The sequence below is a fragment of the Rousettus aegyptiacus genome, unplaced genomic scaffold (assembly GCF_014176215.1).
Source record: "Rousettus aegyptiacus isolate mRouAeg1 unplaced genomic scaffold, mRouAeg1.p scaffold_m13_p_7, whole genome shotgun sequence".
Classification (NCBI taxonomy): domain Eukaryota; kingdom Metazoa; phylum Chordata; class Mammalia; order Chiroptera; family Pteropodidae; genus Rousettus; species Rousettus aegyptiacus.
In genome coordinates, this window is record NW_023416310.1 from 14706909 (window position 1) to 14767751 (window position 60843).

General features: G+C 50.6%; 4 protein-coding genes across 16 annotated transcripts; 2 read left to right on the forward strand and 2 right to left on the reverse strand.

Moving 5' to 3' along the window:
* Nucleotides 1-5784: 5784 nt before the first annotated feature.
* SLC5A6 (solute carrier family 5 member 6) lies at nt 5785-16517 on the reverse strand. Of its 9 annotated transcripts, none has more exons than XM_016129044.2 (18): nt 16494-16517; nt 15791-15857; nt 13742-13832; nt 12397-12937; nt 12019-12084; nt 11621-11672; nt 11181-11248; nt 10683-10837; nt 10120-10260; nt 9814-9943; nt 9202-9290; nt 8733-8845; nt 8347-8414; nt 7866-7952; nt 7541-7722; nt 7222-7325; nt 6875-6990; nt 5785-6501 (listed from the first exon to the last, which is right to left on the reverse strand). In XM_016129044.2, the coding sequence occupies exons 4-18, from the start codon at nt 12787-12789 to the stop codon at nt 6349-6351; spliced, it is 1917 nt and encodes a 638-aa protein (XP_015984530.2). In that variant the 5' UTR covers nt 12790-12937; nt 13742-13832; nt 15791-15857; nt 16494-16517; the 3' UTR covers nt 5785-6348. The 9 variants fall into 9 exon arrangements, with proteins under 9 accessions (XP_015984530.2, XP_015984531.2, XP_015984526.2 ...); XM_016129045.2 differs by having other exon boundaries at nt 13742-13822; nt 16246-16502; XM_016129040.2 differs by having other exon boundaries at nt 16246-16502.
* A 79-nt stretch (nt 16518-16596) lies between these two features.
* Nucleotides 16597-20986, forward strand: ATRAID (all-trans retinoic acid induced differentiation factor). 2 transcript variants are annotated; one of them, XM_016129051.2, is made up of 7 exons: nt 16597-16741; nt 17437-17558; nt 19294-19365; nt 19587-19658; nt 19753-19874; nt 20324-20421; nt 20647-20986. In XM_016129051.2, the coding sequence occupies exons 1-7, from the start codon at nt 16643-16645 to the stop codon at nt 20749-20751; spliced, it is 690 nt and encodes a 229-aa protein (XP_015984537.2). In that variant the 5' UTR covers nt 16597-16642; the 3' UTR covers nt 20752-20986. The 2 variants fall into 2 exon arrangements, with proteins under 2 accessions (XP_015984537.2, XP_036080240.1); XM_036224347.1 differs by lacking the exon at nt 16597-16741 and adding an exon at nt 16769-17313.
* Nucleotides 20987-21098: 112 nt separating this feature from the next.
* Nucleotides 21099-43078, forward strand: CAD (carbamoyl-phosphate synthetase 2, aspartate transcarbamylase, and dihydroorotase). 3 transcript variants are annotated; one of them, XM_016129038.2, is made up of 44 exons: nt 21155-21422; nt 21664-21803; nt 23630-23759; nt 24627-24769; nt 24916-25057; nt 25218-25389; nt 25592-25777; nt 25963-26075; nt 26398-26543; nt 26816-26947; nt 27099-27332; nt 27457-27678; nt 27857-28045; nt 28300-28424; nt 28599-28729; nt 31262-31374; nt 31834-32078; nt 32267-32513; nt 32854-32952; nt 33266-33490; nt 33573-33755; nt 33969-34187; nt 34442-34609; nt 35218-35400; nt 35532-35636; nt 36056-36295; nt 36535-36616; nt 36888-37054; nt 37207-37371; nt 37513-37644; nt 37863-38064; nt 38426-38616; nt 38713-38853; nt 39066-39167; nt 39591-39687; nt 40298-40342; nt 40446-40615; nt 40726-40800; nt 41261-41473; nt 41654-41779; nt 41962-42117; nt 42202-42303; nt 42511-42605; nt 42714-43078. In XM_016129038.2, the coding sequence occupies exons 1-44, from the start codon at nt 21341-21343 to the stop codon at nt 42814-42816; spliced, it is 6678 nt and encodes a 2225-aa protein (XP_015984524.2). In that variant the 5' UTR covers nt 21155-21340; the 3' UTR covers nt 42817-43078. The 3 variants fall into 3 exon arrangements, with proteins under 3 accessions (XP_036080239.1, XP_015984524.2, XP_015984523.2); XM_016129037.2 differs by having other exon boundaries at nt 21157-21422; nt 40443-40615; XM_036224346.1 differs by lacking the exons at nt 40298-40342; nt 40446-40615; nt 40726-40800; ... (4 more) ...; nt 42511-42605; nt 42714-43078 and adding an exon at nt 39961-40225 and having other exon boundaries at nt 21099-21422.
* A 5860-nt stretch (nt 43079-48938) lies between these two features.
* SLC30A3 (solute carrier family 30 member 3) lies at nt 48939-59212 on the reverse strand. Of its 2 annotated transcripts, XR_001594932.2 has the most exons (9): nt 58983-59212; nt 55293-55474; nt 54723-54869; nt 54473-54626; nt 53684-53882; nt 53344-53449; nt 52942-53076; nt 51001-51982; nt 48941-50578 (listed from the first exon to the last, which is right to left on the reverse strand). XR_001594932.2 is itself a non-coding variant. In XM_016129080.2 (8 exons), exons 1-8 carry the CDS (start codon nt 59075-59077, stop codon nt 51834-51836), a joined length of 1167 nt encoding a protein of 388 aa, XP_015984566.1. In that variant the 5' UTR covers nt 59078-59212; the 3' UTR covers nt 48939-51833. The 2 variants fall into 2 exon arrangements, 1 of the variants encoding a protein (XP_015984566.1); XM_016129080.2 differs by having other exon boundaries at nt 48939-51982.
* Between the last annotated feature and the right edge of the window lie 1631 nt (nt 59213-60843).

The following is a 60843-nucleotide window of genomic DNA, read 5'->3' on the forward strand; positions in this document are numbered from 1 at the left end:
CTTGTCTAAAGCCACCTTTTTTGCTATGCAATAACACGAGTTGCAATACATTTCTAAATGATACATAATTTCCAGTTTGCTTTATCTTTCCTAAGGTGTTATTCAGAAGCATTTTAACTTCCAGATGTACAGGGCTTTAAAAGATATTTTTGTATTGGTAATACATGAATTGTTCAAAATCAAAGTCTATAAAAACGTGTAGACAGGTGAGAGAGAAGACTCCCATCCCACCTCAGTCTCCTTATCATCCTGTCCCCTCTCACAGGCATTCATCGTTGTTAGTTTCCTTATTCCCTTCTGGAGACAGTCTTTGCATACACAGCTATTAACTTTTTTCCCCTTTTTTACTACAAAAGACATATATTATATATGATTCTGCATCTTAATTTTCTTCTTAATATATTGGAAATGAGAACTATATCAATAGGTATCATGTTAGATTAAAATTTTATTGAAAAATATAGAGCATATGACATATTTGTGATGTTTAAAGTGACCCTTTCTGATAGCCCCACCCAGTGAAGAACTAGTCCCTGCAAAGCCCCTCCCTGATCATATCATACAGCCTCTTCCCTTGGGGTAAACATGCACCTGGCTTTGGGGTTAATCATTCCCTTGCTTTCTTTAGGGCTTTACTACATCTGCATGGTTCCATTAATGATAGAGCTTATTTTTTCTCTTTTGAGCTTTAACAAATGGAATCTGTTTTCTTCTAAGACTTACTTTCTTTTGATCAATATTTCAGCTTATTGATGTGTGTGACTGTAGTTAATTTTCTGTCACTGCTGCATAGCATTCCTGTACAAATGTAATACTAGTTTTTATGAACTTTTGTCTCCAGTTTGGAGTAATTATGTTGCTAGGAAAGTTTTTGTACATCTGGTTCAGGGCAATGATTCTCACAGTGTGGTCAACCTCAAGATCTTGGGATGTTTTCAAGGAACTTATCATTGAAGTTAAAATTATATTCTCCTATGACAATAATGAGATGTAATGCACCCCTTTCACTCTGGACATTTGTACTGATGGTACAAAAACAATGATGGGTAAAACTGTGGCTACTTTAGCATGAATTAAATCAATGGCTTCAAACAGTACATGAAGTCATTTTTTGGCCAATCTGTTAAGTATGTAATTGTCTCGTTTGAGTTTTAATTGGCACATCCCTGATTACTAACAAAAGTGAATTCCTTTTCACCCGTTTATAGGTCATTTGCATGTCCTCTTTTGTAAAATGTCAGTTCAAATCCTTTCCCCATTTTTAATTGGATGATTTGTCTTTTTCATGTCGGTTGTTAGGTGTTCCTTACATCACATGTTCTTTAAGGTAGTTATATGTGACGAAAATAGGTTTTCTCTAATTTTCGTATGTTGTCTTTTTTACTCTCATAATGGTGTCTTTTGTTGAAAAGAAGTTTTCCATTTTAATATGGCCAAATTCATCACTCTTTTTCTTTTCTTTGAGCTTTTGTGTAACTGTGCTGGCTAGAATATCGAGTGTAATGGTGAAATGGAATTGTGCTAGCAACATCCTTACCTTGTTCCTGATCTCAAAAAGAAAGCTTTTCAATCACTTACCATTACATTTTTTCCTATTTCCCTTAAAAAAAAAACACTTTGATTATGGTTAATTATTTTACCTTTAACTTTGATTTCAGTTTTTAAAGTTTTGCTGTAGAATTTTTCCAAGGATACTCTTAATCATAAGGTTAGAGAAGTCCTTCTAGAGCTGGTTTTTCTCATAAACAAATGTTAACCTTTATAAAACAACTTCTCTGCACCTGTTGAGATGATAATGGATTTTTGCTTTAATCTATTAATGTCTCTGAGGACTGTACTATTTTTCTATTTTTAAATGACCTCTCATTTCTGAAATAAACTCAACTGGTGATGATGATATATCATCTTTTTTATATATATTGCTGGATTCAGTTCATTATACTTTTTTGATTTTGCATCTATGTTCACGATTAAGATGGATCTATACTTTTCCCATCTTCCTATGCCATCTCTGGTGTTGGTACTAGATGGGTCCAATTATAAAAGACACACTTAAATTTTTGAACTTTTAAATGGTTGTTGCTGGTCTATGGAAAATGCATTCAGGAGAGTTTCTTCTTCTATAGTCTGGAATCATTTCCAAAAATTTAGTATTATTTATTCCTTGAAAGACTGGAACTTACAGTGAAGTCATGCGGGCCAGTGATTTTCTTCACAATACGATTTTTTTTTCTTACTGCTGTTTCTATTTCTCTGGTAGGACTGTTTAGATATTCTATCATTCCTTAATCTCTTTTTAGTAATTTGTCCATTCTATCTAAAGTTTCAAATTTTTTGGTCTAGAGTTGTTCATAATTTCTATCATCTTAATATCTAGGATATTTGTATTTATGTATTTATTTCTGAAATTACTTGTGCCTTCTCTGTTTTCTTGATCATTTTACCAGAGTTGAATTTTACCGTTATTTTCAAAGTCCCAAATTTTGACTTGTTGGGCAATGTGAAATGGGCCCACAAATCCACATGAGAACTGATTTGTGATTTCCAGAGATATCTTTTCACTGCTCTGCTTGGCTCTAAAGCAATCTCCCTTGCAGTCCCTCTAAAGATCACAGGTCATTTATTTTATAGAATGTCTTTCAATTTTATTTTGTCTGATGTTTATGATTAGATTCAGGTTCTACATGTTTGATGGAGTATCACGGAAGTGCTTATGCTCTTCCCATTGTGTCTTATCAGATGATGCATGACTGAATTGTCCTTCATTTTGATCACTTAATCAAGATGGTATCTACCAGGCTTATTCACTACAAAGTTATTCTTTCTTTTTCCCTTGTAATTAGTATTTTGTGCAGAGGGAAATATCTGAGTCTATGTAAGTATACCATTCCTCATCTAAACTCTGATTACTTACTTTTATCAGTATAAACTCATGATCTTTTATATTCAATGGCTTAAAATTCATTACGATTATTTTAATGTTCAGATCATCCCAGATATGGCCAGTTGGAGTCCCTTCAAACTAGCTTCTGTGTCCTTTTGATATGATGTAATCATTCCTTGAGTAGTTCTTTGCTTTCTGGTACAAGATGTCCCAGTCCTAGGATCAGCTATTTTTCTAAAAAGCCCTATGTTTTTTTAATTTTATTTTGTGGTCTTTAGTGGAGACCGATATTTAGAATTCAAGATCCAGGCACTACGCATTTACTGCTATTGCGCTGCTACTGCACCCAAACCCTCGCTGGACAGAGCTTCTTCTATACAGATCTTTTGAAAACCATAAATGTGCTGGTATCTCCTATTCCTATTAACTACCACAGGTTCATTCTTGGTTTCTTCCTTTCCATTCATGTAACACCCCTCTCCAATAGTGAGAAACATGGCTCACATTACCCTTAATATATTTATTTGACTAATCTCTCTGTGTGTAGTCAAAGCCCCATCTCCATCTCTTGCATATATGCCATGCCCTCCTCATCCTACTCAGGCTCTGAAACTGCCCTGGGCCACAATGGGCTGGCCCCTGCGTGGACATCTTCATCGCCCTGCTTAGGCTGCCTCTACAGCCATGACCTCCTCACCTTACTTGAGCTCCCACCTGACCAGAGGTTTTCCTTCCTGTTATACAGATGCCCTCCTCATTGCATCAAGGTTGGGCTACTTACATGTGTGGATGCCTTCTTCATTCTGTTTGGGGTCTGATTCTCCATGTGGGACACACACACACACACACTGGCTCTGACAACCCATGCCGAGCCACCCGCACCTTGTAAATGCCCTCCTCAGGCTGCTCAGACTGAACCTCCATATCGAACTGCCCCCATACGTGGGCTCTGTCCTCACTCCCCTCTAGCTGACAACCCACATCAAGTCTTTCTTGTGAAGATGCCTTTTTCATGCTCCAACCCCATACCGGGCTACTGGCCCACATGGACACTCTCCTTGTCCAGCTTGGGCTCCAACACCCCACAGTAGATTGTCCCTGTGTTCCTCTCACTGTGCTCAGGCTACATGCAAGCTGGGCTGCTACATCCTAAGCATGGCTTCCCTCATATTACTTGAGCTCTGCTGTCCATACCAGGCAGCCAGAGCATGAATTCCTACCTTGCTCTGCTTCAAATAATGGGTACAGAATTACTCAAAAAAGGAATAGAAGACGAAGAGCTCAGAAAACATTAACTACACCCAAAGGTACGTTTTCACGAAATGTTTCAGTACCATAATGCGGTGTGTGAGTGTATTGGATCATGAAGTGAAATATGTTCTTACCTTGAGCCTAGCCAAGGACGTTGGAAAGCAACTGACCTAGAAAGGTTCTAGAATGATGATATGGTAGCATCTCATTTAGTGCCTCATTGTCCTCTGGACTGCTGTCTCAGAATAGACCTTGTTACCAGTGTGAATGTCCTATCTAAAAGGACATTGCTTCCATGACAACAGAGATACAAGTTTGGTGGGTTACTGGGAGTTACAAAGTTCTAGCTCTACCCCAACTACTCAATAGCCAAGTAACCCAGTTACTTTAAACATTAAAAATATAGATGATATGGGATATATTTCTCTCCCATGGCATAAAATCAGGCAGTACCTGAAAAGTGCTTAAAAACTGCAATAATTTCAAGAATTATTAAAGGAATGCATAAATCCTTTATATAAAATATAATTTTAATTCCTTAAATAATCCTATGAAATCCAATTTAATAGATGAAAAAAACTGAAGCTTAAGGGGGTTAAATAAATGAATTCAGTGTTTGAACTTTCTCATTAGACTCTACCCTCGTAATCATTTAATGGTACTTTTAAAAGGCTGTGTGAAAAAGTTTACTGAGTTAGAAATGAAAGAGCATTTTTGTTCTGCTAGAGTTTAAATTATTTATATGGAAAATTATATCTTTTTAGCATTTCCCTTTAAATATCATAATTCTTTAAAGTGTTGAGTCCTGTAGGTTTTCCCCTTCTATGAAAATATAGCTAAAATGCAAGCCTTTAATACTAAATGGGGGAGACTCTGAAATGCCGATGGCGACAGCTGGTAGAAGGTCCTAGGGGGCAGTTATTTCCTTTTCTGTAAAATGGTGACGAGGTAAAGCCCTTGCATGTAGTAAGTGGATAAATATATTGAATGAACAAATGAGAGCCTTGTTAGGTCTAGAACACTGGCGGCTCGGTGGGGGGGGGGGGGGCAGCTAAAAGCCAGGAAGTGTCCCCTTGGCCCGCAGGTGGAGGGACTGCTGAGAGGAGGGCAAATCTCAGAGCGGAATCAACCTGGCCTTTTCTGGGACTGTCCACAGATCTGCCTGGGACTAAATCTCCGCTGAGGAACCTGGAAAGCTTGTGCAGACTTACTTCTGGGCAGCTGAAAGGGCCAAGCAGGGGCAGAGACCAGGTGTGGGTGGGAATGAGCACAGTGTTCTTCATGAGACCACAAAAGTCTACCATGAATATTCTATTTTTAAAGCCAAATGACAGTATTCTTTCTTTATCCCCAAAAGTGAAAATCTCAGAGCAGCAGTGATTGTTTTGGCCAAGGACAAGGGGAGTGGGACAAGAAGAATGAGCACAGGGAATGAGGAGCAGAAAGGGGAGTGCACATCTTTCACCCTGATGAGAACAATGCTGCCCCCTGCAGACATGCCAGGGGCATGACTTGAAACCTCACTGAGCTAGAGCTAGCTCCCGTTGCTTCTCCTCAGCAGACCAGTGCATGGGAAATTGGGGCTCTTATCCTCTCCAGGGAGGGGGCTGGGTGGACAAGAGCAACTGCAGACAGTACAGGAGCCTAGATTCTAGGTCCGATAGTAGTTTTTATTTCCTAGGAACAAAGATACATAGGGAAGAGACTCCAAAAGGAAACAGGAGCACAGATGACAAAAAGACACGAGGGTGGTATGGCTCAGGAGTCAGATGGATGGCACACTCCACAGTGGACCTGGTCATGCCCTGGTTTCTTGGTTCAATATGTGCTCCATCCCCACGTGCCCATAGAGGCAGGGGTGGGGACAGTGGAGTAGAAAGCTTTCCGTACCCTACACAAAGGATATGAACATACCTGTCCTGAGAGGCCTCCCGGGGACACCAAAACCTCCTCAAGATTGGAGGTAGACAGTTAAGAATGAGAGGGGCCTGGATGTCGCAGACATCCAAAAAGAAGTCACGGGGCCCTCTGTGGCTGACAGAATCTATGCCTTGACCTGACAACTTCTACTGTACCAGGAACCCCTAAGAACAAAGTCCTTTGGTGTGGGCCAGGTCATTAGTCCTCTAGTCCCTGACTGTCCCTGCAGAACACATCAAGTAGCTCATCCCTGTACTGCAGGGTGGCCCTTAGGGCTGGTTCCTGAGTCCGGATCACAGTGAGGTCTCCTGGAGGATGAAGGTGGCGCTGCTCCCCTGGTAGGCTAGGCCCTCCTCGGCCACTGCCATGGCCTCCTTGTCCCTGCTGCCCTTCAGCATCCCGTTACTCATCTTCTCCGGAAACACTGTGGGCTCCATGGACAGGTCCTGGGGACACAGAGCAAAGGGAGAGGTATGGGGTGAATAAGAGACAAAAGGGCAGGGAAGGAACTCAAGCAGAAAAGGTGAAAGACGCTGCTTTGAGCCTGGCTAGAAAGGAGACCAGAGCAAGGGGGACGGGAGGGGCGAGGCCGGCACGCTATGTGCCTCCCTGGGCTAAGAGCCTCTGCCCATGAAGCCAGTGCTCCCTTGTGGGAAGGAGCCTGGGCAGCTCCTGAAGGACAATCCAGGCTTGGGCAAAAAATCAGAGAAAGGGATGCTGGGTGGAGGAAGAAAGAAAAGGGATGAAAGGAAATCTGGAAGGTTCGGCGGTAGTCTGGAGAGGGAAGGAAGGGGTCAATCTGGAAAACATAGGCATTACCTGACTGTAGCTTTTACAGTGAAGTCGCTTCTGACAGGACAGGGGCAGAAGGGCCAGGAGTCTGGGTAAAACCGGGTAAATGGTCCGAGGGTTCAGGGTCCGGCCCCGCATCCTCCCTGAAGGTCAAGGTGCCTTTGGTTACTATGTAACCAGTACATACCTGGCAAGCCCTCTGTTCTCAGGGTTCCAAGCCCCCAACCCTCTCCCACCTCCTGGAGCTCAGCCAAGAAACTGACTGTTACAGACATGGAGGAGTTGAGTGCCGGGCCACTTCTCCCAAAGTCCAGATTCCCTGAGCGCCCTCCCTCAGCCCATCGTTTCTGTGCGCCCATCTCATACTTCCTTACCAGTGAGCAGACTGACAATCAGGCCCACCACAATGACTGTGGTGGAGTTGTGAGCGCTGTACCATAAGTATGACAGGGAATAGAGCCGCTGCAGCCCTGCGGGCCTGGGGAGAGTAGAGGGTGAGGATCATTAGCAATTCACTAATAGGGTATTCCTTGGCCACCTGGCTCTACCCACCTGTATGGTCCTAGGGTGTTGGAATCCAACACCTAACATTTCCCTCAGGCCTCTGGTGCCCATTCCTTAGCAAGGCCCCTGGGAAACCCCTCAAAAATGAGCTACTCTCTCCAAGGAGAAAGGGGATGAGGCCCAACTCACCTGGAGCGGGTGGTTGAGGGCATTAGTGTGTTCATGTAGGTAGTAGTCAGATTGCTGGGCAGGGAAAAGCTGGACCCATTAAAGGGTGAGGGTGCCGTGCCAGAGCCCATGTTAGTCATTATGTTCCCAATGCCAATCCAGAAGGCCATGATGAGTCCAGCCAACAGGCCCACAATGGCACCCTGGCCAAAGACACAACACACACTCCTGTCACAATGCCAGCCCTACCAAATCTTCACACCGGTTCCCAGCACTCATGGTGAGAACCCTGCCAAGCCATGCCCCAAGTTCTGCACATGAGTGTGGAGCCAGACGAGTCACTCACAGGAGGGTTGGCACAAGGAAAAAATATCCCAAGGCAGAAGAGTCCAAGCAGTGGTCCCCCAACCATGCCAAAGATGCTGATCGCTGCCTGCAGAAAACAGGGTTGGAAAAAAAACACACAGGTTCAGAGACCCCTGGCCTCACCCGCATTGCCTCAAAGCCCTCTTGTTAGATCTGTTTGCCTGTCTCTTCTATCTGGAACCATCAGAATGCAAGAATCCAGAGGGCAGGAATGGATAAGAAAACATGTTTTGGGTTCTCTGGGGCTGATCCTTAGATCTCTCTGAGCCAACAATGTTCCAGGAATAACCCTGGGACTTTTGGCTACTTGAGTCTGTTCACAGCTAAAGGTAGTCCATTAAAGAACAATTTCTGACACCTCCTCCTATGTCATTCCCTTCACAGTAGCTGTTTTCTCCAATTTCTGGTTTCAATATCCATTTCTCCCCTAAAAATTGGTTTCTTCCCTCCATGGTCATTACCTGCAGCACAGGTCCCAGCTGGGAGGAAATATAGGCCATTCCCAGACAAAGTAGCCCATAGCCAAAGGCTGGAGGAAAAGAAGAGAGGAAAAAGATGTGAGGTAACACACTAAAAAGGAGCAAAGCTCCTTCTTCAGCCAAACCACTACCTGTGTCCCTAGAAACAGGGCATGTTACTTCATGCCCCAGCTCCAGGTCCCTCCCACTTATTCCTATGTGACTCAAAGACACCCCCCTCCCCAGGAAGTACCCTGAGCTGTAAACAAGGTTGTGTGTTTCATTCAGCAAGTGCTGAACCAAGGCTAAAGCTGGTGCTTTAAAGCAGACTGACAATGCTCAGGGATGTCTTAGAATGTGACTAAAGGGATGAGGTAGCATAATCCTACCAAGGAGTCTAGAAATCATGATGGCCCGGCCTTCAGACAACTGGGGGTACCAAGGTCGAATCAGGTCTTCCATTGTAACAGTTGCCAATGAATTAAAAGCAGAAGATATGGTGCTGAAAGGAGGAAGAGAAAGACACGCTGTCCCAAGAGAAGCCAAACAAGGGACTATTGAGGGAACAGCGCCCTAAGGTAGGTGTCACGTGCAGCCAAGAAAGAAGCCTGGAAGGCAAGGACACTTGTCCTTTCCTGAGTGGGATACAGTTTTGTTCAGTAGACCAACTCCTAGTATTGTAAAAGAATCCTTCATTAAAAAGGGGGGCATCTGTCCCACACGGATAAACTTTCCCTTGTCATCCACAGATGGATAGGCACAATGAGAAACTCAGAGGAATCTGCTCCTCTACCCATCACCCTGTACCAAGTAGGGGTGAGCTACGCCAAGCCTGAGGGAAAGGATTGAAGAGGGTACCTGAGGCAGCCACTGAAGATGCAGGCGACAAAGAGCCCAGGCAGGCCTGGCAGGCCTTTCAGAAGATCCATCACAAAATACAGGACAAACTGCAGGCAGAGCAGAAGTACACAGTTCTCCTGAGAGGGGAGCCCTTCCCCAGAGGAAGTCACACAGGCAGCCCTGCTCTGCGTGCCCCAGCCAGTCTGGTGCATGAGGAAGAGGGGCCAGGCACAGAGGGTGACCCCACAGTAAGTGGAGAGAAAATGGGCTCTGGAAAGAGGATGCAGTCATATCCCAGCTCTGAGCTGAGCATGTTGGCCACCTTGAACCTCTTTTCTCTGTGAAATGAGGCTGTTGGAAGGGTTAAATGAGACCCCAGGTGGTTGACAGCCTTCAGCAGAGTATGTGGAGCATAGCGGTGAGTCGAAGAAGGTAAGTCCCCACCCAGCTGTGATCAGGTGATGCCAGGGGCTAGAATCGTCACATCTAGATCACTAGAATCCCAGAGTGGAAAAGAACTTAAATCCACTTCCTGCCCAGGGTAGGGATCCTTTCTGCAGCCACTCGAACACTCCTTTTGAGGGATGGGCCACTCCTGGGCAAAGGAGAGGGCCAGGGAGGCCTTCTCACCTGGTCAGGGGCTGCCTGACTCTGCTGGATGCTTATGGGATACTCTTTGTAGTAGGCAAACATGACCAAGCCAATGAGGCAGCTTATGCAGAGGACCAGCTGCTGGCAAGGGAAGACCGCATAGCAGGAGCTGCAAAAGAGGCCAGGGTCAAAGGGAGCGGGGGATTAACAGATACCTCCATCATGTTCCTGAGTCCCAGAAGAGAGACTCACGGCCCGCCCCCACCCCACTGCTTCCATGGAACCAGGGTGGCCCACTCTTCCCCCGACCCTTGCCCTACCGGTCTTCCCTGATCCTGTACTCACAGTATAGCAGCCTTCTCCGTGCGGGAGCTAAGGTAGCGCTGCACTTGGGCCTGGTTCACCCCAAACAAAGAGAGCATCATGAAGATGCCCCCGATGGCCAAGGTCCAGAAGGTGTGCCGCACAAAAGGGTCTGGATCTAGCCTACAACAAATAAATACCCCTGGTCACTGCACCATAGCCCCAGAGAGAGACTCAGCCTTCCTTACTCTCCTACAACAGGGGTCTAAGAAGGGCAGAGATGCCACTTTAGGAGCCAAGGAGCTCCTGAAGGCAAGAGCTGGGTGGACTCAAGACACAGCACAGCAAGTTGGAGGGAGGGCGACATTCCTCCAACTCACAGCCTCATCTCAGGTACTAAACACGTCCTGGCCCTCCTTAACTACCAGCTGGACCCCTGTGATCAGCCTCCATCGCTGCAGTGCCAGCTTCCCACCTGTCTCAGTGCTGCACCTAAGGCTTCCATAGCTTGCCCTCTGCTTACTATACAGCCCTGAGCTCAGGCTCTATCATGGACTCAGCTCCCAGGCAATAGAGACCCCAGCCAGGGGAAGGGGTATACTCACTCGATTCCAGAGATGTAGCCATGCTGCGAAGCCACATCCCACACATGCCCAAAGCCGCCCACCTTGGCTGACCCCACAATGATAACTGTCAGCTGCCCTAGAATCATAATCAGTGTCTGGAACACATCTGTCCAGATGACTGCCTTCAGCCCACCCTGTAAGGAAAAAAGCATGACTGATACAGGTGTCTTCAAAATCATCCGCCAAAATCATTCACCGGTGAGGACACCATACTATCGGCAAGGGCACTAAATCGCCGCCTGAGGCATAGAGACCCTGTTGTCATTGCCACCCCGGCCCCTGCCTTCATATGCCATCCCCTCTCCTACATCCCACCCCCCGCTATAATCCCATCCCACTTCCTACATCCCATTTCATTCCACCCTAGAATTTCATCCTACCTTCTCACCCATATCTTATCTCAATCCTTCTTTTCTTTTTCTTCCTATTTCCCCTCCTAAGACTTCTCCTCCCTCCCCTAAGACTTATTGCCCTTACCAGAGCAGTGTAGAGGGTGCAGACAATGCCTAGGGTCAGCACTGACAGCCACGGATCAAAGCCGGTCACTATAAAGAGATAAAAGTCATGTGTCTGTCTCTGGAAAAGGGTTTCTCAGTGGAGAAGCCAGAGAAGCCCTGGTAAGACATAAAGCATTTGATCATTAAGAATGAAATAAATGATTCACAATGGAAAAAAAAAAAATGTTTGCAGAGCTCCACCAAAAGGTGGTGATCAACCAATTCAGATGGGGCACAGCAATGTTTGCTTAGCTTTCAAATGCAATGAAGCAAGCCTGCTTCTGTCTCTGGTGGAGACCAGCCAAGGGTCCATGCAGTAAAATAATTCTCAGGCCAAAGTCAGATTTTCTTCTGCACACTCTCCTCTACCTGACCCTCCCAGCCTACAGGGGTTGGGAGCCCAGGGCTGTGACTCCTCACCTGCATTGAGGGCCAATGATGGTACATAGAGCACAACCCCCATGTAAATCACCTGTTGGGTACGGAAAAGAGAATGTAAGGAAAAGAGATGAGAGTGGGCAGAGAGAGGAGGAAAGATGGACCTCAGCTCCAACATCTCAACGGCCTCCCTTCATTTCACCTAGGGTCGCCTCCCTCTCCCTTCTTCCAAAATTTGGCTTGTTGCACCATAGTGTCTGTGCTGGAACTGGAAGGTATGGGAAGCAGGATGCCTCTGGGGGCTCCAGTGACACCAACTCCTAGCAGGAATTTCAATCCTGCCAATTTGAGAGCAGGGAAGGCTCCAGCTGCCTCAGCACGCCTGAGTTCAAATCCCCCTACCATCCCGCAGGCTCAATATTTAGCCTCACTCCACTTACCATCTGAAAGATGAAGGTCACAGTCCCACAGACTCGCACAATTTTATTGAATCGAAGCTCCAGGTACTAGGAAGGAGTATAAATTTTTTAAAAAGATACTTTTCCCCACTCCATGCCCCACAATTCCACATACAACTTCCTTCTAGAGGTCTAGGATACAGGGGCTATCTTATTCATAACCACTCTGGGCCCAACTCAGCACAGCGCCCTCCGTCTCTCCCCATCTGACCTCACCTAGAAAGAACCTATAAACACACAATGTGGTCCCTGTCACTCTCATTAGGCAGAGGCAACCCAGGGATCCCTCGTATGTGCCGTTTCTCCTCTCCATCCCTGACCCTGGGGGTCCTATGTGCTCCTCTCTTTCTCCCTGCTCACCTCATATGCACTGGTGAGATGCAGGCGGTAGAACACAGGGATGAAGATGTGTGCAGGGATCAGCAGCCCCAGGAAATACGAGCAGCCCAAGAACCAATACTGGGTCCCAAATCGGTAGATCTCAGATGGCACACCCAGGATGGCCACGGCTGACTGGAAAGTGGCCAGCAGGGACAGTGCCACAGGAAAGCAGCCCATTTGGCGGTCTGCCATCAGCAGCCGGCCAACGGTATGCCGGCCCCAGCCACGACAGGCATGGTAGAGCCCAATGGCCAGGGAGAGAACCAGAAGCAGGATGAAGACCACATAGTCCACAAGGGAGAAGGCAGATGTGACCATGCTTGTGTCTGAGGCTGGGGAGAGGGGAGCAGAGGTGGTCGCCCCCACACTCATCTCTTCACTGTCTATGACCTGTAGCTACGTGCTGCTCCTGGGTTCTGGGCTGCCACTTGGATAGGTGGTGACAAACAAGTGGCTACAATCTGGCTTTCAGCCACGGTCTCACAGTCCTCCTTCACCAAGTGACATTGTCCAGGGTGACCTGCAAAGGAAAGAGCTTCTAGTGAGGCCTATTGTGCGTTCATGGCTACTCACCCTTACTTAAGCCCGTGCATCCCACGCCCACCAAACTTGGACCAGCCAGCTCCATGGCAGCCCTCGAAGGTCTGGAGGTCCTAGTACGGATTTGGTAGGAAAAAATAAGGAGGGAGGAAGCAGCTGAGTGAGACAGCCAGGAGACAACTACTTGGCTAAGCTGTGAAATATAAGAGTCTTCTTGGGTCTCCACCCCATAACAGAAGAAAAATCTACTCTATTCCACATTTCTTCTCAGATGATTTCCCTGCCCCCACTTTTAGGCACAGACCCAGTTACTACAATGTACTAAGCCAGCAGAGCCCAACCTGGCGCCACAGCCCAGCAGGGAGGAAGAAATGGAGAATAATGACAGAATGGCTTCCTCTATTCCCCCTGGCCTCAGACCCCACTTCCCATGACCCCCAGTTTCACCCTAATAGCACCCCTTTTCAGCACTGATTCCCAATAAGAACCCCTCCACGGCAGCCCCAAACTCCATTCCAGGTACCTCTAGGCCAACTACTCCATTCTCCCCGATACCACCAGATAAGCCCTGCCACCTACCTCTCAGCTACTCTACCCGTAACACCAGAGTCAATAGCAGATCTGAGAAGAGTGGTGGGAATGCAAAAATGAGGGCAACGTGCTGGAGCCAGGGGTTCATATCATGATTACAGGAGCACTTTGGGGAGAAGCAAAGCAGCCAGGAAGCTGAGGCAAAGGGAATAGGCAGGGATGGTGATCCTATCCTGCTGGGGCAGACACCTACCTAGAAAAGCAGTCCTTATTGAGGCAGAGCTGTCTGGAGAAGCTGCGTGTCTGGAGCTGGGCAGAGACTGAGGGTCTGGTTCTGTAAGTGACTGAGGTGAGATCAGGAATTGGGGATGGAGTGAAAGCAGCTATTTGTTCTGGTCCCTTCGGAAAACCAATAGCTGTGATCCAGATGGCCCTATCACCACATGGCCCCCAAACTCCAGCTCAACCCCAGAGGCTCCAGAATAGGGAGCTGAGAGCTCACATTCAACAACATTCCTAGATGGATTAGGCTTTCACTCTAAGTCACACTTGGCACTGTGTGCTAGAGGGAATTGGAAAGGAGGGGCCAAGAGAAGATAGGAAAGTTGCTTTTCTGACTCCTGCACAAAAATACTAATCCTCAAATATACCATTATCCTTAGAACAAGGATAGGATTACAAAGACACTAAGGCTTAGATGACTCAAGTGATCTTTTCAAAACTACAGAGCTGATTCTTGTCAAAGGCTAGATTAGAACCCAGGTCTATTCATTCCATAACCATACACTTTCCATTTATACCACTGTCTTTAGAGACTATTCTTTGGGGTACTTATTGGTATGGGGAAAAAAAAATACCAGAGGATGCCATGTATTTAAATAGCCTAAGGTGATGACATAACATTTTTTGAACATCTGCTATGTAACCCAACAGGATTCTATGTACTTTATGGACATCAATAATAATTATAATAAATAATGAAAATAATAAAGTAAGCAAAGAAGTAACCATAGTTATTACTCTCAAAATACCGTGTCTCGGGTTATGTACGTTACATGAACACTCTCTAGGAAACTAAGATTTAGAGAAGTTAAATAACTTGCTTAATGTCACAAAGCATGATACAAAACATGAGAGAAAGAAATTATACTATCTGCAGGTATTACAGGTTACTCACCAGGGGCCCCAACCTTGATACTCCCAGAACCAGGAAAGCAGAAGCAGAATGTTAATTGGAACAAGCATTCTTGGAACAAAGTTTAGCTTTCAACTAATCTAGACAAATAGTTAATTATAAGCTACGTCTTCTATATTTGCCCACTAAGAGAAAGATCAGCCTGGCTGTCTTCCACCTTACACTGTGTTTTTGGGCAGATGTTGCCTGGCTAGAATGATAATGGCCTCACACAGATGAAACATGAACACTGAACCTCCTGGGGGCAATGAAGAGAGGAAATCAGAGCTGGCAGCTCTTGGTTCACATGTTCTACAAAGTCACAAATGTGAGTTCCCAGAAAAATGTCGCCAGCAAGGCCTCTGATTTAATCTAAGGATGCCCTGGGCCTTTGTACATTGCAACATCTCAAGTTTTAGCATTTTTACCAGAGGTGATGGAAACTACTGGAATGTAAGAGGAGAGAAGGTGTCTGCCGTGTGCAAATAAGAATGTGTAGTGGTAAAGGATTAGTGATATAGATAAGCAGATACTTAGAGAATGAGAGGTCCCAGTATAGACTGAAACACAGACATAGAGAACTGGCAACTCTCTACTGCTGGGGTAAACTGGCAGGGCTTTCTGATAGAATTCTATCTGTATGAGGTGTGGAGAGCCCTCCTAGATAGCTGAAGAGAGAGCCATCTAAACAAGACAGGAAAAACCTGACCCAGTAACAAAGCTTTCATCAGACATGATTCTCAAACCAGGATGGTGGCTTTCTAGAAACTCTACACTACCCTCATCCCTATAGACTTGTATCACTCTGAAAGACTGGGAGCCAAAAGTAAGAGCCGAGTTGGAACTCCTTTTAAAATGTCTAAAACAAGGAAGAGAATCTTTCTGCACCACCCTACCCCAATCCTCATTTCGGTCACAAACTGCACTGGATTGCTTTAACTCCTACAAATGGCAAAGGGGCCACAGCAGGACCAACCTCTCCAAAAGATTCTGTCCTTGCGCCTAGAATTCTTCAAGGGCTGCAGGGCTTTGGGAGCTCACGCTAAAATGCTCATTTTAATTTTAAACTTAATGCTAATTTTTTATTTTAATGCTGATTTTAATTTCGAAGTCTTGCCTTCCCCTTACCTCCGTGGCTCAGCCAGAGCTAAGAAGATCCCGTCGTTCTTCCCGAGATCAGCGTCGCTCCCTTTTTCTGGGAAGGCAAAAGAAATAAATGAGGTAGGGAAGCATCTACCCCTCGCCTACCTCCTCGCCAGGACTCCGGACGCCGCGTGGTCTCAGGACACAGGTGAAGGTGACAGGGTGCTCGGGGCGTCCCCAGGGTCGTCTCCTCCTACCAGGGTTTGCCCTATGCCCTCCACTCCTCCATCATCCTTACTCTATTTCCTGGCTTCTCACCTTCCCTCCACACGCGAGGAGCACTGCCACCTCGCCAGCCGCAACTAAAATTTTCCCGGGACCCCAAGCTGGCGGCCGGCTCGCACCGCCGCTCTTCTTTTCCCTCCTTCCCGCTCTGACTCGTTCTTGGGATACTCTTTGTACCTGCCCGCACCCTTCGGGCCCGCCCCCGTCCGGCCCACCTGCCGGGTCTCCACGCGTGGGTCTGGCTTCGACCGAAGAACCCGGCCCACAACACGTGGGCCGGGTGACAGCGAGGCCTGTCCCCTGCCCGCCCCGCCATGTTCACTGAGAGCAGATGGAGCGGCACCGAGACGCTGCGGAGACGCGACCTCGGCGTCTGGGCGCGAGGACCGCGGGGGTGAAAGAGCGGCGTCAGGGCGGCCCTCGGTAAAGGGGGGAAAAGTAGAGAGGGTCGAGGAGCGCTGACCTTCGCGAGCTGCCCCAACCTCCAACCCCTAACCCGCCCCAGGCCAACTGGCCCTCAGCACTACTCCACCCCCCACCCTCCCCGAGAGTGGGGCGGAGCCACATGCTCAAGTCTCGCGAGCTGCTGAGAAGGACGAAGGAAGGGGGAAAATGTTCCCTTGCGGGCCTGGCAGTCTTTCTATCCCGGTACCCTGGGCTGCGGCCCTCCTCCTCGCTCTGGGCGTGGAAAGGGCTCTGGCGATACCCGAGGTACAGAAGCAAGTTAGAGGTCGGATTGAAGCAGAATTGCTGGCCAGCTGAGTGTCGCGCTCGCTCGCCCTCTGCTCTCTTCTGCGGGCCCGCAGCTGTGCTTGCGTCCCTGAGGCCTCCCCAGCGGTAGCGCAGGCGGCCCCCGCTCCTAATTACTCTCGCTGCGCAGTTTTCCCAGCACCCTCGCATTGCCTACGTCCAAAAGCCCTTGAACTTTGACCTTATCTCTCCTTAATCTGAATAATGTTAAATTGTTCTTTGTACAGATGAGTCCTCTGGCTCTTCTGCAGGCTCTCCACGCACAAATGTCTCATATCGTGCGGTGATAGGACTGTACTTTCTGTAATGCTTGATGAGTTCTTTGTGTACCTGCAGTCCTTTTACACCCAGTCAAACCGGGGCTGTCAAATTGAGAAGTCACTGGAGAGGACATAATAAATATGTTCAAACAGTGATCCTCAAAGACGAAGGCCTTCTCTGGGTAAGGTCTGGTTGCAGAAAGTCTGGTGCGCTGATTGGGCACCAGGTTCCAGGGGGAAACAATGCATCCCCTAGTCAAACCTGATACAAAGGTAGGACACTTTCTTGCTCTATAATAGAGGAGTTCTGGAGAGGAATACTGGCAGTTAACTTTTGATGCCTGTTTGTTCTGGTCTTGGCTTTCTGGAATCCTAATGGTTTTCTCTCTTCCGCAGATATGCATCCAGTGTCCAGGAAGTGTGCAAAATTTGTCGAAAGTGGCCCTTTATTGTAAGCAGACACCAGAGCTAATGTTGCACGCCCGCTGCTGCCTGAATCAGAAGGGCACCATTCTGGGGTGAGGGAGGAGAAGACATCTATGGATAATGGAAAAAAGTTCCCAAGTCCGATTCCTCAGGGCTTGCCTGGTTGGCTTTTGGGATAAATATCTGTGCCTATTTTGGAGGCATCTAAACGATGATTTGCAGACTTTTAAATCTGTTAGAGCATTTTTGGCTAGGTAAATAATCCTGCGGTTATTCCTGGTTGAAACTGCATAAAAGTCATAATTTTTGCCTGTTCAAGAAAAAAAGGCTTTTATAGCTTTGTTTTTAAAAAAGCTTTGTTCTTTTGTTTAACTCCTTTTGTTTAACTCTTTGGATTATTTGCTGTGTGTCTTCATGAAATGAGCTGCTTAGCCTCCAAGACAGTGTACTAATATGGTTTTCTTCCTTTTGATTAATTTATGTTCATCTTTGAACAAATTCTTCTTTCTATCCCCTTATGCAGGTTAGTCCCTGCATTTTCTCCCTTTACACTCTTGAGAATCCACCTATTCTTATAGCTTCACCTGTAACCACCATGCAGGTATCGCCTAAAACTAGATCTCTTTTAATATCCTTTGATCTCTCTCCAAGCCCCAGGAAACTGTGGGTCCCTCTAGCTTCCCGTTCAACATTTCCTCTTGAGTAATACCCTCACTTCAAACTCAAAATGTCAAATGTATTCCTTCCATTTTCCTCTTTCCCTAATCTACCTAAGTACATCTCTGTGTTAAACTTTCTGAAAAACTAAATTTTCCCATCATCACTCTTTGGCTTGAAAATTAGATTTCCAATTATTTGTCCACTCAAACCCTTCATGAAGGTCTGGCTTTGGCCTACCTCCAAAAACATTGTACCTTCATTTCTTTGTTCAGGCTTCTCTCCTTACCTGAAATCGCCTTTCTCCACCAAAGTAGGACATATCCAACCTTTAATTTCAACATCTTTTGTGAATTCCTCCTACTACTAAATACCAGAGTAATATTTTTAATTTTTTTACTTTCACTAATCCTTAGTGATTATACCACTCACATTTATATACTGTCCTGTGATTTCTTTCATGTCGAAATTTAGTGTTTATATTGTTTTTATTTTTAGTGGTGGCCTTGTTCCCCTACTACATTGTAAGCCATTGGAAAGCTAAGATGTTGAGAGGTTTTTTAGTCTCCAAATTTTTGCAGTTAGTAGGCATTTGGTAAATATTTGTAGAATAAAAGGACAGACAGCAGTAGATACTGAAGAAAAAAATAATGTGATGTGGTCCTTAATATCCAGTAGTTTACATCCAACCTGTGATAGAAAATGCACTTGGAAAAAGCTTTCATTTATATGATTTGAATTTTTTTTCCATTTGGAGGTCCTTTGTGGATCTGAGAATCATATCATGATGTAAGTTTCACTGTCCTAGACAAGAAACAAATTTCTCATGTATGCACAGATGCAAGGAACTTTCTGCCGTTATGCAAATGTACCATATCTATACTCTCCAGTACAGAGCTACTAATCACATGTTAGTGGTTACTTAACATTTAAAATGCAGCTCGTGTAAATGAGGGACTGAATTTTTTTTATTTTAATTTAATTTAAATAGCTACATGGAACTAGTGGTGACTAAATTGGATGGTATAGGATTAAAACATCTACTACAGCACCGAGTTTGTGGCCCTAAACACAGTTGTGTTAAATTAATATTAGCAGAAAAGGGGTTGTATTAGCTTACTGTGAATAGAGGAGAGAGACATAGTTACACTGATTATCTTATTTCATCAGGCTGGATCTCCAAAACTGTTCTCTGAAGGACCCAGGTCTAAATTTTCCTCAGGCACATACTGCTATCATCATGTAAGTGGTTAGTTATCCTCCCGGCCGAAAGATGACTATGGCAAAGGGTTGATGGGAAAGTCTTTGAGGATGGACTCCTAAAATGATATTTGAATACTGATCTAAACTTGAATAACTCTGAATGAGAACTGGATGGATTACCAGTCCAGGACAATGTGTGAATGGAAGGGTGTTCTAGGGTGTTTTCCTAGAGTACAGTGCTAACAGTGTGTGCTTTTCAGAGACCTGCAAGCAAACCCCCTCAAGCATGACTTGTCTGACACCTTCCATGGCTTCACCCAGCTCCAGACTCTGTGAGTAAGGGTAAGGGGTGGGGAAGAGAATCAAAGAGGGGCAGTGCTGTGAGCTTAGCAACTTCAAACTACATATTATGACTGTTGTGTTCAGGATACTGCCACAAGATGTCAACTGTCCTGGAGGTATAAATGCCTGGAATACTGTCACCTTGTATACAGACAACCAAACCTGCTTGGGGCAAAGGAACCTTTGTAATAGCACTAGGGATGCAGGTATACCTTCTCATCTCCACCCTTTTGGGAAGTGCCTTTTCCTCTTTTGTATTCTCCCCCTTTCATCAGAAAGACAGTAAAATTGCTTATGTGCCTTTTGTTCAGGTTTCTGAGGCTCTTACTCCTTGGAAAGAAAAGATATTAAAACATTTTATTGTCAATAATATTGAGATAGTGATTGTCAGATGGTTACTGGATTTATGGTGATCACTTCTTTAGATACATAAAGTTTAAATAACTGGTGTACACCCGAAACTAATATGATATTGTATGCTAGCTATATTTTAATAAAAACCTGTAAAATTTATGATGACGACGTTCTGATTATCTGCAATCTTCTTTCTCTAACTGACCTAGAAATAATTGAGAGAATCTAAAGTTGAAGCAGATATTTGAGAAACACACCTAATGCGGTCCAGTGATGTTCTCTGTTTCTCTCTGGCTTTCAGAAATATGTCCTGAGAATGGATCTTGTGTGCCTGATGGGCCAGGTCTTTTGCTGTGTGTTTGTGCTGATGGCTTCCATGGCTACAAGTGTATGCGCCAGGTAAGGATTTAGGCCTTCTAGTTTGGGACAAGAGAAATCTATAGAGCAAGAACCTCTCAGAAAGAAGAGCCGTAAGACCAGGAGCTGATGCAAATCACCTAGAGAAGGAAACTGAGAGAATTGCTTTGGATGAGGGCATAGGTAAACCAGGAAAGAACTGGGTGTTAGGATGTAGCCCTTGGTGTTACTTTCTTGCCTTTTTTTTTTTTTGTCTTTTATTCACAGGGCTCGTTTCCACTGCTTATGTTCTTTGGGATTCTGGGATCTGCCACATTATCCATATCCATCTTGCTTTGGGGGACCCAACGCCGGAAAGCCAAGGCTTCGTGAACCAAATAGGTCTTCCTACTGATCTAAATATCCTGATCTATCTTAGCTCAGCCAGGGAGATTTGATTCCTAGGCAGATTGGATAGCACGGGTCGTCATCAAGGCTGAGGCCACCGTTGGAAGGAAGATGGAAAATTGCACAATGCCAGAGCGTCACTCCAGTCCAAAAAAGGACCAGTACCAGTTCCCATTTGTGCTGTTAACTATAATAAACGTTTTTTTTTCTTTTAGGGAAAGGCGCCCTGGCTTTGTGTGTTTCTTGGTTAGGGTGGGAAGGACCGCTTTGGGGAAGTCCGCTTTCTTTTTCAGGTTTCCCCTGGCCTCGCGCGGCGTAGACAAGGACCTCCAGCCCCCGCGCCGCCCTGGCCCCGCCCCCTACGTGTCGGCCCCACCCCTCACGCCGTCTGCGGCCCGCGCCGCCGCAGTCTGCAGTCTCCCATCCTTTTCCGCCGGGTGCTTGCTCCAGGCACCCGCGCGGTTATTAGCCACGTGGACCGAGTTTGGGCGCACAGTTCTCACGTGGTTCCAGCATAGGCGGAAACTTGGGCTTCCAGCTTCTCTGCTTGCCCACGTCTCTGAGCTGCGTTCCCATGGCGACCCTGGTGTTGGAAGATGGGTCGGTCCTGCGGGGCCAGCCATTTGGGGCCGCTGTGTCGACTGCCGGCGAAGTGGGTAAGCAAGCCCGGGCCGGCTGCCGACCTCATCCCACTCTGCTGCCCCTCTCTGCCCAGCCTGCCCTGCCCAAACCCCGCCATTTTCCTGCTGGCACACCCCTTCCCCCCATTCGGCTCCCTTATACCCAGCCCAGGCCCTTTGATCTCTCACCGTCAAGGCAGACTTTTCTGGGGCGTTCTCACCGCGCCGGTCAGTGTTCCGAAGGATGCCCTACCTGAGCCCTGCCTCTTTTTTGCAGTATTTCAAACCGGCATGGTCGGCTACCCCGAGGCCCTCACTGACCCTTCCTACAAAGCACAGATCTTAGTGCTGACATATCCTCTGATCGGCAACTATGGCATCCCCGCAGATGAAGTGGATGAGTTCGGTCTCAGTAAGGTAGCCACACCCAATGCTTTCTCTACCACCCGTATCAAATCAGTAATTATTAACTGTTAGTGAAGACACTGACATTCTGCTAGGCATCCTGAGGTGAACGAACATACCGAAGCGATAAAACAGGTACTGTGCAAGGCTCGTTAAGTACCTTGAGAGGCACAGTGCTGAAGGCCAAGCCAGAGTCTGGGCTCTGGTGAGGAACCAGTGAAGATTTTTTAGCTGCAGAGTCCTGTGATTGGAGGAATGCTTTCAGATTAGTGGGAAAGGGACTAGAAACTGGGGTCACAACATTTCCAGTGACAGTGGGACACCCTTCCCAGTTCACCTACCAAACCAGTGAAGTTGATTATCATCTTCTACACCTAACTTTCTTTCCTTGATTCATTTTCCATCACTTTTCAGTAGAGTTCCTACCTCTAGACAAGAAAACTCAGTTTCTTCCCACAATGAGGTTTCTGCTATCCCTCCTCCTCTGGAATTTGAAAACCGGGTTGTACTCTGAGAGTTCAAGTAATAAAATAAATCAACACAAGTTAATAGTAGAAATCATTATAGCCTAGGTGCAGTATTTCTCAAACTTGTTTTGTCTTGATCCAGGCTTACCGAGCCTTTAATTCTTAATTTGCCTTTCCAGTCACCCTGACACTTGGGAAAGAGAACTCTAGATAAGGGACACACTTGTTATTCCTGGAAAGGACCATTCTTCATCACAAACCTATAAATACACCACATTCTAGTTTTTAATGTAGTACCTTGGTTAACATGTCAGTATTCAGCTTTGTCAACTGTAAACACAAAATTGATTTTATAAAATTGCAAAATTGAGGCTCTGACAGAACCGAGATGAGCAAAGCCTCCTAGAGAGCCACCAGACCACCATGGATGCTTCTGTGCCACGTGCATTGTGCACAGATTTGTCCATCTGCAGATTAGTCCTCCTGGCCACAGAGGGTTCTGCCACACTAATCTTCAGATCTCTAAAGAACAATCTCAGTATCCATCTTGCTTTAAACCTTCCACCACTAAGCATTTATAATTTAAATATGCACTCCCTCCTACATAAATTACCTATTTTTCTGTTTAGTTATTAAATGTTTATCAGCTGGGTAACAAATTTGTGTTATCTTTTTTTTATGATAAACCCCTATGAAGGGGAGTGTATAATCATGTTTAGCATTATTGAACCTTTTATTTAGTAAGGTATTGTGTACCTACCTGTCTTACCCTGCTTTTACCACACTCTGTAATTATGATCTTGTTTATTTACATGTTACTTTATTAATTTTTATGCTCCCTAAGTAGCAAATTAACATGTGGCACAGGGACCTTGTCTTTTTTCATGGTCACTACCTCTACCCCAGCACTCAATGTTTATTGACCGCTACCGGGTATCAGTTACCTTGCTCTTGAGGAGTTCATAGTTGTCTGAGGAACATACATAAACACATTCATATTACCACGTAAATAGCAAGAACAATGGAAATGAAATGAACTTAGGTGAGCTGTAAGGAAGAGGCACAAGCTGCAGTGGGTAAGTCAGGGTGGCTTCATGGAAGGGGGATTTGTGATCTCATTTTTAGATAAAGGAAAAGGAAGGAAAAAGGAAAATATCGTTTTTAATGATTAATTAGGCACCCTGGGCCCATGTGTTCAGTGCTTTATATGGGAGACTGCATTGCTTGTAAAGGGCAAAAGCATGAGGTGCTTAGTGTGTTTAAGGAATGACAAGTCAATCAGTGCGGCTGAAGTATAGGTCTATGCCAGACAATGGGAAAAGACTACGTAGGGAGGTGTGCGGGCTCCTCATGATCTCCTTCCATCGACAGTGGTTCGAATCCTCGGGGATCCATGTGGCAGGACTGGTAGTGGGAGAGTGCTGCCCCACGCCCAGCCACTGGAGCGCCACCCGCACCCTGCACGAGTGGATGCAGCAGCATGGCATACCTGGCCTGCAAGGTATGGCGCAAGCACAAGGGTGTTTGGGCAGAGCACAGGTGCCTGAGTGGAAAGAATCCAGAGCAGATCTCTGTGCACTATTGAGACTTGAGTCCAAGTGTGCGATGGAATGTATCTTGTTTGGAAGGTTTCGATTGAAGTCTGGGGCAAGGAACTTAGCTCTTGCTGACATGGAAAATTTCAAACATACAGTAAAAGAGAATAGTATAATAAACTCCCAACTTCTATAGTTATCAACTCAGGGCTAAATTTATTTTATTACCACTGCTATAACCCCAGATTATTTTGAAGCAAAATTCAGACATCGTGTCATTTCACCCATAAGTAGTTCCATATCTATGAAAAAGGAATCCTTTTTAAAACATGACCATAACAACATTATCATATCTTTTAAAAAATAAACAATAATGCCTTAATATCATTAAATATTCAGGTAAGGTTTAAAGTTTTTCCAGTTATCTATTTTTTTTCTTTTTCACTGTTTATTTGAATCTGGATCTAAAGATCCATACGTCACATTTGGTTGATATGTCTTTTTAATCTATGGGCCTCTTAACCTATTTGGCGAAAACAGGTCTGTTTTTCTTTAGAGCATTCCACAGTCTGCATTTTGTTGACTACATTCCTATAGTGTCCTTAAGGGTGTTCTTTTCCTCTAAACAGATCTAGAGTCATGGCGCAGTTCATTTGTAATATTTCTGGCAAGAATCCTTGATGGTAGTGTACCTCCATCAGGATGGCCTAGGATTTTGATGCCTATAGAACAGCTGTGTATGACTCGGGGCTCTGGAATGGAAGTGCTCCTGGAAGTCTCATGCATGGCCGAGCTAGGGGAGTGTGATCTCTCAGAGTGTGCTCTTTCGACAGGAGTGGACACTCGTGAGCTGACTAAGAAGTTGCGAGAGCAAGGATCTCTGCTGGGAAAGCTAGTTCCGGAAGGGACAGAGCCTGCATCCCTGCCATTCTTGGACCCCAATGCCCGCCCCCTGGTCCCAGAGGTCTCCATTAAGGTACAGAGGAGGCAGAGTGCTGCATGCTGTAGTACAGCCGCCGTACGCTCGAGGGAGAAGTAGAGAAGGCCTCAGAACTGGGGGTAGGTGTGCGCATATCTGTACCTGTTGATCACAGCCACCAATTGTTGCCCTTTGTTCCTCAGGCACCATGGGTAGTCAATGCAGGGGGTACCCCTCGGATCCTCGCTTTGGACTGTGGCCTCAAATATAATCAGATCCGATGCCTGTGCCAGCGTGGGGCCGAGGTCACTGTGGTACCATGGGACCATGAGTTGGACAGCCGGGGTGAGTAGCCACAGACAGATGGCATGGGTGGGAGATCCGTCCCTACAACATGAGTCGTAGGGAAGACAGTGGAGATCAGGGCTTCGGTCTAACAGTAACGGCTGCAAGTGTGTCTCTAGTTGAATACTGGTTTTGATGTCATCTTTTCTGCCCACTCCAGAATATGAGGGTCTCTTCCTGAGTAATGGCCCTGGTGACCCTGCCTCATATCCGAGTGTGATATCTTCACTGAGCCGTGTCTTATCTGAGCCTAATCCCCGGCCCGTCTTTGGGATCTGCCTGGGACACCAGCTGTTGGCCTTAGCCATCGGAGCCAAGACTTACAAGATGAGGTGGGACTTAGGGGGAGAGGAAGAGTCCACACTACTGACATGAGGGTTGTGGAGTCTTAGGAATGGGGAGAGAGTTGGTATTTATTAGTATTGAAACAGGAGAGGGGGCTGGTGAAAATCCTAGATTCAATAAGAGTTTGGTTTGGTTCATGTGAAGGGGGTGGGTGAAAGGGGCCTGTGACTCAGCTGCTTCTATCTCTAGGTATGGAAACCGAGGCCATAACCAGCCATGCTTGCTGGTGGGCTCTGGGCGCTGCTTTCTGACATCCCAGAATCACGGATTTGCTGTAGAGACAGACTCACTGCCAGCAGGCTGGTTTCCTCTCTTCACCAATGCCAATGATCATTCCAATGAAGGCATTGTACACGACAGCCTGCCCTTCTTCAGGTGAGCCTGGGTGATTCTGGCAGAGTGACTGGATGTGCACAGCTTCGAAGCCCCCTGGGACTTGGAGATCCAAGAAGTAAAGCGTAATAGTGGGCCCCAGTCATCTATCCCTCTACCCACTTCCAAGGCTGCCAGTGCCCAGGCCAGTGCTGATGACAGGTTTCATGTCCTAATCTCTTCAACAGTGTCCAGTTTCACCCAGAGCACCACGCTGGCCCTTCAGACATGGAGCTTCTTTTTGATATTTTTCTGGAAACCGTAAAAGATGTCACAGCTGGGAACCCTGAGGGCCAGACAGGTAAGCACCTGAGTAGAACTGGGTTGTAAAACCAAGAACAGGGCTGGCTCCAGGATGGGCATAAGACTGACATGCCCCAGGAAACTGATATATGCTTGGGAGGTTAAGGGGATGGGGTGGAAAGGCAACCAAGCCAAGATGGTTCATTTATGCTTCTGTTGAAAGGAACTCCTGAGTCGTGAGTCCTAGGTTCTGATCCCGACTCTGCTACTCATTAGAGGCATGACATTCTAGATTCTTCTGTAAAGTGAGAGGGTTAATCCGGATGATCTCTACGGTCTCATTCAGCTCTAATAGCTTATGATTTTCTTTACCTCCGCAGTTCGAGAACGGCTGGTCGAGCGCCTCTGTCCGCCTGGGACTCCTGGCCCCGGCTCTGGGCTTCTGCCACCACGGAAGGTTCTGATCCTGGGCTCAGGGGGCCTCTCCATTGGCCAGGCTGGGGAGTTTGACTACTCAGGCTCTCAGGTAAGCCATGTCCATCCTGCGCCTCTGGGTACATGACCCTCAGGAATGGCGGAAGTCTTAAGGAGAAGGGCTAAGGCATGAACACTAGTCGTAGGGAGGAAATGAACAAGGAAATCTGGGGAATGTGCAGAAAGGCGAGGTGCTAAGGAGCAGAAGTTGGTTGTTAGGGACTAAGAGTACAGAGAGGAAAGAAGAGAAAAAGAAATGCCCACCGGGGACTCCACAGCCTTGCTTCTGCAGTCGAGGCTGATGGGCCGTCCTTGTCCACGTAGGCGATCAAGGCCCTGAAGGAGGAGAACATCCAGACATTGCTCATCAACCCCAACATTGCCACAGTGCAGACCTCTCAGGGGCTGGCCGACAAGGTGTACTTCCTCCCCATAACACCTCACTATGTAACCCAGGTGAGGCGGGGCTGAGGAAGGGAACCCAAGTGGGCAGGCAGGGGTCGGGGCGGGGGGGTCAGGGGCCCATGGTTGCCCTAGGTTTCTAAACCTCTTTGATCCGTCCCCTGACCAGGGTCCCGATGCCCGTTATGCCTCTCCCCTCCCTCAGGTGATCCGTAATGAGCGCCCGGATGGCGTGCTGCTGACTTTTGGAGGCCAAACAGCTCTGAACTGTGGTGTGGAGCTGACCAAGGCTGGCGTACTAGCACGGTATGGTGTCCGGGTCCTGGGCACACCTGTGGAGACCATTGAGCTGACTGAGGACCGACGTGCCTTTGCCTCCATGATGGCAGAGATTGGAGAGCATGTAGCCCCCAGTGAAGCAGCAAATTCCCTTGAACAGGTTCGCGGGGCGGTTGGGGGGAGGTAGAAGGGTGTTTATATCTTATTTTCTCTGGGCCCAGGACCCTCTGCTCAGCAGGCAGTCAAGGCCTGACCTGTTTGTTCATCTCTTCTGCTCACTGCAGGCCCAGGCAGCCGCGGAGCGACTGGGGTACCCTGTGCTGGTGCGTGCAGCCTTCGCCCTGGGTGGCTTGGGCTCCGGCTTTGCATCTAACAGGGAGGAGCTCTCTGCTCTCGTGGCCCCAGCTTTTGCCCATACCAGCCAAGTGCTGGTAGACAAGTCCCTGAAGGGATGGAAGGAGATCGAATATGAGGTGGTGAGAGATGCCTACGGCAACTGTGTCACGGTAAGTGCTAGAGGCGGGGCAGGAGTAGTGTCAGGCAGCATGAGCTCTTGTAAAAGCAGAGGCCAGGGCTGATATCTTTGAGGGTTCAGTGTCCCTCAGACCCAGAGGCAACATGACCCTGAGATATAGCCTCCTGACTCCCTTTGGCAGTCACCTCCATGAGACCCTCCCTTCCTAGGTGTGTAACATGGAGAACTTGGACCCACTGGGCATCCACACTGGTGAGTCTATAGTGGTGGCTCCAAGCCAGACACTGAATGACAGGGAGTACCAGCTGCTGCGGCAGACGGCCATCAAGGTGACCCAGCACCTTGGCATCGTTGGGGAATGCAATGTACAGTATGCCCTGAACCCTGAGTCTGAGCAGGTGAGACTTTAGATCCTGGAGCTGATATTTCTTCCATAGAATTTTGAAGCCTCAAGGCTAAGAGGCCTTTTGGCCCTGCAGACACTGGAGTAGAAGCCGGGATTGTCTTTGGTGGTGGTGGGCTGGTGGGTGGGGGTGGGCTTTTGCTGTGCATCCCTTTGGAGAGGGCTTTATTTTCCTGTCTTTCTGAGATCTTTCTTAAAAGGGCCTTCTAGGCCAGTTACCCAGTGACTCTCTGTTCTCTCTCTTTGCAGTATTACATCATCGAGGTGAATGCCAGACTCTCTCGTAGCTCTGCCCTGGCCAGTAAGGCCACAGGCTATCCCCTGGCCTATGTGGCAGCCAAGCTGGCTTTGGGCATCCCTCTGCCTGAGCTCAGGTACAAGGTGGGGGAGAGATCAGTGAGGTAAGAGGGTGGGGAGCTGAAGACAACATTCATGGAATAGGAAAAAGACATTAGCCTGGATATGTGGGAATGGAGAGAGCTATCTGGAATCTCACCCTTTATGTCTCCCACTCTGTCCTTTTGACATCCCCACCTGCTGAATTCCAGGAATTCGGTGACAGGGGGAACAGCAGCCTTTGAACCCAGCCTGGATTATTGTGTGGTGAAGATTCCTCGCTGGGACCTCAGCAAGTTCCTCCGCGTCAGCACGAAGATTGGAAGCTGCATGAAGAGTGTTGGTGAGAGAGACACACCTCTGGAGAACCCTCCCCAGATCACCCCCACGAGGTCCCACTTGTCCCAAGAATCTAGAATATCATAGAGTTAGTTCCCTTGCATGGCCTTTCAGCTCCTATATTAGCAGCTTCTTGAAACATAGTTTCTCAGTGCTAATAGGGACATTTCAGACTAAGATATAGTCCTTACTAGGGGTGGGGATTAAAGGCATCTGGAAATCCATGGCAGAATGCACATGCCACCTCCACTTCCAGATGGCATGTCAGAAACTCTGGGATGGGGCGATAGCCACCAGAAAATCTCATCTGTCTCATACCATTGAGTCACTGAGGTGCCTGCAAAAGGAAAGTGTTGTGGCCAAGTAGAGGGCAGGGCCAAGAGCCGAAAACTAGACCTGGTTGCTACTGTTCCTTTCTTAAGTGACACCAGTTCTGTGAAACTCTGCCCACAGCACTTCATGGCATTTTGCCCAGGGCTGCCCTTAAGCTGTTGGTGACAGTGATGGTTTGTTTTCTGTGCTAGTTTAAATACTGATGTTTGGGAGAAACAATGACTGCTATTTTCCTGTGAACCCTTCTAAATCCAAGCCAGCACCAAGGCAGCCATTCTTAGCATTTCCTTGTCTCTGGGCACTTTCTGCCATTGTCACCGATTAATTTTTTTTTTTTTTTAACGCAATATGTAAGATCAGAGTAGGATATCAGAGACCTCTTTCATAAAAACTAGGAAATTAAGTAGTGAACACTGAATGGGTGTAGTGGTCGGCCTCCACGCAGTGGTGGAGTGTGCTGGAATTGCGTTCACATGCTTCCTTACAGTGTCCTTTTAATCGCCTTAGACCGCTCTCTCAAACATTTCAACCCAGACAAGCGTGTGCATGAACCAAAGTGCCACCAGCTAAGGGTAACAGCATTTTGTTTCATTAAGAGCAATAGTAGCCTTACTTTAGACAAGGAAGTCTAAGCTCAGATTTTATTTCAGAATTTTTAGAAATCTTATAAGACTGCCAAGTTGTTCCTTCTGGAGATGAATTCCTGTTATATGAAAATTATATGAAAACATGGGAACGAAGCCATAATTAAATTGTGGCTAGAAGAAGTGGATTAGCAATAGGACAATCAAAAATTGGTTCCTAAATAAGACATTTCAGTTTTGGCATATATTCAAGTATTTTTGAAATGTGATCTTTGGTAACTTTTTGTAACTTTTATTACATAAGTTAAGATATATGCATCATCGAGAAATAGATAAGATAGTTTAATCAATGAATAATCATTAATCACCTGTAATAATAATAATCACCTATAACCTTGTCACACAAAGACAATATATATAATCATATTAATTTAAGCATATATTTGATTCCAGAATTTTCCTGGGCATGCAAGTAAGAGTATGTTGGGTTTTTCTTTTACCCAAAATAAAACTCATGTAATATAACCACATTATGAAGAAATTAAACAAAGTACTCATAATCCATTTCCTTAACCCTATTAACATCTTGGTGTTTTAAAATTTTTTTAAAGAAATAAATATTAGGATTGTAAACAGAAAAATACAGTCGGTAAGAAATACTTAAAAACCCTAGGAGAAATTGTCAAAGGACATGAACAAAACTACAGAAGAGGAAATTAGTATCCAAACGGGGTTGCAATTCCTCTTATCAGTAAATAGAAATCTAGTTAAATGAGATAACATTTTTGCTTATTAGCAAAAATTGGCTAAAATGATTATACATACTTCTTAGAAGATTGGTTAAACCTGTACTTTGAATTGTAAAGCACACGCTTCTGTAAAGCAATTAATGCTTATGAAGATCAGAACCTATTGCCCCTGTATTTCTGGAAATTTATACTAAAGGCAATCCCCTCACCCCGTAAAAAAAGATAATCCAAAGCACAGAACACATCACAGCCTCACTTAGAATGATGAACACTTCAAAGTTACATGTCCTTCAGTAAGTGAGCAGTTAAATTCTGGTAAGTCATACAGGAATTAAACTGCTGGTCAAGAGGTTACACAGCAATGTGAGAAGATGCTTACAAAGAGAAAAGCAGGGTGGAAGTTGTATGTGTATTATAATCACATATAAAACATACCTGGGGAAAAAATCCAGGAAGAAATACTATAAAGTGATAGTTGTACGTGTGATTAGCTCTAGGTAGATTCTAAGAGTAATGGGATCATTTTCCCATTATCCAGACTTTTTGGTAAAAGTTTTAAGGGATGAGACAGATTCCAGATGGTGTCCTCACAATACGAATAAAGCAAACTAAGTGGATAACCATCAGTGGCTGGGCCACTGTGATAAACTAACATGTTCCAATATCCATGTAGCCTTTTTAGGCATTTTAATGCTATATTCACTAATAAAACCTGAAAATCATAGGGAGAAGAGCTGAAAATTAAAGATTTAATAATGAAACACCATAACTCCTACCACCATGAGTCTTGAGAACCTCCGGGACATTTGACTGTAAACCACCAGCATTCCCGCTGCTCTCAAGACCCAGGTTTACATCCTTTGTCTCCAGGTGAAGTCATGGGCATTGGGCGTTCTTTTGAGGAGGCCTTCCAGAAAGCTCTGCGCATGGTGGATGAGAACTGTGTGGGCTTTGATCACACAGTAAAGCCAGTCAGCGATGTGGTAAGTGGCCTCCCTCCCCCCGGCAATATACCTAAACTGGACCCTGCTGCCCTCTGTCCCCAGCCCCTGAGCATGTCACCCGTAATAGCAGTAGCAAGCTCTATTGGACATTTGCTGTGTTTTCACTTTGCTGCGAATTTTGTGATGACATATTTACCATCATACAGGGACGGATTATTAGGCTTGTTTTTATACACGAAGACACTAACGATTACATAGGTTATAGAACTTGCTCAAAGCTGCACAGGAAGTAAGAGGCAGAGCCAGGATTTGTGTCCAGGTTTTTGTGACTGCAGAGCCTCTGCTGTGGTCTGCGGCTTCCTTTCCTAAGATGATGGCACTCGTGCTCTTGGGCTTTTTGAGGTGCTGACAGTGGATTGGGAACGTGGTGCTTAACACTCCTGCTTCCTACCTCTGCACTATCCTTCCGTATCCATCGGCCTGCCCTCTCCTTACCAGGAGTTGGAGACTCCAACGGACAAGCGGATCTTTGTGGTGGCAGCCGCTCTGCGGGCTGGCTACTCGGTGGAGCGCCTGTATGAGCTCACGCGCATCGACCGCTGGTTCCTCCACCGAATGAAGCGCATTGTCGCGCACGCCGAGCTGCTGGAGCAGCACCGTGGACAGCCTCTGCCCCCACACCTGCTGCACCAGGCCAAGTGCCTCGGCTTCTCAGACAAGCAGATTGCCCTCGCAGTTCTGAGGTGAGAGAGGGCGGTGAGGGCCTCCGGCTGAGCAGTGCGGGGCAGGGAACCTTTGTACCAGCAAGGGGCCTTCAGAAGGATGGGGAGAGTGGGGAGCTTCAGAGCCTCTGACCTTCACCCCTGGGATCTCCCCAGTATGCTCAGTCCATACCCCACTCCCAGGGCCTACGTTTCTGCCCCTTCTCTAGCACAGAACTGGCTGTTCGCAAGCTGCGTCAGGAACTGGGGATCTGCCCGGCAGTGAAGCAGATTGACACCGTTGCAGCCGAGTGGCCGGCGCAGACAAATTACTTGTACCTGACATACTGGGGCACCACCCATGACCTCCCCTTTCGAACGCCTCATGTCCTGGTCCTCGGCTCTGGCGTCTATCGTATCGGCTCCAGCGTCGAGTTCGACTGGTGCGCCGTGGGCTGCATCCAGCAGCTCCGAAAGGTCCGGGAGCTAGACGTTCGTGCCGTTTCCTCTGCCGTTCTGTTCAGCTCCAGCAATCGCCTTCCACCCACACTTAACCCTGGCGTCGTCTGTTTCCCGTTACTCCTTTCCTCTCTTGTAGCACCGCGGGTTGAGTTGGGGGAGCCCCCTTAGGCCATCTTGTGTCCCACACGAGGCTTGTGCCTCCTCTCCAACACTTTGCATCTACTTCTCCAGTATCTACAGTGTCGGCCCTCCTCCCAAAGCTGAGGTGCTGCTCTCTGAAGTAGGGGCATTGGCTTAGTTTCTCCCTGCTCTTCCTCCCACCTAATTGATAATATCAGTCCCCTCCCTCTCACAGATGGGGTATAAGACCATCATGGTGAACTACAACCCAGAGACAGTCAGCACCGACTATGACATGTGTGACCGGCTCTACTTTGATGAGATCTCTTTTGAGGTGAGAGGGATGAAGCCTGCCCGTTAGCCTGGGTGGCCAGGGTCAGGTGAGACCTGACTTGAGAACCGCCCGGAGATTTGAGATTTGACTGTGAAGCACAGACATTCCGGGCAGCACTCCCCTGCCCCAGGCCCTCCGTTTTCACGTCCCTTGTCTCCAGGTGGAGTCATGGGCTTCGGACTGGCGGAATGAAGATTCTTCGGAGCTTGTGGGATGTGAGCGGAAGTGGGTGGAGGACGAGGAGCGGTGAGCCAGAAGGCTCAGGTCCCTGACCCAGTGTGTCACCACCCTTGTTTCTCCTCCTGCACTGTAGGTGGTGATGGACATCTACGAGCTGGAGAACCCCGAGGGCGTGATCCTCTCCATGGGTGGGCAGCTGCCCAACAACATGGCCATGGCTTTGCACCGGCAGCAGTGCCGGGTACTGGGCACCTCCCCTGAAGCCATCGACTCAGCTGAGAACCGTTTCAAGTTCTCTCGGCTTCTTGACACCATTGGTATCAGCCAGCCTCAGTGGAGGGAGCTCAGTGACCTAGAGGTGAGTTGAGGCCTAGTGGGGAGCTAGAGGCTGGAGGATGTCATGGGTGTGACCCTTCCAGCTAAGCTCCCCATGCCCTTAGTCTGCTCGCCAGTTCTGCCAGACCGTGGGGTACCCCTGTGTGGTGCGTCCCTCCTATGTGCTGAGTGGCGCTGCTATGAACGTGGCCTACACTGACGGGGACCTGGAGCGCTTCCTGAGCAGCGCAGCAGCTGTCTCCAAGGAGCACCCTGTGGTCATCTCCAAGTTCATCCAGGAGGCCAAGGTAGGAGGCTGCAGACCAAAAGAAGTCTCTCGAGGGCAGGCTGCCAGCCCTGGAGAAGACTCCCCACTCTGGGGCTACAGAAGTAGGTGGGTGCAGTGGGCTGGGAAGGATGTGTTGTGCCAGGGCACTTAAGGAAGGGAGCATCTTGGGGCAAGTAGGAGAAGAAGTTGCCCCGTGCCCTACGTCACGTGGCCCTTCGTGCTCCCCCACTAGGAGATTGACGTGGATGCTGTGGCCTGTGATGGTGTAGTGGCAGCCATCGCCATCTCCGAGCATGTGGAGAACGCAGGCGTGCATTCGGGGGATGCCACGCTGGTGACCCCACCACAAGACATCACCGCCAAAACCCTGGAGCGGATCAAAGCCATCGTACATGCCGTGGGCCAGGAGCTGCAGGTCACGGGACCCTTCAACCTGCAGCTCATTGCCAAGGTAGGAAGAGGGGGCTGCAGCCCCTCCTCGTTGTGTGCCAGCCCCGGAGTCGGGGTGCCCCGCACTGTCTCCTGCCCTCGTGAGAACAGGCCAGAAGGCTGGAGGGAAGGGGTGATGGCGAGGGCCCGCAGCGTTGTCGGGTTTCTGACAGTCAGTCACCCTGACCCTGTCCCAGGTCGATGACCCACGGAATGGTGAGTGAGGGGAAGAGAGCCCAGCCTGCAGACGGCCTGACTAGTTTCTCTCTGCCCCAGGACGACCAGCTGAAAGTTATTGAATGCAACGTGCGTGTCTCTCGCTCCTTCCCCTTCGTCTCCAAGACACTGGGCGTGGACCTAGTAGCCTTGGCTACACGGGTCATCATGGGGGAAGAAGTGGAACCGGTGGGGCTCATGACTGGCTCTGGCGTCGTGGGGGTCAAGGTAAGAGGGATCGAAACTGAGGTTCACACTCAGTGGTGGGGAGACAGAGAGGAAGAGAGTTCCTTCACCACACACATTATATATCAGTCAACACGTAAACCGAGCATCTTCTGTGGGCAGGACATTGCTGGGCCATAAGGGTTGATAGATGGCCTTTGTCCCTTAAGAGCTTCCGCTCTGTAATGGGACACAGCAGAGTGGATCCAAAAACAAATGTTTATAGAACAGTCTATGATAAAACTACATAGTAGAGATATAAAGAAATGTTAAAGGAGTTTACAGATGAAAGACACCACTTCCAAAAGGAGTGGCCTGGAAGGGCTTCAAGGAAGAGGTGGTATTTGAATTGGCCTTGAAGGATGGTCAGGATGTTTGGTTTGCACAGCTTGTTGAGGAAGTGTTCCAAGGCCAAGGAGTAGCCAAGCGGAAGCTGAGGGAAGACCAGGAGTGTGTTTGGCTGACGGGTGTAGGGCACACATGGAGCAGCAGCCAGGCAGGCTAACCCCGCTGTTTGGGTGGGACCAAGAAGAGGGGACTGTGGCTGCCTCTCCTGCCGAGGGGAGGAGGGCCCCTCATGCCTTAGCCTCTCTTACATCCTGCTGCCTCAGGTGCCCCAGTTCTCGTTCTCTCGTCTGGCGGGTGCTGACGTGGTATTGGGCGTAGAAATGACCAGCACCGGGGAAGTGGCCGGCTTTGGGGAGAGCCGTTGCGAGGCGTACCTCAAGGCCATGCTCAGCACTGGCTTTAAGATCCCCAAGAAGAACATCTTGCTGACCATTGGCAGCTATAAGGTACAGAATCTGGGGAGCCAGGGAAAGGCGGACAGAGGGGTGGGGGCAGATGGCCTTGGCTCTCTGGGCCAGGTGTGACCTTGAAGTGGAAGATGGGAGAAACAACCTGACCCTCCTCCTGCTTGGTTCAGAACAAAAGTGAGCTGCTTCCAACTGTGCGGCTGCTGGAGAGCCTGGGCTACAGCCTGTATGCCAGTCTGGGCACCGCTGACTTCTACACCGAGCACGGCGTCAAGGTACAGGGGCGCCGCGACCTGCCCCACGCCGCCCTTCCTTCCAGGATGTGAAAGCACCGAAGAGTCCTCTCTCTCTCTCTCTTCCTCTGCTTTTATTGTCATTGTACAAATCATGTGCAATCTATGTAGAGCAAGTAGGATGTGCAAAAAAGCCAAGAGAAAAAATCCTTGAGAAACTCTTCGCCACTGTTAACATCCTGACATGTTTTCTTTGAGAATCTCATCTCTAAATGTATGTGTGTGGGGGCTTATACTGCACAGTTCTTGGCAAACAAGTGTAGATCTCTTTCCTGTCAAGAAGTAGACTGCCAGTAGCAAATAGAGGCAGCCCTGCTCCCCACCTTGTGGGTCCCCAGCCTTCTCCTCATGGGCTTCTAGGCCACCTCCCCTCCCAGCTCGGACCTTGTCTTGGGCCACAGGTAACCGCTGTGGACTGGCACTTTGAGGAGGCGGTGGATGGCGAGTGCCCACCACAGCGAAGCATCTTGGAGCAGCTGGCCGAGAATCACTTTGAGCTCGTGATTAACCTGTCGATGCGTGGGGCTGGCGGCCGGCGTCTCTCTTCCTTCGTCACCAAGGGCTACCGCACCCGGCGTCTGGCCGCTGACTTCTCGGTGCCCCTTATCATCGATATCAAGTGCACCAAACTGTTCGTGGAGGTAACCGAGACCTGGGTGCGGGGAGAGGCATAGCAAGAGTTCATGAGGGGAGGAGAGAGAAGCGAGTGTCATGGGGCTGGGAAATCTCGGTGTGAAGCAGCCACGCTAACAGGCCGCGTGGCTGCAGAGAGAGAAGGCGGGCACAGAGAGGTGCAAGCCTGGGTTATGGGAAGCCCAGTCCCTACCTGCAACTCCCAGGGTGCCCTTAAATCAGACCCGACCATGGCTTCCACCTGTAGGCCCTAGGCCAGATCGGGCCGGCCCCGCCTATGAAGGTGCACGTTGACTGCATGACCTCCCAGAAGCTTGTGCGGCTACCTGGTAAGTGCAGCTCTTGGGAGAACCTGGCTTCGGGACACTAGTAATAGCTGGCATAGGGAGCCTGGGCGTGGTGGGGCCCACTCCCCGCCCTGGATTGCATGGCGTGTAGAGGCCCCAGAATCTTTGTCACCCCGAGATCTTTTATTTCTCAGTCCACGGACCACGGCCTGCCACCTCTCGCCTGTGTTTTCTTGCCACCTCAGCTCACATCCCGATGCCCTTCGTGTCTCTTGACTCTTCCTCTACTCTTGCCGCCTCTGTGTTCTTCCAGGATTGATTGATGTTCATGTGCACCTGCGAGAACCAGGTGGGACACACAAGGAGGACTTTGCCTCAGGCACAGCTGCTGCCCTGGCCGGGGGCATCACCATGGTGTGTGCCATGCCTAACACCCGGCCCCCCATCATCGATGCCCCAGCTCTGGCCCTGGCTCAGAAGGTGAGCCCTGCTTCACGGTGACCCACATACCCCCACCAATGTCTCCTGCCCCCGTGAGCCCCGCTCTCTCTGCCCCTCCCCAGGGGCCCAGGCCACTGGCTGCAGGCTGGCATGGGTACCAATGGGTCCTGTCTCATATGTATCCTCTCTAGCTGGCAGAAGCTGGCGCCCGCTGTGACTTTGCCTTATTCCTCGGAGCCTCATCGGAAAATGCAGGGACCCTGGGCTCTGTGGCTGGGTCTGCTGCGGGGCTGAAGCTGTACCTCAATGAGACCTTCTCTGAGCTGCAGCTGGACAACGTGGCCCAGTGGATGGAGGTAAGGGAGTAGGCATGTGGGAGGAGGCGGCCAGACAGCAGTGAGGAGCCAAGAGAGCTCGGTGCAGGCTTTGGTCTCTGATGAGCAAGGAGAATCAAAGGCTTTGCGTGCACACTCCCTGAAAGTTCTTTCTGCCCCCAGCATTTCGAGACGTGGCCTTCCCACCTTCCCATTGTGGTTCACGCGGAGCGGCAGAGCGTTGCCGCCATCCTCATGGTGGCTCAGCTGACCCAGCGCTCGGTGCACATCTGTCATGTGGCACGGAAGGAGGAGGTGAGAGTGCCCCAGAGGCCCTGGTGCTCCTGTTGCCTTCTCAGGAACACCAGGAGGTCAGGGGGGTCCTTGGAGGCAGCAGGGGTCAGGGGAGCCTGGAGCCTTTACCCTCAGCATGTGTGCCCCATAACTTTCTGAGAAGGGATGTTGGCTGCAGGGACTTTGTAGGGCAGGGCACATGGGGAGGCCTCTTCTCGATCTCCCCACTCTCCCCCCAGATCCTGCTTATTAAAGCCGCAAAGGCACAGGGGCTGCCTGTGACCTGTGAGGTGGCCCCCCACCATCTGTTCCTGAGCCGCGACGACCTGGAGCGCCTCGGGCCAGGGAAGGGGGAGGTCCGGCCTGAGCTTGGCTCCCGCCAGGACGTGGAAGCCCTGTGGGAGAACATGGCTGTGATCGACTGCTTTGCCTCAGACCATGGTGAGAGGGCCCAACACATACCTCCTCTGCCCAGCAGGGCCTACGGCCCAGCTCAGGGAACGTGGGCCAGGACTCTGGCTCCGTGAGGACTGACACTTGATCCATGTAGTGCCCCGGCCTCTCATACAGTGCCTGGTCTGTGATAGGTACTGGATAAATGCACACTGAAATAACAAATGAGCAAAATTATAAAGGAGAGAACGTAGGTAAAAGGTCTGGGCCCCAGAAGAAGTCCCTGTTTCCCTATTTTCCCAGGAAAACATCAGCATCAGGGCTGGGAGTGAGGTGGCAGTCTTGGTGGTGAGTGTGACTGCTCAGATATGGAGGCGATTGGTGCTGAGGGTAACGGTTTTTCTCCCAGCCCCCCATACCTTGGCGGAGAAGGGTGGCCCCAGGCCTCCGCCTGGCTTCCCGGGGCTGGAGACCATGTTGCCGCTGCTGCTGACAGCCGTGAGCGAGGGCCGGCTCAGTCTGGACGACCTGCTGCAGCGACTGCACCACAGCCCTCGGCGCATCTTTCACCTGCCCCCGCAGGAGGACACCTATGTGGAGGTGTGGGGGGCGGGCGGCGGGCCGGGGGACTCTCCAGCCCTCGGGATTATTCCATCATGTGGCCTTGCCATAGCATAACCCGTGACTCCTGGGTAGGTGGATCTGGAGCACGAATGGACAATTCCCAGCCACATGCCCTTCTCTAAGGCCCACTGGACACCCTTCGAGGGGCAGAAGGTGAAGGGCACCGTCCGACGTGTGGTCCTACGAGGGGAGGTTGCCTATATCGACGGGCAGGTACGTGTGTGGCCTGCGCCCAGTCCCAGTGGTGACCTCAGCACCATTTTCATCCACCCCGGCACACCCGCGTGCTACCAGCTCCCCCCTCCATGGGCCCCATGCCGGGGTGGGCGCAGGTCCCCCAGGGCATTGCCGGCTTCCGCTCCTTCAGGATCCCAGCCTGGTGCTCTGCCCCTCCTCACTGGCCTGCGCCTGCCTTCTGTCTGCAGGTTCTGGTGCCCCCAGGCTACGGACAGGATGTACGCAAGTGGCCTCAGGGGGCTGTTCCCCAGCTCACAGCCTCAGCCCCTGCCACCAGTGAGATCACCACGGTACACACACTGCTCGGGGCTGGGGCAGGGGTCTTGGGGGTTACATCCAGGGGCAGGGCTAATGGCATAAATATTTTCATGTGGGTTCAGGGTAGGAGGGTCTTCACTTGATAGTTAAAATACCCACCACCTACCTCTCTGTCTACTAGAAAACAACTGTCAGCATAGGAGGCAACATGTGGGAAACAGGCCCATTAACTCAACCAGAGATGTATCTGGGGCCTGTCACGGAGCTAGTACGTACCTCTTAGAGGCCATTGTGTCTGCCCCGGTTGAGAACAGCATAGTGAAAGACAGAGCTATGGGGAGATGATGGAGAACAGAATCCGTGTGCACAGTGAGCACTTTGGCTTTTCAAGAGGGATTGAATTTGAAGAGGGCTTGGACCAGCAGTTTTCAAACACTAGGCCGATGTCTCTCCAGACACCTGAAAGGCCCCGCCGGGGCATCCCAGGGCTCCCCGATGGCCGCTTCCACCTGCCACCCCGAATCCACCGAGCCTCAGACCCAGGTCTGCCAGGTAAGAGAGAGGCCCTGTGATGTGGAGGGCTGGCCACCTGGATTTAGAGATTCATAGGGACGGGCTCCTCTCCCCCGCCAGTGTCCCGGAGGGACTGGGGTTGGGGGCTCAGTGGCCTAGAAACTGATCCAGGCCCTCCCCTCTCGGCACCTCCTCTTTGTCCATTTGCCTTGTCCTTCCTGCCATCCCCTCATCCTAGTCTGAATCAGTCTGCCCAGCATGAGGTAGGCATCCCATAGCTGCTTCTCACAGGCCCTTTTTTGTTGTGGGCAGCTGTGTTCCTCCGCCCGGGAGCTGGGATCCCACAGGGCAGCAGAGCGTGGGGTAAATCCAGGTGGTCGGTTGGTGTGAGCCTGGCCGTTGCATTTCCCTAGGATCCCTTTGCCACCTGGGAGGGCCTCGGGAGGGGCCCGCTGCTCAGCAGCCCCCGTGGGAAATCACATGTGCGTCCCCACAGCTGCTAGTCCTTCCTGCCCTCCCCTAACCTGCTAGAGTTACTGTGGTGTGAGTCGGTTTAACACAGACACTATGATCCGGAGTCCTGGGAGAACGGGGGCTCTTTGCAGACCTCAGCTGCAGACTTACATCTGCCCTGTTGCCCTATTTGCAGCTGAGGAACCAAAGGAAAAGGCTTCTCGGAAGGCAGCTGAGGCAGGTGAGAGACTCCCCTGGAACACATGCTCACCGTGGGGACCTCTGATCTGGCCTGGGTAGGAGGACCCTCTGACCAGCCTCTTCTGCCCCGCCCCTCACAGCAGAGCTGATGGGAACCCTTGATGGCACCTGCTACCCTCCACCACCAGTACCTAGACAGGCATCACCCCAGAACTTGGGGACCCCTGGCCTGCTGCACCCCCAGACCTCACCCCTGCTGCACTCATTAGTGGGCCAACATATCCTGTCCGTCCAGCAGTTCACCAAGGATCAGGTGCCTGGGTGAGGGAGGACGGGGACACCCAGAGCTTTGAGGATCTGGCAAGCTGGGGTTAGGACCTCCAGGGTCCACTGCCTTTCTCGCTGACTTGGGATCTTTCTTAGATGTCTCACCTGTTCAATGTGGCACACATGCTGCGTATGATGGTGCAGAAGGAGCGGAGCCTCGATATCCTCAAGGTCAGGGTCAGGGCTGTGGGCTGAGGGTCCCAGCCCCTGTCAACAGGTGGTCAGAGGGGCCTCCCTCCCTCCTGTGGGTCCAAACTCCCCCCGCACACATCGTAACTCAGCCTTCTCTACTCTGGAAGAGCCTGCTGCTCTGGGTGCCCACGTCAGCTGACTTGTCAGGCCCTGAGCACCAGCACGAGCCCATTCACTGGCCCCTCAGTCCGTGCTGATGCTTTCATGGGGGAGAGCTAGGATGGTTCCTTCTCTCTCAGAATACACATCTTGTTCAGACTCTTACCAAGGGCTTTTGGGAGGCAGAGCCTTTAGTTCAGAGTGACATAAATGGTGGAAATTCAGGTCACGGGGAGGTTCGGGGAGAAGGATTCTCTCAGTATTCCTCTCGTGTAAGCCTGTGTGTTCCCCAAGATGAACACACCACACACGTACGCATTGAACCCTGCCCTCCCGCCAGGGGAAGGTGATGGCCTCCATGTTCTACGAGGTGAGCACACGGACCAGCAGCTCCTTTGCAGCAGCCATGGCCCGGCTGGGGGGCGCTGTGCTCAGCTTCTCCGAAGCCACATCCTCCGTCCAGAAGGGCGAATCCCTGGCTGATTCCGTGCAGACCATGAGCTGCTACGCTGATGTCGTGGTGCTTCGGCACCCCCAGCCCGGAGCAGTGGAGGTGAGGCTGGCCTGTGCACCTGTGCCTTGGGACCCAGGGACACAAGGTTCCTTCTGCTCTCATTTCCTGTGACTACAAATCTCAGATCGGGGCAGAGGGGTGAGGGAACCCGGGAAGAGCAGGACCGAGGCAGGGAGATGTGGAAGGCAGGATTCTCCTTCCTTGTTCCCATTTTCGCAGCTGGCAGCCAAGCACTGCCGGAGGCCGGTGATCAACGCCGGGGATGGGGTCGGAGAGCATCCCACCCAGGCCCTGCTGGACATCTTCACTATCCGGGAGGAGCTGGGGACTGTCAATGGCATGACGGTGAGGGTGGTGGCCTGCCTGGGGACGGTTTGGCAGGGGAGGCAGTTGGAAAGTACTTCCTCTGTTCCAGGGCATGCTGCATTAAGAAGGCTTACATCCTGGTCCTGAGGCTGAAAGCTTCGAAATGGGACGGAGGGCTGCTCAGTCTAGGGGTCCTATTGGTGATCGGGTTTCTCCCCTAGATCACCATGGTGGGGGACCTGAAACATGGACGCACAGTACATTCCCTGGCTTGCCTGCTTACCCAGTACCGTGTCAGCCTACGCTACGTGGCGCCTCCTAGCCTACGCATGCCGCCTGATGTGTGGGCCTTTGTGGCTTCCCGTGGCACCAAGCAGGTGAGATCCTGGGAGGCCTTCGGTCATGGGTCCGGCATGCAGAACCTGGCACTGCATTCACCCTGCCTCCACCTCCCCCTCCAGGAGGAATTTGAGAGCATCGAGGAGGCGCTGCCCGACACTGACGTGCTTTACATGACGCGGATCCAGAAGGAACGCTTTGGCTCTACCCAGGAGTACGAAGCTGTGAGTGTCAGGGCTGAGGAGCAGCCAGGGCTGGAGTTGCCAAGCATCTAGACTCAGCCAGGAAGGCTGGGCCCCAGGAGCTTAGCCAGGGCCCCTCAGTTGTGATAACGTCGTGTGGGTGTGGAGGGAACCCAGGAAGAGCCCAGTCTGTGGCCTTGTAGCCACCCCTGCCCTGAGATGCTGACGGGGCCTCTCTCTGCCTCACAGTGCTTTGGCCAGTTCATCCTCACTCCCCACATCATGACCCGGGCCAAGAAGAAGATGGTGGTGATGCACCCCATGCCCCGCGTCAATGAGATAAGGTGACCTGACGTCAAAATTGTGGATAACCGGGGGCCGGCTGTGGGAGGGCACTCAGTCCTGGATAGGTCATCATGGACTGCGTGGTGACTCTTTTCCTTGCCTTGCAGTGTGGAAGTGGACTCGGACCCCCGGGCAGCCTACTTCCGCCAGGCCGAGAACGGCATGTACATACGCATGGCTCTGTTAGCCACTGTGCTAGGCCGCTTCTAGGGCCCAGCTCCGCAACCTCTTGTCATCAAGCCCAGCCGCTGGGCATGGACTCCGGTGCCCCCCACGGGGGCAGCACACTTAGATGCTCTGGGGTGTCCAGATAGCTTATGTGCTCATATATATGCACATGCATGCAGACCACACTTCAGGCATTGGACTGGACTGGATTTCTCCAGCATGGGGGTCAGCCCTGTCTCCCTTAATTGCACCTCAATTCTGTACAGTTTTTCTACTGATTTAATAAACAGCTTAGCCGCCTCTAGTTTCTGCTTCTTTGCATGTATCCTGGCTTCAGCGTAGGATGCTTAATATAACAGACAAAGCTTTCTTCTAGAAAACGAGAACAGGCAGGCTCTTGCTCTAGCTAGGGCTGAGCTGACGGGCTGGGCATTGTCAGAGTCATAGCTCTTTGGGGTTCTAGGCAGGAACGTGCTGTTCTGTTGGTGCTCTCTGAGTCCTGTGGTACACCGATGCGTGTCCAGCTCTCCTTCCTCAGTTAAGTTGCCCTCAAAGTCCTGACATGAGTCATGATGAGAGGAAGGCTGAGCAGCTGGGTCCCGCCTGGTGAGGGTCATTATCCTGTAGGCCTTTACTCTTCTGCCTCCATCTAGTTAGTCCTCTCCTTCAGTAGCTGAGGTGGCCATTGCAACCTCAAAACCTTGAAATTCTCCAGCTGCCATCACTGCTAAGAGCCCCTCCTATCTACTATCCCTGGGAGCCTCTGCCTGACACTGGACTTTAAAGGCAACTAAGGACAGAGAGGCAGATGCCATGGAGGGCTGAGGAGCACTTTGGCTTGGAAACCCTGGGTTAAGGGCCTGGGGTGGAGTAGCTCATGCATCTTCAGGTTAGGGCTTCTGTGGATCATTCACAGTGTGTAAGTTATTCATGCCAGGAACTTTAGTATCATTAGAGAAATTTCTTGATCCAATAGACTTGAACTTAGCACCCTCTGGGTACAAAACACTGTGTGCAATGGCAATACAAGAATGAACAAGATAATTCTCACCCTCATTTTTGAGGCCTCTTAGTTGGTAAGGCATCCAGTGACTTGTTGATTGAACTGACACACTTTTACACATTATGGTTCAAATGCTCCAACATCATCCAGGAGAAACCTGCTTTATGCGAAGAGCTATTAGCATGTTATAGGGACAGGAAAAGGGGAAGAAACTTTTTTTCTTCAATTTAGCATGAGTGGGAATTTAATATGTTTAATCTTATACCAACTTTCCAATTATCTTGCAGATGAAACTAGCTCATAAAAGTTACTGGGTGGCTTAGTCATTTAGCTAAGGTTCACATACAGGACCACTTGATTTCAAACACGTTTATATTCAAAAAAAGAAGAATAATCATTTTGGGTTTTCACAGCATCCAGAACCAGTGGGAAAGACAAGCCACACAAATCTAACAAACCAGAGAACAAGTCTAAGGTGTTTTGTGGGGAGCCTGTTTCCTGAAAAGAGCAGCACAGATCCCGGAGTCAGAAAAGACCGCAGAGTTGGGGTTTGGGCTGGCTCCCGAGGACGGGACAAGCTTTGGCAGGTGGGTGGGAGGAGGATGAAGAATCTTAACTTCAACACAGCTTGAACAGAGGAGTCATCTTTCTGTGTCTGTAGCACAGTGAGGAGATCCACCTAGCCCCAGCACGGTGTTCCTGCTTTGAATCATTAGGGTTGAGAGTCTGACAGACCAGACCAAGAGGTTTGAGAGTAGATTCCAACAGAAATAGGGGTTCATAACCGCAGATGCTGTTGGAAGAAGGGTGAGACAAGGTATAAGGCTATCTTCTCCTCTGGGGAGCTCCGACCTCTCCTGTCCTTCAAATGTTAACCATTCCCAGGCTTCATTCCAAACCCTGGCCCTGATACGTTCTCCCACAGGTTCCTGGAGGACTTCGTTGGTTGGAAAAGAGTATCATTTATAGAACCCTTCTACTTCTTCCTAGAGCTTCAGTTACCCTTCTTGGGCTATTTGAACAAGTCAGAGATTATTTTCCCACGTACTTGGGAATCTGTCACACACAGATTCCCACAGAACTCAGAGTCTCGTCCTCAAGTGGAAGCAGTGTTTGCTGCCAAGCAGCATACACACTCTACTCAGTTGCTAAGTGGTGGGAGGTGTTTCTGCCCTGATCCCTTCTTTGGCTCTCCTAATCATAACACAGCTCTAAGTTGACTAAACTTTTTTCCCCCAACAACCGGAAATGAGATCTTATTACATTGGGAAATAAAAGACACTGTCGGCAAGAAACAAAGATAGTCATTTAAACAAAATACCCATTTCCAAGCCTGCTCTACATTTATTGAGAAACAGCTTCATAGGCTCCATATAATTATTCACCATAAAAAGTTTAAAAAAAAAAAAGTTTTCTGGTGTCCTTTCCTCCTGAGATACTTAAGAGATTTGATCTATTTCTTTTCTTAAAAAATTAATATACCTCTAATTTGTGCCAAGCACTATTCTAGCCCTTCACAAATGTTAACCTTTCTGGCTTTTACTTTTGGATGAACCCTTGTTCCCTCTGAAAGGAAGTCTGACCTAATGTGTTTGCTTATTATCACTGCAAAGTCATTTCTTCCAACTCTTTACTGTCTGCCTTAATGAAGAAGGAAAGCCCCTCAGAACAGGCATACCACTTGGAGCTCTGCCACCTTTATCCTACTCTTGCCTCTTCTTGCTAACGGGTGGCAGCCAAGTGCAAGTCTGTGTACCTTAGGGCTTTAAGTTGAAAAGGCTGAGTTGGAAGTTTCCCGTGCAATGTGGACAGCCATCTGTAATTTTGTAACAATATCCTATAGACTGAGGCAGCGGGTGGCGGTGGGGGACATTGGCTGTGGGGAGGTGTGGAGCAGAGAATGAGTGCCCAGAGGGAATGAGCACCTAGGGAAGACTAAGTCTGGCAGCAGCATCTGGAAGAGATGGGAGGCAGGAGCCATACTGCCACCAGGGAAGCCAAGCAGGATGTTGTACTAAATGCAGATGATGGGTGAAGAGGGTCTGGACTGAGAGGAGAATGGATGTTATAAAATACTAAGGATAGGAAAGAGTGGAAAAGGACTCTGTGGTGTGGGACCTTGAGTCTGGGAGAATGAGAACTGATGTAGACCAGAGCGCCAGTTCGGGTTTGGAAAGTCTGGATTCTGTTTGGGCATGATATCGTCAAGTGCTGGGGGACATCTATATGGAGATGTCATGTAGATAATGAAGCTGGGGAATTGGAGCAAGATGTGATAGAGAGAAATTTATGACATTTATGTGTGATAATGTAAGTGCCATAGAACAGGAACTTTATTCAGTAATATAGCCCAAGTACCTAGAACAATATTGAGCACATAGTAGATGCTCAATAAACATTTGTTGACCGAAATATCAACATAAACGGCTTTGTGGCAGTCAAGTAGACACCAAGGTTCTTGGGCTAAGTGAGAGACTAGTTTAGAGGTTGGGGTCATTCACAAAGAGGCAAAAAAAAGCAGGTGTTGAGATTGGACCTGAAATTGTCTACAAGAGTCTGGGAAGCCTGTGACAAATCCACGGGAAATTAATGAAAGGATCACTAAATAGGACTCAAGGGGAAGCTAGACACTGAGCTTGTGGTAGGGCTGGGGAAGTAATGTCCAGGGCAGGGCCTTTGGCAGGCATGTCACACACCCTGGAAGACCCCAGAAATATCAATTCCTTCCTCCTTGAGAGGCCCCTGGTTAGTTACCACTGAATGCTATTGCAGATTGGCTCTGAGGAGTCAGTTTGTAAGGCACTGGCTTGTTGACCCATTGGTGGGAGCCTGGGGACTAAGAGGACACTTGGGCTTCGTATTGACCCAATGTCCATTTGTTCGCCGTCTTTTCATCCTTTCATGCCTTCATCGACAGTCAGTACTGCGCGTTTACTCAGTGGCAGCCTGTGAGCAGGGTGCTGGGGAGGCAAACGTGAGGAAGGCAGGGCAAACTCTCCCATCACTGTGCCTCCCAGAAGTCCTGGGTGACAGTCCTGATCCGAACCCTGCCCTGGTGCAGCAGATGGGCAGCAAGGAGGGCAGCAGGAAGGTGATCTCTGGGCAGATTTCACAGTCAGGAAAAAGCAAGTTGGCTGTTATAGGGTCTCACGCCCGCTTATTTTGGTAAACTTTAACTCTATTATTTCCTGGGTTTGCTTCTCTATTATTTCTCCCTAGGTTTTTGGCTACAGACAGCTCTTTTAAAATTTACAGATTATCTTGAGCCAAAGGAAACAAGAATGGAATGGAAGGTTCAGAATGTTCAGGTCGGAGAGAAAGTCAGGCAGTAAACCCTGGTGCCAGGTGCCATGGGCACCGTACCAAACGGAAGAGAACTCAGAACGGGTGCACCTGGAGACCCACCTCCACGGTGCTTTTCTGTTCTGTTCTGGGAAGGTTTTGTGTATTCTTTTAAGAATGCAAACTGTTGAGAGAGATATGGTAGAAGGGGAAGTCAGAGAGACTAGAAGAAAGAGAAGAACTCCATTTGCCGTTATGGGCTTTGAAGATGAAGGGGGCCGGGAGCCTCAGCCCTATGACCACAAGGAATTGTATTCTGCTGGCGACCTGCATGAATGTGGAAGTGGGTTCTTCCCTAGTTGACCTTAGACATCTTGACTTTGGCTGTGCGAGACCTTAAGCTGAAGGTCCAGTCACGCGTGCTAGACATCAGAAATTGTAAGATAATGTGCTGTTTTAAACCGCTAAAAAAAATAATAATAAAAAAAAAAGGAAACTGTTCCGTACTAGGAGCGCAGCTCTAAGTTAGGGTAGGGAAGGCTGTTGATGGTGGCACTTTCTTTCCCCTCACTGGCGAGGCAGCCACTTAAGAACTAAGCGGAAAGTCTCCCAGAGCTGGGGAGTTCTGGTGCTGGAGGGGAGAAGGCCATGAAATGTGCCCTTCCCATGAGATGTGCCTCTAGATTGGTGCCCAGTGCAGGGGGACATCCCCAGCCCAGACGAGACCTGCCTTCTGAGTGAGCTTCGCCCAGACCTGCTGGGGGGCTGCTTCCTGGGGATTCAGGGTGCTGTAGCCGGGGAGCAGGGAGCGGGCCTCGGGTAGGGAGAGGACAGGGAGTGAGGCTTAAGGAGGGAGGCACAGTCCCCGGCAACCCCAGGCCCTCCTTCTACCTATCCTCCCCACACACTTTCTCTTGCCCATCCTGGCAACAAGGGTCTTTCTGTGGGATCATGTGTGATCCTAGCTGCATCCACAAGCGCAGGCTCTGCCCCACCGTGGCCTGGGGACTGCCCAGAACAGCCCAGGAGGTACTGACCAGGTGCTGGGGGCCTGGCCCTAGCGCTCCCAGAGTTGGAGGTGAAGAGTCCTTCAACTAAAAAGAAAACTCTCTAAATGCAGTTCTCCCCGGAGATGGGGGACTCTGCTAGGAAGAGGGACCAGAGGCTTTTTTCTATCCTGACAGGTTCTGAGATCCGCTCCAGAGCCTCCAGCTGTCCTTCTGCTACCATGGCGCGGGCCTCAGGGGGGCGCTGCTCCCCCTACAGTCTGGCTCGAGGCAGCCAGGTTGGGCCCACGGTATCTCCTTTAGATCGGCTTGCACTGAAATTCCTGAAGGAGCAGCAGGGTCACTAGAGGGTCACAGCTTTACCACCCTCCTCTTCCTCTCGACCCGATAGACTGCTCCTCTGGGCTGCTAGGTGTCAGCTCTTGTCGCTTGGACAGGAAAGTGTGCCTGTCCCCAGCCGGCTGGCCCAGGAATCCCCAGGTGAGCAACACAGAGAGGTGGGTGGGGCCTGTCCACATGCCCGGATGTTCCCCCGGCCCAGTCTCTGAGCTCTCCCGTTCTGGTTTCTGTCTGGCTCCTTGGTCTCACGTCTCTTGTGAACACTCCTACAGCTGCATCTTCGGGGTGTCAAACCTGTCTCCCTTCTCCCGACCAGCTCATTCTTCTCTGGCTCTCCTTTCCCCCGGCCCCTCTCTGCCTCACAGGCGGCCCTCTCCCCTCTCCTTCCTGGTTAACCAGCTGTGTAATGAGCTGCCAGGGCTGGGCTGATGGATGATGGGCTTTCCCAGTGCTCTGCTCTTCCTCCCCTTCCCTTTGTTCCCCTCCCCTTTCCAGCCCCTCTCGCCTCTCCCTCCATCACATATTTTATCATCAGGGAAGGGCTCCGCGAGGGAAAGGGCCTCTGGATAAGCCAGTGGAGGAGGTAGATAGGGAAGATAACAGGGGCGGCGCAGGCAGCTCCTGCAGATAAGGATATCCTGGACTCCCTCGGAAGCGCTGTGTGAGGGAGCATGCTCCTGATCCTCCGGACCCTCCTTGTCCCTGACAGGGCCATGCCGGGAGGTGGGTAGAGAGGCAGGGGAGCCTGAAAGAATGGCTGGGCTGGGGACTTACAGCAGTCAGAACTTAGTTTGCATCTCTGACAGTTATTAGCTGCATGACCTTGGGGAAATAAGCCTCAGTCTCTCCATCTGTAAAGTGCAGATACTACTTTCTACCTCAGAGTGACTTGCACCAAATGTAAGCTCAATAAATGTTGGCTCCTCTGCCCGCTGTAGGGTGCTGGGCCACCCTGTTCCCCTGAGGTCTCCCCTGCATCCTGGATTCTACTCAAAAGCTAATCCTTTCCCATGAGCCCCTCTATATGCCAGGCACATTCACACCCACAATGTCATGTTGTCCCTCTTTTTAGAATTAGGAAAGCTGGAAGGCAGAGAGGTTAACAGTGACCAGAGTATTTGTAGGTAGGGGGCTGAGGCAAGGAGTCAGAGTCCAGAGCCTCCGGGCACGGCGTGCCAGCAGCAGCAGGTTGCAGAGGAAGGGTTTGCTGAGAAACTCAACTGAGCAAGAGCTGCTAAGGGGCCAGCTCTGCCCCTGCCTGTCACTCGCTGGGTGACCTTGGGGAAGTCCTCTTCCCTGAGCCTCAGTTTCCTTTTCTTCATCTTGCAGGTGGAATGGACCACATGCTTTGTGAGGTCCCTTTCTGGCTTAAACGGTCTGTTCCCTCCCCTGCAAAGGGACCCGGTGGCAGGCCTGCAGCTCAAGGCCCTTCATAGGGCTAACATTTAGTTCTCATTTCCTTCACCCTCCATTTCCTCACCCCCACCCCCATCCTTTCACTTGGGGCTTGTAATCAATGAGTCGTAAAATGAGAAAGTAACAGGAACTAGCAAAGCATGGAGAACAGCTGGGGCAGCTTCCGTGCCTCCGAGTGGGATGGACGGCCAGTCTGTCATCTCACGCCCAGCTCAGGCCATCAGGCCAGCAGTGACTCACCCAGCCTGGTCCAGGGGCCCCCAGCTAGAGATCAGAGTGCGGAGGCCTGTTTTCAACCAGTCCAAAGGACTCACCTTAAAATGAGTAATGAAATCTGTGTACTGACATGGAAAGATGTAACCAGGATGTGTGGTTGAGTTGTAAAAGCAGGTTACATGATAAAGTGATCCCATTTGTTATTATATAGAAGTGTTTGTATATACATATAAATATATGGGTGGGGAGGCTCCAAACTGTGAATAACAGTTATCACTGGAAGTAGATTATAGGGAAAACATTCACTCTCTACTTTATACACTGTTCCTTTGTTGGACCCTTAAAACAAGCGTATATTTATAATATGATTTTATAATTAAAAAAAGATGATTTTATAATAAAGATTTTCCATTACGGGGGGAGGGGCTTGTAGAAATTTGCATGAGCTAATAAAAAATGCTCAGTGTCTTTGCTTCAGGCTGGAATTTTATCATCCTAGGTGGGAAGGCCAATGAATGCCTGCAGATCCAAAGCACTAGATCTAAAATCAAAGCACAAAGAGTTTGATTTTTAAAAAGAGAAAATCAACAATCCCTCGATGAGTCTGGTTTGTAAGATAGAAATCTGTCAAAATATGTGATACTTGAGACAAAAGGGGAATAACTGTAATGAGGTCCTTGGTGTCCGGAGCCCAAACCTGCATTCAGGAGTCTGGGCAGTCAGGGCAGAGGGCCCCTCCCCCTGGCACCAGGCCGTTCGGCTTGAGAACCGAGCCCACATCAGCACTGTGATCTAACCACTCTCCCCCAAAGGGATGCAGCTTCCCTCCAACCACTCTGAGGCCACTGCTTTCTCCTGCGATCAAGCGCAAGACACATGGGGACTCTCCCTGAGCCAAGGACCCAGGCTCAGGCACACTGACGACAGGGGAAAGTGGTGAAGGGCAAGAGGGTTTTAGCTTACATCAGAATAGGTATTTGGTGAGGGGGGAGCCTGGGACAGTGTCGGAGGGCTGTGGAAGGTCACTTGGACTGCAGGATTCTGTTGGTGCCCAGATGACTGGTTCTATTTCCCCCTCCTATGGAGCCAGCACGGGGGCTGAAAGATGCAGTTAGACATGTTTATTGGTGGAGCTGCAGTGAAGTCCTCCCTCTTTCTGGGATAGCCAAGGGCACAGCACCAACAGAGGGATGAACACAGACCCCCAGACGGACACATGGATAGTGCAGACTCATAGAGACCATAGCACAGCCACATAGGCACAGAGACACACAGGCCACAGCACCAAGAAACACACGCGCGCGCGCACACACACGCACACAGACAAAACCACAGGGCCAGAACACACGGACAAAGTGTGAGCTTTGGGGCTCCTGCATAGACAGAGCAAGGGCCACGTGGGGAGGGGCCCCTGCCGACCTCCCCCAGGCATAGGCACACGAACAGCACAAAGACAGGCAGATGCCCCAAGCCAGCCAGCCTGCCACACAGACAAATGGACTGCATGGAAGGGACACTTGCAGCATCCCAGGCCGCGGGGAGCAGGGACCAGGGAACCTCCACACGCCCCCACTGCACTGATTTCCTGCTCTTCTCGACTCCCGACCCACTTACCCCCACACACTTTGGTCTTGCCTACTGGGGCTGGGGGCTGGGGAGTGGGCCGGTGGGAAGAAGGCGAGAGGAAGGAGAAAGGGGGAAGGGTCTGGCTCGTCCCTGCTCTGTAAGCAGGGAGGCAGGTGCTGAGAGTCCAGGGCTGAGCCAGGGCCTGGCAGTGGGGTGAGGGCTGAGCCAGCTCAGGCTTGGGGGGGTTCCCGGCAGCGCAGGCACTGGGCCATCTCGGGCTGGTACTGCTCGACCTGCAGGGTAGAGCTGGAGAATCCAAACCGGGAGTGGAGCCGGGATGTGGCTTCGGCCAGAACAGCTTCAGGGTCTGCTGTGGAGTCTGTGGGAGAGTGATAAGAGGCAGCAGGTTCCCAGGGGAGTCAGGAGCCAGGCAGGGGTGGGGAGTCGGGAACCAGGCAGGGGCCAAGATAAGGACGGGTGAAGGGGGACCTAGGGGCTTGCACAGCATTAAAGCCAGGCTTCAATGGGGAGCTTTATTTGCTTTCTGCATTGTATGAAAAGCATAAAATGTCAAAGAAAAGGTTGGAGACTCACCCCTAATCAACCATGCTAATACACTAAACCATTCTTATTTTTCTATTCTCTTCTGCTCTTTGAGTATCAACATACAGCTGTATTTCAGCAGCCACGCCACCTGATTTTCCAGGACAATCCAGATGTTAAATATTCTGTCCTATGGTTTCTCTAGAGTTACCATCAAATATTCCACAAAGTATAATATTTTTGGCATCCAAATTGCATGTCTCTGATTGCTTCTTGCATCTGGAAGATACTCAAAAATCCTTTGTCAGCTTGTGAGTCACCATATATATTTTTAATGGCTGAATCATAATGTAGATATAATTTTATATTCAGCTTTTTTCTCAGCATTATACCATAAACATTTTTCCTAGTTGCCATACAGTCTTCATAATCATCATTTTTAATAGTTACATGATACCCCACTGAGTGGAGGTGCCGGAATTTACCTAACTGTGCCCCATCCCTAGGCCTGTAGGCACTAGTGATCTCACAAAGGGTTACTGGTTCCCTAAACTTCCTCAGGAAGGGTGAAACCTCCCCCAGAACACCTTGTCCAGGGCTCCCCATCTCCAATATGCGCGTGCGTGTGTGTGTGTGTGTGTGTGTGTGTGTGTGTGTGTGTGTGAAACAAAGAGAGATGGAGAAAGACAGACTTAAACAATCCCAGTAATTCAGGGTATCTTCCTGTGTTTGGAGGGGGAGGGGAAGGGAGAAATGTTTCTAGGAAGTAACTGGCTGGGGCCAGTATGGACTCACCGATGGCCAGATGTGCGGAGGCAACATGGTAAGTGAGCGTAAGGGACCACAGGTGCAGCTCATGCGTTGCCCGGACTCCTGGCACTGACAACAGTGTATCCCTCACCGGCTCAAACCCCACATTTCGGGGGGTACCTGCAAGCAGCAGGCACCGAGCTTTATTTCTGAGGCCGATCATGCCCAGGGGCAGACCCCACCAGACTCCACCACACCCCCCATCCTGCACCTGCTCGCCCAGTTGAACCCCACAATTCACCGTGCCTGATTCCTCCTTTTGGCAATAAACCCCATGGCCCCAGTCTTCTTCCTCACACTCTCTTCAGAGAAAAGAGAGGCTCCCTGTGTTGGAGTGAGGTCAGAGGGGCCCGAGGAGTGGGGAGCAGTGGCGTGCGTTTGATTCACCTTCCATGAGTACACGAAGAACATCTCGAAGGGTGGGAGCCGTGGACCCAAGAGCACAGATAGAGAAGAGGAAGGTGCTGATGGGGTCAGCTGCTTTGTACTGAGGCTGGAGAAAGAGACACCCCTAAGCCCAGGAACCAGAGACCATTCAGAGGAAGATCTAGGGTGGCCTGGACAATCAGGACCTATGAGGCCCCCAAGAACCCTGCCAAGGGAAAAGGGACCATGATTCTGGGCCCAGAGTCTTGGGGAGCTGGAGTCGGGGAGGGAGGCTGTGGGAAGGAAGGGATGGGGTGCTGGGTCGCAGGAGGAAGGCTGGGGCAAGCCTGATGGACAGTACCTTGAAGTAGATGAGGATGGAGGCAGCCAGCACCCCAAGGCTCTGCAGGAGATCCCCCAGCACATGCACAAAGGCCGCCCGGACGCTGGTGTTCCCCAGGGGCAGGGGCTCCTCGGGCCCCTCCTCCAGCGGTGCATACTCAGCCCCCCTAGACCCATGGCTGTGGGAGGGCCCAGCCTGGTGCAGCACAAAGGCCATTCTGAGGGGGAAGCAGAGCCGCTCAGCCCGGCAGCTGCTCCCAGCCTCCTCTGCCCTATTTCCACACCTCCTCTCTCCTCCCCAGGAGCTCTTTCTCCACCTATTGTCTCCCTTTTTTTCCAGCCCCAGGAAGAAGGCAACATTGTCCAAGAGAGACCATTAATGCAGCACCAGGGCAAGAATACAGCATTTAGTGCCAGAGATGTGGATTCAGATGCTGGCCCTGCCACTAAATAATTATGTGGCCTAGGCAAGTCACCTGGTCACCTCCCGGGATCTATTGCATTAACTGTATACTAGGGATGATATGACCTACTTCATGGGGTGGCTGTGAGTTTTAAATGAGAAAATCCTGATGAAAGGCCCGAGCTAGAGTGGCTGGTATCCAAAGGCCTTTAACATTGTCTGTCGACTCTAAATTTTAGGTCTCGATCCCAGTCCCTTCTCTGGCATTCCCAGGGCAGACTGCTGAGAACTGTGTGTGAGTTGCTGTGTCTATCGGGAGAGGGGAGGGCCGGCTCTCTCAGCCTGGAGGAGGACCCCTCGGCCTGAGCCCCGCGTGGTGCCTGCTCCATACTGGATGGAACATACAGCAGATTGGCACAGACTGCGATGCTGGCGGTCAGCAGCATGGCGCCCCCCTCGATGTGGTAGTCGCTGTGCAGCAGGCGGATGAAGGCCAGGTACAGGAGGATGCCAGTGACCATCCAGAGGGAGACCACAGAGGCCAAAGCCCCCAGAGTCTCTGCAGGGGGAGACAAGCTATCAGAGATTTGCCTGAAACCCTAAGAGGTGCCCTCAGGCAAGCCTGGAGGGTCACCGGGTCATACAGGGACCTTACCTGAGCGGTGCCAGCCAAAGGTCATGGTGCGGGTGGCTGGACGCGTTGAGAGCCAAAGGGAGAAGAGGCTGGCCATCATGCTGCCTACATCGGCCAGCAGGTGGGCTGCATCGGTCATAATGGCCAGGCTGTGTGCTAAATACCCACCTGCAAAGGGAAAAAAAATGCACTGTCTGGTCCCGCAGGCTGTGCGTATAGGCGTGGAAAAGAGTGGGGGCACATACACCAAAACGTGAACCATGATTTTTCTTTGGTGACAGGATTACAGATAGTTTTTATCTCACCATTCACATTTTCTAGGTTTTCTACAATGACATATTTCAATCACAAGGAAATACGGCTTTTAAAAGACTAGTTAACACCAAGAAGCTGGCCCTATGGCCCTGGCCTCTGCTACGAATTCTCTTTGGTGCTGTCCCTCACCCTCTCCCATTTCCGGAGTCCCGAGCATCCAACCCCCCACTTCAGCCATCCCCATCTCTCTGTATCTCCACCCAGGAACGTCCCCGGGACTCTGGGTGGAGAGTGGCTTCGGGAGGATGGAGTTGGAGGAGCCGCTCTTCGACTTACCCACCACCTCCCCGGCCATGAAGACACAGCACACGGCACAGGCGGCGCACAGCTGCCTCTGCGCCTGCAGCCTCTCAGGGGTGAGACCCGGCTGTGGCAGGGGGTCCCTGTGGCAGTGGTGGAAGGGCATCTCCACAGGCTTGGGCTCCTCAGGGACAGGTTCTGAGGGTTCTGTGAAGAGACTGACGCCGGCAACATGGTTCACGTGGCCTGGCCTGTTGGGCTGACCTGTTCCTCACTCCCAGGCCCTGGGTCCATCCCACAGACTGTGGCCCAACGAGCTCCTTCCCAAGGCCTAGTCAAATCCGGGACCTTGGGGACAAAGGGCCACATGAGAGGTGGGATCTAAATGAACAGCTCAGATCCCAGGCTCCCTTTTCCTCTCATATACACTTCACAGCCGGAAAGCACATTAGAGACAGTGTAGTCTAACACTTAAAGGAATTAGAAACATGAGGCTCAGAGAGGGAAAGGACTTACAGAGGCCACACAGCTAGTTAGAGGTAGAGATGAGACTAGATTCCAGCCAAATCCATTCATTATGATAGGTACCATAAGGAATACAAAATGAACAATATCAGTGAACAAAATCCTTTCTGATCTCTGGGAGCTTTTGGTGGACAAATGTTAGCTAAATATTATGGTCTGTAGCGGAAGGTAGCTATTGCGATCAGAGCAGTTAAAGTGCTATTGGGCTCAGCTGGAGAGATACATTGACCTAATGAGGAAATTGGGGAAACACGAAAAGAGGCACCATGAGAAGGGCCTTGAAGGATGAGGAGGATTTTGATAAAGATGAGGCGAGCATGCCAGACAAAGGCAATACAGAGGGCAGGTGGCGTGTAAGTGTGGGGTGGGTCTCAGCACATGATCCTGGCCTCAGTGCCTCCCTCCCAGACCCACCTCCCATGCCTCCACTCCCAGATCCATCACCTGCTCTCTCTGGACACACAGCTGAAGTATGGCCCTTTAAAGGAGGAGTGGAACTTTGGGACCCAAAAAGTCTGAGGTTCCTGGCACAGAGAACTAACAGCCAGATTCCAGAGCTGGGTTGTCATGGGAAGGACAGTGTGTAGACTGCTGTGGCTGGCAATGGTAGTGGTAGGAACACTGACTTTGGAATCTGCCACTTGTTAGCTGGACCTCATCCTGACCATAAGTAACCAGCAGAAGCCACCTGAACTGTGCAGTGCCAGAGGACGCCCTTGATGAATGGGGCTGAGGGCCTCACCTGCGGATGCCAGAGGCTGAGCTCGGGCTGACTGAACTTTAGGTCTACTCTGGCCCAATTCTCACCCTACTACTAGCCAATCTGAACCCCACAAAGGACAGGACTTTCCACAGAATAAAGGATGTAAAAGGAAAAATACAGTCTTGGAAATACTCATAGATGTGTGACAGCAATACCTATGAGTGAAAATGAAGGCTCCAGATAGAAATGTGATCACAGCAGTAAAGCAGGGAAGGGTGTCTAAGGCCTTCTGGCTGAGGAAAACTCTGCCAAGTGGGTGAATTAAGGTGTGAAGGAGGTGGGGGGGGGGGGCGTCATTTGGTGCTCATCGGGAAAATTCAAGTGTCGGTAGGTAGATTAATTCCTTCCAAGATCTAGAATCTGGCTGTGTATGACTCTAGGTGTGTTTCCAGAGAAGATGGGGAGATGAGGGTGGCTTTGAAACCCATCCTCATTTTTCAATTAAGTGTGTCAGGTAGACACATGCTGAAGCTCCATCCAGCGGGAGAGACAGATGTGTCACAAATGACTTACTATTAAGGAGAGGTTGGGGCCAGCAGGGTTGTGAACGAAGGATTTTGAGGCACAGGTAAGGGAGTGACCAACTCTAATTGGGGGTGTGGAAAACTTCACATAGAGAGATGTATCAGATAAGACCTAGGTGGAGAAGGGGAATATAGACAGACACATGGAATGAATGACAAGATATGCAGCTTGGAGTTCATATGAGGAGCCAGAGGAAGGGCTGAGGAAGAAAGTGATGAACTCCAATGAACATAAAGGAGATACACTGACTGATTTAACAAATCTTTCTTGAGCCCTGAAATGACCCTGTTATTGTACTTGTCTGGGAGGAAGAGAGAAGAGGAGATGGAGGAGTCTGGAAGAGACCAGGCCAGAGGCTCCCTGTGTAAAATGTTAGAGGAGAGACAGGTAGGTAAGGAAGAGCCTCTTTCAGGCAATACTGCAGGATTTGGTGACTAACGGTCATATGAGAATGAAGATGAGCTGGGAGTCAAAGATGTGGGTCTGACGAGCAAACGGAGGCTGGGTGGCTTTGGGGCAATGGGTAAATGCCTTTCCTGGTCCTGTAAAGCACAGTGTAGCCAGTCATCACGATAGCTACCCGTCAAGAGGCTGCTTCTTTTTGTTCTGCATGAATTGGGCACTAAAGAACCTCATTGTTGGTGTGTGGGTGTGTGGGTGTGTGGGTGTGTGTGTATTGGGGGCGGGGGTGGCACTACATGTTGTTTAGAGAGAAGGTAAGGCAGTTTTCTCTCCCTGGCCCTCTGAAATCCCCAAAAAACAACGGATGATATCGAGTGGGGTAGAGAGGTGTAGGAAGGGGAGATGGCCTGAAGCAGAGTCAAAAGGATACGTGAAGAGATGCCAGGGCCATGGCTGGAGCCCCCACAGCCGCCCACGGCTGCAGTCCGCTGCAGGAAGGAGTCAGATGCGAAGTCTTCCCTCCCTCTGCGCATCCACTCCCTCACCCGCCCAGGTTTCCAGCCCCCACCCAGGGAAAAGGCCAGAAACACATAGAGGCACCACGTCAGAGACAAAGGGAAAGGGGCAAGAAAGGAAACAGAAATATTGGGAAAGATGAGAAAAGAGACAAATGGACGGTCAGCTAACAGACAAGATGGCCAGCGGAGGTGGCTAGGGAGGGCCTGGCGCGGCCGCTCCGAGAGACAAGGCGGACAGAGCCGGCGGGCAACGGGCGCCGGAGGCCGGCGGGACGCGGAGGCGGTTCTCCCGCCGCCCCCGGCCCGCTGTCCCGGCCGCTCCACGAGCCTCATTTCACACCTCGCCGCCCCCGGCCCCGTCTGTGCGGAGCCGGGAATACCCCCTGCCGCCCAGATCGCACCTGCTCCTTCCTCGCCGCCCCCTCGCTTCCCGGTGCCCGCCAGCCCCCAGGAGCCCGGAAGACCCGCTCGGAGCCCGGGCCCATCCTCGGCCCGGATGCCCATAGCTGGCCACGGCTGGATGGGGCGCCACGAGCCGGGCGCGCGGAGGGAGGGGTCGGGGGCCTGCAGATGGGGCTCCGAAAGCCCGGGCGGGAGGTGCTCCCACCGCCAGGGCCCCAGAGCAAGGCGGACATCGGGGCACCTGGCGCGGACTCCGGTCCGACGGAGGGCAGTTTCTCGCAGAGAAGCCAGACGCGGCGGGGGCGGCGGAGGGGTCCCGAGGCTTGGGGGGCGGGCCGGGGAGCCGTTTTGCGGAACCGGGAGAAAGAGGGTGGCTGCGGGAGGCGTAGCCGGCTGTTGAGCCGCAGGGGTCGGGGCTGCCTGGCTGGGGTCTCCGTGCGGCCGCAGGGGACAGAGCCGCGCGCCGCGAAGCCGAGGGAATCGCGGTGAGCTGGGGTCGCCGGCCGGGGCCGCGCCGAGGGAGACAACGAAATGGACGGATGGCAGGAGGGTGGCGCCCCCCGGCCGAGGACTGACCCAGGTCTGTCCTACCTCTTCAAACGCAGGCCGCCACCGGCGCCGCCGCGGTCCCGGGGGCTCACCAGGCGTGTAGTCTCTGAGCCCCCCGTGGCGGGAGAGGGCTCCATGTCCCCGTGGCCCCGGCCGTCTAGGCCCCACAGAGGGAGAGAGAGGCGGGGCCGGCCCCGTGCCAGGTCTGAGCGGGCAGCTGACCCCCCGACTCCCCGCAGGGCCGCGGGGCCACTAGAGTGGAGGTAACTGCGGCGGCTGTGGCGAGTCTGAACTGCAGATCCCGCGGCGGCTGGAGCCCCGCCCCGCGTGGGGCGAGCTCCCTAAGCCCCGCCTCCAGGCTTTTCAGCTTCTCCCCCACGCCTAAGCCCCGCCCCCGCAGCCCTGTCCCCATAGCTAAAGCCCCATCGCCCCGCGCCAAAGCCAGGTAGCGGCGGCGGGAGCCGTCTGCGCCCCCGCCGGGTTCTAGGGAACGCCTCATCTCCGTAACCCCGCCCCCTCAGTGGACTAGCCCAGCCCCACCCAAGCCCCGCCCACCGGTTGCAAGCCGAGTACCTTAGAGTCTAGGAACCTCCCTGACCAGCCTTCACCCAAGAAGCACTGTCCCTTGCATGCCCGTGCGGAGGCGTCCCCCACTTCCGCCACTCCATCACTTTGTGGCCCCAGCCCCCCACACAGTCGGAAACTGGTGTGGGTCCATTACCTATCTTGAGAGAACCAGAAGAATGTGGGGTGAGCAGTATGGTACATCTGGGAGAACTCCAGGGACTCCAGGGACTCTGGCCAGAAACACTCTGTGGAGGATGTGGGGTCAGAATTTGTGAGCAAAATCTGCTGCCAAGCACTATACCGTTCATTATCATTTATACAAGAGACGTTGGATGACAAAAAGCTTCCTGCTCTCCTTCGATCCATTATTATCCCTATTTTTTGGATGAGTAAACTGAGTCCCAGAGAAAGAAGTGTCCAGGGTCTTACAGCCAGTGAATAAAATGTAGGGGGCTGGAACCCCATCCTCTTTCCCTCTGGGTTCAGGGCGCTGCACTGGTGACTGAAGGGTGCCAATCTCACTCGGATTTCTGGAGCAGCTGGAGGAGGGAGGAGTGACGCCACCTCTCTGGGGTCACAAGCCACTGTTCCTGGAGAGAGGCGGCGGTCAGCTTGCCAGCAGGTGATTCCTGACCTCGAACCTGTAGCACCTTCCCTGGGCATTACCTCATTTTGCCTCATTTTAACTGAAGCCCAAAGGAAAGGAATGACTTGCAGCAAAGTCGGTGGCCGAGCCGGGAGTTGAAGCTTCCTATACTCAACGCCCTCTTGCCCCTCACACCAACCGCCACCGCAAAATGAAAAGTGGGTGGTGAATGGGTTGTGCACTCCAAGCTGTGGATACTCTGTGGAGCAGAGGGTCGGGGGGAAGAGAGGCAAGAGCATGGATGGAGAACCGTGGAGAGTGCGAGGGGTTGGGAGCCCAGTCAAGAGACTCATCAACCTCAGCCCTCCCAACACATGGGCATCCCGAACTTAGGGACATTATTATTCCATACAATGAGACCGCGTGCGCATTTCCAGAAAACGAAAAACTGGCGCGCGTGTCAGATGACGTGGTTGGAAGTGATGGGGTTAACCCGGGAGAGCTTCGCGGAGGAGGTGAGGCTTGAGCGGATTAGGCAAGCTAGCTGGGCCACGGGCTGGCTGTTCTGGCGGGGGAGAGTGCGGTTTGTGCCAAGGTTTGCGGGCGGCGTGTGCGAAGGGATCGTACTGAGCCGGGGAGCTGTGAGGCACCAAAGAATGAAAGGGTCTGCGCGGGCCCTCTGCGCCGCGCCTTCACCCACGCGGTGCCGGGGGCCCACGCCAGCCTGTCCCTGGCGCCCTCCCCCCACAC

What these genes read in the sequence shown, in the direction of transcription:
- SLC5A6 (XM_016129044.2), bottom strand. Translation starts at nt 12,789, where the DNA reads ATGAGTGTGGGGGCGACCACCTCTGCTCCCCTCTCCCCAGCCTCAGAC. An exon ending in ATCTCACCAGTGCATATGAG is followed by an intron (nt 12,085 to 12,396) that starts GTGAGCAGGGAG and finishes ACTCCTTCCTAG; the next exon opens with TACCTGGAGCTTCGATTCAA. An exon ending in CCCTCAACCACCCGCTCCAG is followed by an intron (nt 7,326 to 7,540) that starts GTGAGTTGGGCC and finishes TACTCTCCCCAG; the next exon opens with GCCCGCAGGGCTGCAGCGGC.
- ATRAID (XM_016129051.2), top strand. Translation starts at nt 16,643, where the DNA reads ATGTTCCCTTGCGGGCCTGGCAGTCTTTCTATCCCGGTACCCTGGGCT. An exon ending in GCACATACTGCTATCATCAT is followed by an intron (nt 19,366 to 19,586) that starts GTAAGTGGTTAG and finishes TGTGCTTTTCAG; the next exon opens with AGACCTGCAAGCAAACCCCC. An exon ending in TTCACCCAGCTCCAGACTCT is followed by an intron (nt 19,659 to 19,752) that starts GTGAGTAAGGGT and finishes TGTTGTGTTCAG; the next exon opens with GATACTGCCACAAGATGTCA.
- CAD (XM_016129037.2), top strand. Translation starts at nt 21,341, where the DNA reads ATGGCGACCCTGGTGTTGGAAGATGGGTCGGTCCTGCGGGGCCAGCCA. An exon ending in ATGAGTTCGGTCTCAGTAAG is followed by an intron (nt 21,804 to 23,629) that starts GTAGCCACACCC and finishes TTCCATCGACAG; the next exon opens with TGGTTCGAATCCTCGGGGAT. An exon ending in GGGAGCTCAGTGACCTAGAG is followed by an intron (nt 33,491 to 33,572) that starts GTGAGTTGAGGC and finishes CCATGCCCTTAG; the next exon opens with TCTGCTCGCCAGTTCTGCCA.
- SLC30A3 (XM_016129080.2), bottom strand. Translation starts at nt 59,077, where the DNA reads ATGGAGCCCTCTCCCGCCACGGGGGGCTCAGAGACTACACGCCTGGTG. An exon ending in CATGGCCGGGGAGGTGGTGG is followed by an intron (nt 54,870 to 55,292) that starts GTAAGTCGAAGA and finishes TTCCCTTTGCAG; the next exon opens with GTGGGTATTTAGCACACAGC. An exon ending in CCATCCTCATCTACTTCAAG is followed by an intron (nt 53,450 to 53,683) that starts GTACTGTCCATC and finishes CTCTTTCTCCAG; the next exon opens with CCTCAGTACAAAGCAGCTGA.